At 45.6% G+C, this 72,089-nt stretch overlaps 2 protein-coding genes and 1 pseudogene across 4 annotated transcripts in view; 2 read left to right on the forward strand and 1 right to left on the reverse strand.

The window, feature by feature from the left end:
- Positions 1 to 5,322: 5,322 nt before the first annotated feature.
- Positions 5,323 to 47,507, reverse strand: spata1 (spermatogenesis associated 1). Of its 2 annotated transcripts, none has more exons than XM_055641269.1 (12): positions 47,156 to 47,507; positions 35,126 to 35,232; positions 31,215 to 31,332; positions 29,986 to 30,039; positions 29,334 to 29,880; positions 25,350 to 25,494; positions 23,375 to 23,429; positions 19,575 to 19,695; positions 15,608 to 15,733; positions 14,353 to 14,531; positions 12,561 to 12,659; positions 5,323 to 9,256 (listed from the first exon to the last, which is right to left on the reverse strand). In XM_055641269.1, the coding sequence occupies exons 1-12, from the start codon at positions 47,192 to 47,194 to the stop codon at positions 9,128 to 9,130; spliced, it is 1,719 nt and encodes a 572-aa protein (XP_055497244.1). In that variant the 5' UTR covers positions 47,195 to 47,507; the 3' UTR covers positions 5,323 to 9,127. The 2 variants fall into 2 exon arrangements, with proteins under 2 accessions (XP_055497244.1, XP_055497243.1); XM_055641268.1 differs by having other exon boundaries at positions 25,350 to 25,497; positions 47,156 to 47,506.
- Positions 47,508 to 48,458: 951 nt separating this feature from the next.
- The window catches only part of LOC129700687 (di-N-acetylchitobiase-like), a 79,482-nt gene continuing 55,851 nt past the window's right edge, over positions 48,459 to 72,089 (forward strand). Inside the window, exons 1-2 of one of the 2 annotated variants that reach the window (XM_055641271.1) lie at positions 48,459 to 48,711; positions 58,276 to 58,382. The gene's annotated coding sequence lies outside the window, so the exon portion shown is untranslated. Of the gene's footprint in view, positions 48,712 to 58,109; positions 58,383 to 72,089 lie in introns of those variants that run through there. The other variant, XM_055641272.1, reaches the window with a different exon arrangement.
- Positions 66,126 to 66,266, forward strand: LOC129701334 (U6atac minor spliceosomal RNA; annotated as a pseudogene).

Genomic DNA, 72,089 nt, shown 5'->3' on the forward strand with positions numbered 1-72,089 from the left:
CCCCTTGAGAATTTGGTACGTTTCTATAAGATCCCCCCCTCAACCCCCTCCCCCCTAAATGTCATAAGGTCATATGTAATAGGAGCAGAATTAGGCCATTCGGCCCATCAAGGCCACGCCACCATTCAATCATGGCTGCTCTATCTTCCCTCTCAACTCATTCTCATGCCTTCCCCCCATAACCCCTGACACCCATCAGGGTTTTAAACATCTCCTTTAAACATTAAGGTGGATAAATCCCCAGGATCTGGTGGGCTCCATCCCAGGTGTTATTGAGGGAGCATAAGACAAGACCCCAGTTCCTGTTGTTCTTGCATCCACCATCACCGGTTCCCTCCCCACCAGTCCCTCCCTCTCCAGTTCGCCTTTCCTTGGGAACCGGCCGGGGCCGGGCTCAGTGGCTCCCTCTACAGGGGTGTTTCCAGTTCTGCAGCGGGTGAGCCAGGCCTGCCTAGGTTGTCCTAAACTTCTGGGTAACAAACTAGAAGAGCTCCAGTGCTGGAAGAACTTGGTATGTCGAGCAGTCCTGATAGAACATAGAACAGTAGAGAACAAGAACAGGCACTTTGGCACACAATGTCTGTGCCGAACATGATGCAAAGACCATCACTTATCTGCCTGCAAGTGACCCATATCCCTCCATTCCCTGCATATCCCTGTACCTGTCCAAAACTCTCTTAAACACCACTATCGTATCTGCCTCCACCACCACCACCAACGCATGCCAGGCACCCACCACTCTCTATGTAAAAAAACTTGCCCCGCAAATCTTCTTTAAACTTTGCCCCTCTGATCTTGAACCTAGTATTTTGATGTTTCCATCCTCGGAAAAAGATTCCATCTATCCTTTCCATGCCTATTGCACAATGCAAGGTTTTGATTTTAAAGGTTGACAATTCCTTTCATTCATTCATTCATTCATTCCCTCCGCAGATGCTGCCTGACCTGCTGAGTTCCTCCAGCACTTTGTTTCTTGCTTCTTCCAGCATCTGCAGTCTCTTGTGTCTCCAAACTATGTGGTGTTTCACTGTGTACAGCTGTGAACACTGTAAAAACACACAGTTCCCATAAAGCACATGTGCTTGTGTAGGGAGGAACTGCAGATGGTGGTTTAAACCGAATATAGACAAAATGCTGCCGTAACTCTGGAGAGAAGAAAATGGGTGACGTTTCTGGTCGAGACCCATCTTCAGATGCATGCCAATGTCCTGTACTTTTAGTCTATATGAAAGGAATGTAAGGTCAATACAAAGAGGAGTCTTGGCACCATGTTCGGCACCAATATTTTGGATTGAAGAGCCTGTTCTTGTGCAGCAGTGTGTAATGTTCTAAGTTCTAAGAGTCAAGAGAGTTTATTTGTCAGATGTAGCTGCAACTGAACAATTAAATTCTTACCTATTGCAGCTTTACAGCTCCATTAACGCAATAACATGCAGATAATTATACAATAAATGAATAATCAGTGGCACAGCTGGTAGAGCTGCTGCCTCAATGCAGCAGGTTCGATCCTGACCTCGGGTGCTGTATGTTTGGAGTTTGCATGTTCTTCCTGTGACCACGTGGGTTTTCTCCGGGTGCTCCCACGTTTAATCCCACGTGCCAAAGACATGTGGGTTTGAAGGTTAATCGGCCCTCTGTAAATTGCCCCTGGTGTGTGGGGAGTGGATGAGAAAGTGGGATAACATAGAACTAGTGTGAACGAGTGATCAATGGTCAGCGTGGACTCGGTGGGCCGAAGGGCCTGCTTCCTTGCTTGGTCTCTATGCTATCGTGAAACTAGGTGACCAAACCACAATTGGCTGTGTGACCATCCAATGTCCTTTCTCACCGGTCTTTAGCTGATAATTGATGCTCCCTGGAAACCAGAATGTGCTTATGGCCGATGTTACGAATATGAAAAATTAGCAAATTACGCCGACTATCTCTTTGTGATGAGCTACTATATGCACACTACAAACAATAATGAGTGCTTTGCAAAGTCAAATTCCCCCTACACTAAAATGGTATCAGGTATGTACAGTAAGACCTTTCACTTCTATAATGACCAGCCACGCTTCAATGTTAATCTGAGACATATTTTGCTTGCCTAGGCATCAAGTCGTATATAAATCTGGGCATTGCCCCCAGTAAGCTTATCATGGGAGTGCCATGGTTTGGCATTGATTATCCTTGCAAGAAGTTGCATGAGGTAAGGAGAAAATAATCCATTTGATAACTAGTCTTAAATGGGACATTGAGTTGTATTTTAAAAATCGCAATATTTTTTCTTAAAATCATAGATTGCTTTTGAACCATTTCAACAACATTACTTCTGATGAAAAGATGTTTAATATCTATTTTATATCTTCTTTTAATTATACTAACCTTCAGCCCTGAACCACTATCTACCTCATTGGTGACCCTCGGGCTATCTTTGATCGGACTTTGCTGGCTTTACCTTGCATAAACGTTATTCCCTTATCATGTATCTATACACTGTAAATGGCTCGATTGTAATCATGTTTTATCTTTCCGCTGGCGAGTGCTATCCAGGCAAATCATACCATATATGATTCCCAAAAAGCTAATCTGCAAGTTGAATCGGTAGTAAGGAAGGCAAGCACAATGCTATTTCAAGAAGGCTAGAATACAAAAACAGGGGTGTAATGCTTAGGCTCTAAGGCACTGGTCAGGCAGTATTTGGAATATGGTGAGCAATTTTGGCCCCTATATCTGAGGAAGGATGTGCTGGCTCTGGAGAGGGTCCAGAGGAGGTTTACAACAATAATCTCAGGAATGAGTGGGTTAACATATGATGAGCGTTTGATGTCACTGGGCCTATACTCACTGGAGATTATAAGGATGAGGGATGATCTTATTACTGAATAGTGAAAGGCTTGGATAGAGTGGATATGGATGTGGAAAGTGTGTTTCTACTGGTGGGAGAGTCTAGGACAAGAGGTCATAGCCTCAGAATTAAAGGACGCTCCTTTAGGAAGAAGCTGATGAGGAATTTCTTTAGTCAGATGGTGGCGAACCTGTGGAATTCTTTGCCACAGAAAGTCAATGGATATTTTTAATCACTGATGTCAGGGGTTATGGGGAGAAGGCAGGAGAATGGGGTAGAAGGAAGAGATGGATCAGGTATGATTGAATGACAGAGAAGAATTGATGGGCCGAATGGCCTAATTCTGCTCCTACCACTTATAACTTTATAACCTTAGTTGTACTGTATGCAAAGCAAATAATCTCACTGTACCAAGTACACCTGACAATAAAGTATCAATCAATCAATCAATACTTGTTTTTGACCTCCTTATATTTTCCAGCCAGGTGGGTGTGAATTGATAAAGAAACGTGGGAAGCATCCGTGCAGTTTCCAATCCGGAAACAAAGTCCCATACAAGACTATCACCAAGATCCTGGCCAAAACAATGGCCAGAGTATTATGGCACAAAGAATTGAATGTACCATCGTTTAGATACAAGGTAAGATTGTCAGTCAAAGCACCTTGCAGGCCTGAACCCGGTGTCATCTTTAGGATATGTTTACACTTCTCCCTTTTGTGATTAAACAGTTTAGTTTAATTGCGAAAGACAGCGTGGAAACAGGCCCTTTGGCTCACCGAGTTCGCACCGATCAGCGATCCCCGCACACTGACACTATCTTTCACACACTAGGGACAATTTACACCTATACCAAGCCAACTAACCCACAAACCTGGACGTCTTTGGAGTGTGGGAGGAAACCGAGGATATCGGAAAAAACCCTTGCGGTCACGGGGAGAACATACAAACTCCGTACAGACAGCACCCGTAGTCAGGATGGAACCTGGGTGTCTGGTGCTGGGAGGCAGCAGCTCTACCGCTGCGCTACCCTCTCACCAATTAAACTGTTCCAAAGTAGGAAAAGAGAGGAGAAATGAGTCTTTCACTCTGTGTAGGGGAATCAAGAATCATAGGTTTAATGTGAGCCAGTCTGAAGGAGGGTCTTGACCTGAAACGTCACATATTCCTTTTCTCCAGAGATGCTGCCTGACCGCTGAGTTACTCCAGCTTTTTGCGTCTAGATCCTTTCGATGCGCCTCTTAATTTTGGCATACGCTGCTGCTGTTGCACAAAACGAGGGCCCAGCCTCTCAAATAATCTATTCCAGCTTGTTTCTCACTATTTTATCTCTTAGAAACATAGAAATTAGGTGCAGGAGTAGGCCATTCGGCCCTTCGAGCCTGCACCGCCATTCAATATGATCATGGCTGATCATCCAACTCAGTATCCCGTACTTGCCTTCTCTCCATACCCCCTGATCCCCTTAGCCACAAGGGCCACACCTAACTCCCTCTTAAATATTGCCAATGAACTGGCCTCAACTACCGTCTGTGGCAGAGAGTTCCAGAGATTCACCACTCTCTGTGTGAAAAAAGTTCTTCTCATCTCGGTTTAAAGGATTTCCCCTTTATCCTTAAGCTGTGACCCCTTGTTCTGGACTTCCCCAACATCGGGAACAATCTTCCTGCATCTAGCCTGTCCAACCCCCTTAAGAATTTTGTCCTATAAGATCCCCTCTGATCTTCTAAATTCTAGAGTTAACCAAGTCTATCCTTTTCCTATGGTCCTGTAACCCAGAATCTGCAGTTCTTTACTATACCTCTGCACTCCCCAGGGCAATTTGTTTCCTTCCTCAGATTTGGAGACCCCCGTACTCAATACTCCAGGTGTGGTCTCACCTTTTTTCATGTCCAGCCTATGGTCATCCTTCTGCTAATGATACCATCCTGTATCCACCTATAATTCGCCCAGAGATGCTGCCTGTCCCGCTGAGTTACTCGAGCATTTTGGGCCTATGGTGTAAACCAGCATCTGCAGTTCCTTACTATACATATCACTTGCCAGGTTTTGTTCCCCCCACCCCACGCCTTCCTTTTTTCCCAGCTATAATTTATAATTATAAAAAGTAGCAGAGACCCAACGAGTTACTCCAGCACGTTGATTTTTGGACACATAATTAACCTTTTAAATTATCCACCCGAATAATTCAATGGAGGTAATTTTACTGAGATGGCCAAATAATACTAACCAGCAGATACATGAACTTTACCCCCTAATAAATTGTTAAAGATGGATGAACATTTTCATCTGTTGAAATTCTAATTTGTAAGTATGGACTTCTTTATTTCCCGACCTGTCTGACCGCATCTTATACCGTGAGCTCAATTATTTTATTCATTAAGAGTTTAAGACTGTGCCACCCCCATGTGTACAACTCTTTGATTTTTCAACAGACAGGAAAGGTATTCCATGAGGTCTGGTTTGACAATTTACAGAGTATTAAAATAAAGGTGGCTCTCATGAAGAAACTAAAACTTCGTGGAATTGGTATTTGGACAGGAAATTTCCTGACGTACAGTTCCAAAGCTGCGGAGGTGAGGAAGCCACAATCATTGTGGAACGCCCTACTCTAACAATGAACAAGAAGCATCAGCAGTGAATAACACCATTTTGTTTTCCTTCTGAAGAAATCTAGAGACCAGGACCGAAATTAGATTTAATATTTCATCGAAACAATGTGTTTCAATCAATTAATGATTTCAGATCTTGCAAATTGATTCCAGAATGCACTCAAATCTTTGCTAGCAAATCCTTCAGCTGAATGAAGGCTCAAGTTGATACAATTCAAGGAAAATTTGTGTTGTGTATTATATTAATTATGACAAGTGCAAGTATACACGAGATAATTACTGATATTTCATTTTCCAATGATTTTGTCTTTGGAATTATCATTAACCAAGATGACTTCATAATATTCAATGAATGTAGTTCTTTTGCAACTGAGAGTATAAAATATTCCGATATTCTTTCAGTTTGCTGCTTCACATCTCAAAGTCAATTTGTTATATCACACTGCCACACTTTACTGCTTCATTAATTTTTTAAGTCTCATAAACTTTCATAAGTCCATAACTTCCTGAAACTGGCAACACTAGGAGATAGAATGGTAAAGGTGGTATATGATATGCGTGCCTTCATGGACTGGGACATTAACGATAAGGTCTGAAGATAGCTAGTCACGGTGGCGCAACGGTAGAGTTGCTGCCTTGCAAAATGCAGCGCCATGGACCCGGGTTCGATCCCGGCTACGGGTGCTGTCTGTATGGAGTTTGTACGTTCTCCCCGTGACCTGCAAGGTCCTCCCACACTCCAAAGACGCAGAGGTTTGCAGGTTAATTGGCTTGATAAAATGTAAAATAAATGTTCAGTAGAAGTGCTGAGTGATGCTCTACCTGGAGATTTTCAGCGTACTACACCCAGATCCAGATCCAGGGCCTCGACCTGAAACATCGTCAATTCCTTGGATACGGATTCCTTCCATAGATGCTGCCTCATTTCGCCAGCATTTTGTGTCTACCTTCGATTTTTCCCACCATCTGCAGTTCTTTCTTAAACATTGAAGATGTCAGGAAATCATAACACAGCTTTATAAGACTGTGCTTTTGGACTTAATCTTGCACTAAACGTTACTCCCTTTATCATGTATCTGTACACTGTGGAAGGCTCGATTGTAATCATGTATTGCCTTTCCGCAGACTTGACAGCACGCATAAAAAGCTTATCATTGTACCTCGGTACACGTGACAATAAATTAAACATAAACTCAGGGCCGTCAAACGCTCATCATACATTCCATCGATAGGTTTATGTTGTGTATTTGGTGCTTGAAACGGACTTTAAATAACACGGACATGGGAGGTAACTACCAAGCTTCTTTAATCTGAACTCCCCATGATTCTCTCCTGCGCATGCGTACCATTGCGCAAGACATCAAATATGTTAATTATATTTCATACATAGCAGTTTACTAGTCAGGGAGTGGTTTCCTTCTGGTCTTTAGTCAGAGGGTGGTGAATCTGTGAAATCCATTGCCACAGAAAGCTGTGGAGGCTAAGTCAATTAATATTTTTAAGGTAGAGATAGATAGATTCTTGATTAGTATGGGTGTCAGGGGTTATGTGGAGAAGGCAGGAGAATTTGGTTAAAAGGGAAAGGTAGATCAGCCATGATTGAATGGCAAAGTAGACTCGATGGGCTGAGCGGCCTATCATTAAATCACCTCAATCACATGAGCATATTACAATATTTATTTAGCAACTTGTAACCCTTCCTGGCTTGAAGTTTTGAAGTGTTGACACCTTATTGAGTCACATATTTCCCACCTGCTCAATGGTATTGGATTATTACTGTTACATGTACCGAGATACAATGAAAAGCATTGTATTGCATGCTATTCTGCTATCATATTATTCCAGATTACATCAGGCTTGCAAAATGTAGTGTCCCAGATACAGAGAGTGCAGATTCCGCCGCTCTGCCCCAAACCCTGCCCCTTCTACCCCAGACTCCATCTCCTCCACCTCAGACTCCGTACCCTCCGTTCACACCGAGGTTTAGAGCCAATTTTTAAGATTAGTTTAGATTAGGGATACAGTGAGGAAACCGGCCCTTTGGCCCACCGAGTCCGCGCCGACCAGCGATCCCCACACAACTAACATTATCCTACACACACTAGGGACAATTTACACTTATACCTATGCCAATTAAGTAAGTAAGGAAGTAAGTAAGTTTATTGGCCAAGTATTCACATACAAGGAATTTGCCTTGGTGCTCTGCCCACAAGTAACAACATGACATACAGTGACAGTTACGAATGACTCAGAAAACACTAAACATTAATAATAATAATAATAATAATAATAATAATAATAAAGCATTAATGATAAAACACCATTGATCAAGCATGTGAACCAACAATATACCAAATCAAAGGGAGGCTACAAATTTTTGGCTGTTGAGTAGAGCAACTACTTGTGGATAAAAACTGTTTTTATGTCTGGCTGTGGTAATTACAAACCTGCACGTCTTTGGAGTGTGGGAGGAAACCGAAGATCCCGTTGAAAACCCATGCATTCACGGGGGGGGGGGATGGACTCTGTACCCGTAGTCAGGATGGAACCCGGGTCTACTGTACCAGGCAGCAACTCTATCACTGCTTCACCATGCAGCCCAATGTCTCCAGAGAGTTAGAAGGAACTACAGATGCTGGAATCTTCATAACTACTAGGAGCAGAATCAGGCCATTCGGCCCATCAAGTCTACTCCACCATTCAAAAACGGCTGATCAATCTCTCACTCTCAACCTCATTCTCCAGCATTCTCCCCATAACCCCTGAATCTTGAGTAAAACACAAAGTTCTGGAGAATCAGCATCTGTTGTGGGAATGGCCAGGCAACGTTGTGGGTCGGGGCGATTCTTCAACTCATTGTGTACATCCACCCTTCCACCACTACTTGTCGTCTAAAGCTTAAATTGACTTCTTTGACCCCCTGGATCCAGTGGGAAATGGAGGATGGAGTGAGAGGAGGCTGCCCCTAGTGGTGGGATCGCTACTCAGCTGGTGTTGCTGTAAGTAAAAAGAAAGGTGGTTCCTCTTTGACTTCAAGCTTACCGTTGCTTGGGTGGAACAGTCTACTGCGTGACCATTTGCCCACTATACTCATTTGCTGAGGAGTGAGAACATAAGGTCATAACTGATATGAGTAGAATTAGGCCATTTGGCCCATCAAGTCTACTGTGCCATTTAATCTTGGCTGATCTATCTACAAGTTTGAAGCTTCTGTACCTACTGCCCATTGGGAGGAGGAAGTAGAAGAAATTACCAAGGTGGGACAAGTCCTTGATTAGGTTGGCTGCTTTCCCGAGGCAGCGTAAAGTGTAGATGGAGTCCATGGTGGGGAGTCATGTTCATAAGTGATAGGAACAGAATTAGGCCATTCAGCCCATCAAGTCTACTCCGCCATTCAATCATGGCTGATCTATCTTTCCTTCCTAACTCCATTCTTCTGCCATCTCCCCATAACCCCTGACACCTGTATTATCTAGAATTATCTATATCTGCCTTAAAAATATCCATTGATATTTGGTCTGTGTGATGGACTGGGTTACCTCAACAACCCTCTGCAATTACCGAATGAGGATTAAAATAAAATCTTCCATTCATGCGGAGTGGTGAGTACCCAAGGACTTCACAGCCAATGTGGGGGCGGGTGGTGTTGTGATGCTGGGGTAAGGGACAGCTCAGTGCCCTTCCGCATTACTAAGCAGCAAGGATGTCCAGGCCGTGGGGAGTAGAGGCACCGTGCAGCCGGTTCAGAGACGAGCGAGTCTTCTTCTGTGCCAACTCTGCTCGGAGGGCCTTGAGGTCCATCAAAGTCTGCTTCCTCAGCTGTGAAAACAACAGAAGCCCCTGTAATGTCCGATTGCGATAGAAAGCTGAACGCAAGCGTCCAGAGTATTTCAAGTCAAGCGTTTTATTGTCATATGTCCCAGATAGAACAATGAAATTCTTACTTGTAGCAGCACAACAGAATATGTAAACATAATATACCGTAAACAATGTGTGTGTGTGTGTGTGTGTGCGCGCAGAGACACGCACACACACACACGCACACACACACACGGCACACACATATATATATATATATATTTACATTATATATATATATATCATGCACACATACGTACACAAAAAAAGGAATCAATAATAACAATAATACTCTATGTTCTGAGCTTATTGGAGGATGTTGTGTTTAATAGCCTGATGGCTGCAGGGAGGAAGCTGTACCTGAACCTGAACATTAGAGTTTTCAGGCTCCTGTACCTTCATCCCGATGGCAGCCGTGAAATGAGTGTCCCTACGTACCAAAACAATTCAACTTTTCTGCGTCAAAGGTTATCGGGAGAGGGCAGGAGAATGGGGTTGAGAACTAAACATTATTCCCTTCATGCTGTATCTATACACTGTGGACGGCTTGATTGTAATCATGTATTCAGATACAATGCTGATGGTACAAAAGTGTGTGGTTTTGCAGATCGTGAAGATGGTGGTGAAATATTGCAGCAGGATCTTGATCGAATGGCCAGGTGGGCTGAGGAATTTAATACAGAGAAATGTGAGGTGTTGTATGTTAGGAAGTCTAACATGGGCAGGACCTATACAGCAAATGGTAGGACTCTGGGGAGTGTTGTAGAGCAGAGGGATCCAGGAGTACAGGTGCCTGTTTCTTGAAGGTGACGTCACAAGTAGATAGGGCGGTCAAATAGGTTTTTTGCACATTGGCCTTCATCAGTCATAGTATTGAGTATAGAAGTTGGGAGTTCACGTTACAGATCTATAAGACGTTGGTGAAACCGCATTTAGAGTATTGTGTTCTGTTCTGGGCACCATGTTATGGGAAAGATGTTGTCAAGCTTGAAAGGGTACAGAAAAAGATTTACAAGGATGTTGCCAGGACTAGAGGGTCTGAGCTATAAGGAGAGGTTGAGTAGGCTGGGACTCCATTCATTGGAGCACTGGAGGATGGGTGGTGATCTTATGATGTATAAAATCATGAGTCTCTTGCCCAGAGTAGGTTCATCGAGGACCAGAGGGCAAAGGCTTAAGGTGAAGGGGAATAAATGTAATAAGAATCTGACGGGTAACCTTTTCACACAAAGGGCGGGGGGGGTGTATGGAACAAGCTGCCAGAGGAGGTAGTTGAGGCAGGGACTATCCCAACATATAAGAAACAGCTAGACAGGTACATGGATAGGACTGGTTTGGAGGGGTATGGACCCAACGCAGGCAGGAGGGACTAGTGTAGCTGGAACGTGTTGGCTTGCATGGGCAAGTTGGGCCAAAGGGCCTGTTTCCACCCTGTATCACTCTATGACTGTGACAAGATGCTGGGCTAACTCAGTGGGGCAGGCAGCATGTCTGGAAAAAAAGAACAGGTGAAGCTTCCGGTCGAGACCCTTCTTCAGATTATTTCTTTTCTCCAGAGATGCTGCCTGTCCCGCTGAGTTACTTTAGCTTTTTGTGTCTGTCTGCTGTTCCTCTCTACACATGTAATCATATGTAGTCTTTCCGCTGACTGGATAGCGCGCATAAAAGAAAGCTTTTCACTGTACCCCGGTACACATGACAATAAACTAAACTAAGAGAGGGAAAAATAGATCAGCCATGATTGAATGGCAGAAAAGACTCAATGGGAAAATTTCCTAATCCGGCTCTTATGTCTTATGGTCTTAGAGAACAGTATTACAGAGGATCACGTCCTTAACCCCACAACATCTTTAATTTCACATTTCATAGACCAGTACAGCACAGGAATGGGCTTTGGCTGAACATTATGTCTAGCTGATCTGATCTCATCTGCCAGCACGTGCATATCCCTCCATTCTCTGCAAATTGATGTTCATATGATAGGAACAGAATTAGGCTGTTCAGCCCATCAAGTCTACTCCGCCATTCACTCATGGTTGATCTATCTTTCCCTCTCAACCCAATTCTTTTCCATAACCCCTGACACCCGCACTAATCAGGAATCTATCTATGCCATAAAAATATCCATTGACGGCCTCCACAGCCTTCTGTGGCAATGAATTCCACAGATTCATCACGCTCTGACTTCTTCTTCATGTCCTTCCATTTATTCTCAGGCTCTGACTTCTGGTCCTAGACTCTCCCACTAGTGGAAACAGCCTCTCCACATCCAATATCTAAGTCATGGAGTGATACAGTGTGGAAACAGGCCATTCGGCCCAACTTGCCCATGCCAGCCAACATTGCCCAGCTACACTTGTCCCACCTGCCTGCATTTAGGAAAGCCCCTTTAAGCACAACAGTATAGGCACATGGATACGCAGAAAATGGAGGGGTACAGAACACATGCAGGCAGAGGCCATGTTTGAGTTACTTGGGTTTACTTCAATGTTGTTACTTATTAACAGTGTTTTAAGTGATTTATTTTTAGCAATTAAAATATTACAGTAAGTAGAAATTGATTGTTATTAGTTTTATGAATGACAATCAGAAACTCTTGTTCATGCTGGGTTTGACAGCTGGCCAAGCTTGAGGCATTCCTTAGCCAGTATTTCACTGTTTTTTCATTGCTTTTATGGGAAGGTATCTCTTGCCGCCATCCGTCGCCCCGTTCCAATCCAACATCCCCGTTCCCCATCCCAATAACAACATTGTGTCGTACAAGGATACTTCGCCACATATAGATTAGGACAGTTGTGATGAGCCATTGGACAACTGGCCTCCACAATGGGCATTTCCATAGCATCTCCTTATCTCAGCAGTGAATGTGGACATCTCACAACTTGTGGAATGGTGGCGCAGCGGTAGAGTTGCTGCCTTACAGCGCCGGAGACCTGGGTTCGATCCTGACTGCAGGTGTTGTTTGTACGTTCTCCGGGTTTTCCCCGGATGCTCCACTTTCCTCCCACATTCTAAAGACGTGAAGGTTTCTAGGTTATTTGGATTCTGTAAATTGCCCCTAGTGTGTAGGATGCAAAACTGGGATAACATAGAACTAGTGTGAATGATTAACGTTGGTCGGCGTGGAGTCAGTGACTAGTTTCCAGGCTGTATCTCTAAACTAAACCTGTCTGGCCCATAAATCAAATGTAAAAAGAGTGGATAAGTAAAATACTTAATGTATTTATCGCATTAATAAAACCTGCGCATAAAACTAATACGGCACCTTCATCTCAGTGACCAACTTCATTTTGGCACTTTCCAGTCTTCGATAAAGCTGATCAATTTCGTGCTTGAGTGTTGTAATCTGAATGATTAGCTCATTCTGCAAAAGAACACGTTTGTTTAGAGACACAAGAGACTGCAGACGCTGCAATCTAGACAAAAAAACTAAGTGTTGGGGGAAACTCAGCAGGTTTGAAGTTTATTGTCACGTGTACCGAGGTACAGTGAAAAGCTTTTTGTTGCGTGCTAACCAGTCAGCAAATGACAATACATGGTTACAATCGAGCCATTCACTGTGTACAGTTACAGGATAAAAGGGAATAACTTGAATAACGTTTAGTGCAAGATATAATCCAGTAAAGTCTGATCAAAGATAGTGCGAGGGTCTCCAATGCGGTAGATAGTAGTTCAGGATTGCTCTTTAGTTGATGAGAGGATGGTTCAGTTGCCTGATAACAGCTGGCAAGAAACTGTCCCTGAATCCATAGGCGTGCATTTTCACACTTCTGTATCTCTTTCATGATTACAGAGGGGAGAAGCGGATGTGATCGGCGTGAGACTTGCCCTTGGTTAAGCTGGTGGCCTTGCCGGGGTCAGGCAGCATCTGTGGTGGCAGAGGGATGGTCTTCGGTTCAGGTCAAGACCCTGCCGTAGTTTGGGACCAAGAATAGAGTCCATCCTTGGCGGCACGGTGGCGCAGCGGTAGAGTTGCTGCCTTACAGCACTTGCAGTGCTGGAGACCCGGGTTCGATCCCGACTACGGGTGCTGTGTGTACGTAGTTTGTACCTTCGCCCCTTGACCGCGTGGGTTTTCTCCGAGATCTTCTGTTTTCTCCCACACTCCAAGGACGTACAGGTTAGTAGGTTAATTGGCTTGGAATAATTGCAAATTGTCCCCAGTGTGTGTAGGATAGTGTTAATATGTAGGGATCACTGGTCGGTGTGGACTCGGTGGGCAGAATGAGCCGTTTCCGCGCTGTATCTCGAAACTAAACTAATTATAATTTAATTGGAGTATTGTGTTCAGTTTAGAAAGGATGTTGTCAAGTTGGAAAGAATGCAAAGATAATTTATAAGGATGTTGCCACGGCTTGAGAGCCTGAGCTACAGGGATGGGTTGGGCGGGCTAGAACATATAAATCATCAGGAAAGTGCCGAAAAAGAGGGAATACAGCTGATCTATCTTCCCTCTCAATCTCATTCCCCTGCCTTCTCCTCATAATCTTTGAAACCCTTATAATCAAGAACCTGTCATTCTCCGCTTTAAAACTACCCAATGACTTGTAAGTCATGACTTTGTTAGGGTGTCAAAGAAGGCAGGAGAATGGGGTTGAGAGGGAAAGATAGACCAGCCATGTTTGATGGGAGATTAGACTTGTTGGAACGAATTGCCTAATTCTGCTCATGTGTCTTATTGTCTAAGGCTAGAGCTGCACCCCAGCCACTCTCTCTTCTCCCCTCTCCCATCGGGCAAAAGTGTGGAATGGAAGTGTGAAAACGCACACCTTCAGATTCAGGGACAGTTTCTTCCCAGTTGTTAGCAGGCAACTGAATCATCCTACCACAACCAGAGAGCGGTCCTCAACTAGTATCTACCACATTGTTGACCCTCGGACTATCTTTGATTGGACTTTACTGGCTCTACCTTACACTAAACGTTATTCCCTTATCATGCACATATACACTGTAAATGGCTCAATTGCAATCATGTATTGACTGGTTAGCACGGTACATATGACGATAAACTAAACTGAACTGAACTGGAGGAAGGTTCATGGCACAAGGGGCCGTACTTTGGAAGCGCTGGTAGGGGGCAGTTTGCGGAGCCGTCTCCTGGTTACGCGGGCGCTCAGCTGATGCAGCAGCTTCTGGTAGAAGGTCTCCAACTCCAGCCGTAATCTGACGGTCGTCCCTTCCAGCAGACCCGTCGACTTCTTTGCCTCAAAGTATTGCTTCTTCCAGCTGTCACGCACTGTCAAACAAAGAACGGGGGTGGGGATAGAGGTTTACAAGACAAGTTTTCTCAGCAACGCTGCAGGTGGGCGTCATGGTGGCGCAGCGGTTGCTGCCTCTCTGCGCCAGAGACACGGGTTCAATCCTGACTGGTTAGCGTGCAACAAAAACTTTTCCCTGCACCTCGGTGAAAATGACAGCAAACAAAACTTAAACTATGGGGGCTCCCTGTACTGAGTGTGTACGTTCTCCCCGTGACCTGCATGGGTTTCCTCCGAGTGCTCCGGTTTCCTCCCAACTCCAAACACGTGCAGGTTTGTAGGTTAATTGGCTTTATTGTAAATTGTCCCTAGTGAGTAGGATAGTGCTAATGTATGGGGTGATCGCTGGTCGGCGTGGATTCGGTGCGCCAAAGGGCCTGTTCCCGCACTGTATCTCTAAAGTCTGAAGTCTAAAGTCAAGTAGACAAAACTAAAGATAGACACAAAAGGCTGGAGTAACTCAGCGGGTCATACAGCATCTCCGAAGAAAAGGAATGGATGACATTTTGGGTCGAGGTCCTTCTTCAAGGACATCACCCATTCCTTCTCTCCAGAGTGCTGCCTGACTCACTGAGTTACTCCGGCATTTTGTGTCTATCTTCGGATTAAACCAGCATCTGCATTCCTTCCTACAAATTAAACTAAAGACTGGCCCATCCACATACACAACCAGAATAGGCGGCAAGGTGGTGCAGCGGTCGAGTTGCTGCCTTGCAGTGCTTGCAGCGCCGTAGACCCGGGTTCGATCCCAAGTACGTTTGCTCCACGGAGTTTGTACGTTCTCCCCGTGATCGCGTGTGTTTTCTCCAAGATCTTCGGTTCCCTTGCACACTCCAATGACTACAGGTATGTAGTTTAATTGGCTTGGTATAGTGTAAAAATTGTCCTTGGTGTGTGTGTGTAGGATAATGTTTAATGTGTGGGGATCAATGGTCGGTGTGGATTCATTGGGCTGAAGGGTCCGTTTCTGCACTGTATCTGTGCAAAAAAAAAGAATTGCCTACTCCGCTCCTATTTCTTTATGTTTTGTGCACCACAGGATAAAACCACTCACCTTGGTTTTGCCTCAGTCGGTTCTGTGATAACAACGACTTTGCCTTTTTCACCAGCTCTTCCCTCGTCTTCTCAAGGCTTTTTCTTTCTTGTTTTACAGCATTTATCTGTGCAATAAGTTCTTCCGCTTCGGGTCGGAGAAAAACACAACATAAGGTTAAAAATACCATCTGCAGTTCTACTATAATCCTTGTTTCCAGAAGATACGTTGAATAGAATGGGAGCGATGGATTAGGGAACAATATATAAAACGTCGTGAATTAGGTCGTGAAAGTGGGACAGGCCCTTTAAGTTAACTTTGGAAATTGACAAACAGTTAAAAAAAAAAACTGGGGGGGGGGGGGGGGGGGAAAAGGGGGGGGGGGGGGGGGGGAGGTGTTTCCATGTAACCTCCCTACAGTAAACAGACGCCATTGTCTCTTAAGAACACCGTGGGAGGTTACTGAAATTGACAAGCAATAGTCTTTTGACACTTGTTCAATGATACTTTATTAAACATAGCAACATACCCTTGGGACCTTTCTTCTGACTGCAGGAGCAACTCAGCAGGATAATGGATAGGCAATGTTTTGGGACGGGACCGTTCTTCAGACTGATTGTGGTGGGGGAGGGGTGGGAAGCTGGAAGAGAGTCGGGTGCGGGACAAAGCCTCGCGAGTGATAGGTGGATACAGATGTGTTCTCTCAGCTTGTCTGCCTATCAACACAATCATTATTAACCTATGCACGGTCACGACCCGAAGCATCAACCATTCCTTTGCCTCCACAGATGCTGCCTGACCTGCTAAATAACCTATCCGTATTCTCCAGGGATGCTGTTTGACCCACTGAGTTACTCCGGCACTTTGAGTCCTTTTTTTTTGGCTATGAGCAGTTTGTTTTGCGTATCAGATTCCAGCATCTCCAAATATTCATAAAATGCTGGAGTAACTCAGCGGGACAGGCAGCATCTCTGGAGAGAAGAAATGGGTGACATTTTGGGTCGAGATCCTTCTTTAGCATCTGTAGTCTCTTGTTTAGGTTTAGGTTTATTATTGGCATGTGTACTGAATTATAGTGAAAAACTGTTTTGCATGCTCTGCAATCAAAATAGATATACTATACATAAATACAATTGCGGCAAATTCAAGTCCAATAGGTGGAGCAAAGGGGAAGATACAGAGTGCAGAATATACAATGCCCTCCATAATGTTTGGGACAAAGACCCATCATTTATTTATTTGCCTCTGCACTCCACAATTTGAGATCTGTAATAGAAAAAAATCCAATGTGGTTTAAGTACACCTTGTCAGAATTAATAACAGGCCATTTGTATACATTTTGGCTTCACAAGACCTTTTTCCAGAACTGTGGTTGCTCTTGTAAGTACTTCTTGGCAAACTGTAACCTGGCCATCATATTTTTGTGGCTAACCAGTGTTTGCATCTTGCAGTGAAGCCTCTGTATTTCTGTTCATGAAGTCTTTTGCGGACTAGTGGTGTGGCAGCAGATTTTTATATCGTTCAAGATTACTCTCTCTAGCCACTAAGGAAATTACATGGTTAAAGGAGAATGTCGTAATACGCATGTGAGCTCTCCGTGAGTACTTCAGAGCTTCTTCACAGATAAATCTTCATAACACAGTCTTTTGATTAATAGTTTCTTTATTGTTGAAGAAAAACAATGTATACACCCGACCTTATACTCTGACTCGTACACTCTAATCTTCGTCAAACTCCAGCATATCGCTTAAAAGTTAGATAACTCCTCGTGTCTCGGTTAATCGCCACATGGTCGAAGAGTAAATCTTCCCCATGCAAGTTCAAAACTAAACTAAAAACTAAGCTTCTGCGCAAGAAACCTAGCACCAAACATGCCCTAGAATTTGTAATAAATCCCACCCACATAATAACAGGCGGTCTAAAATTTAAAGACACATGCCATCATTTTCACACAGAGAGTGGTGAATCTCTGGAACTCTCTGCCACAGAGGGTAGTTGAGGCCAGTTCATTGGCTATATTTAAGAGGGAGTTAGATGTGGCCCTTGTGGCTAAGGGGATCAGCGGGTATGGAGAGAAGGCAGGTACGGGATACTGAGTTAGATGATCAGCCATGATCATATTGAATGGCGGTGCAGGCTCGAAGGGCCAAATGGCCTACTCCTGCACCTAATTTCTATGTTTCTATGTTTCTATTAATGATACACAAAACAAGCCAAATGGCCACTACAAGTGGTCATTGACAAATCCACACCTGAAGAGTGTTTCTGATCTGTCAGACAGGTGTTTGGGGATTTTTTTATTATAGAGAGAATTCTTCTGTCATCAGCTGTGGATGTCTTCCTTGGCCTACCAATCCCTTTGCAATTGGTAAGCTCACCAGTGCTCTCTTTCATCTTAATGATGTTCCAGTTGATTTTGGTAAGCCTAAGGTTTGGCTGATGTCTCTAAACGCCCTGTCCCACTTTCCCGAGTTATTCACAAACTCTCCTGAGTTTTCCCCTTGATTTGAACTGGGGGAATTACGGTAATAGCCATTCGTAGGCACTCGGGGCTATTTTTTTAACTCTTGGACATTTTCAAAATGTTGAAAAAAACGTCCTGACTTACCTGATGATCCGAGTTCCTACGGCTGGCATTACGAGCCGCTACGAAACATCTACCGACTCCTACGGCCTCCTACGAGCTCGCTACCGACATTCCCCGAGTTCCAATCAAGGGGAAAACACGGGAGAGTTTGTGAGTAACTTGGGAAAGTGGGACAGGGCCTTATCAGCTTTATTATTGTTTCTCAGTCTCATAATGGCTTACTTGACTTTGTTCCTCATGTTGATAAACAGCTATAAAAGTTTCTAAAAGTGATGGAAAGACTGGAGGAAAGACTACATTCCCAAAGTCTTTCCTCCAGTCTCCAGAAAGACACACCTGAGCAATTACAAACACCTGTGAAGCCATGTGTCCCAAACATTATGGTGCCCTGAAATGGGGGGACTATGTATAAACACAGCTGTAATTTCTACTTGATGAAACCAAAATGTATAAAAATACCCTTTAATAAAACCTGAAAATGTGCACTTTAATCACATGTGATTTTTTTAAACTACTAATCTCAAATTAAATTACAAATCTCAAATTGTGAAGTACAGAGGCAAATAAATAAATGATGGGTCTGTCCCAAACATTATGGAGGCTACATAGATGCTGCTGCACCCGCTAAGTTTCTCCAACATTTTTGTGTACCTTCGATCTTCCAGCATCTGCAGTTCCTCCTTGAACATTATGGAGGGCTCTGTAATTTCCAGCATTGTAGCGCATCAGTTCCAGAGACAAAGTCCAATGTTCGCAATGGGGTAGAGGTGAATCGGACAGTACCCTAACTTATGGAAGGGCCGTTCAGAAGCCTGATAACTGAGGGGAAGCTGTTCTTGAGTCTGGTGGTGTGCGCTTTCAAGATTCTGCCAGACGGGAGGTGGGGAGAAGAAGAAATGACCAGGGTGGGACAAGTCTATGATTATATTGGCTGCTTTTCCGAGGCAGCGTGAAGTGTAGATGGAGTCAATGGTGGGGAGTCTGAACCGTGTAATGGACTGGGTTACATCTACAATGGTGGGGAGTCTGGACTGTGTAATGGACTGGGCTACATCCACAACTCTCTGCGATTTTCTGGAGTCTTAGGCAGTGGTGTTCCCAACCCAAGCTGTGATGCTTACTATACACAACAGTTTATCTGTTTATCTGTTATCCAAGGAAAATTATCCACAGCTAATTTGTTCCTTAATTCCACTTCCCTGCGGCTCTGAAGTCTGAAGAAGGGTCTCAACCCGAAACATCACCTTTTCCTTTTCTTCAGAGATGCTGCCCAACCTCCTGAGCTACTCCAGCTTTTTATGTCTATCTTCGGTGTAAACCAGCATCTGTAGTTCCATCCTACACTGACCATTACCTCAGACTGGCTTGAATTGCAAGTGTGAAATTGGAGCAAGTACTTACTGTCTGTTGGCATGTGGGGCCTTTGTACATCGGCAGTCAGGAGAGGTGGAGGTGGTGGCGGAGGGGAATACTGCTTCTCACCAAGTGAATAATCCAATTCTCTGCCACTGCTGCCCGGTGTCTGAACAAGGACACAACAGATTGTAAATTTCCTGAAAAGTGACCTTTGAGACACACGCACAGAATAGACCAGGAACAGGCCTTTCGATCCACAATGTCCCTGCAGATCATGATGGCAAGATATGTGGAAGGCACGGTGGGGCAGCGGTAGAGTTGCTGCCTTCCTGCACCAGAGACCCGGGTTCCATCCTGACTGCAGGTGCTTGGCTATACGGAGTTTGTACCTTCTCCCCGTGACCTGCGTGGGTTTTCTCCGGGTGTCCAGTTTCCTCCCACACTCCAAAGACATGAAGGTTTGTAAGTCAATTGGCTTGGTATAAATGTAAATTGTCCTTTGCATGTGTAGGATAGTGTTAGCATACGGGGACCGCTGATTGGTGTGGAAACGGTTGGCCGAAGGGCCTGTTTCCGTGTGGTGTATTTCCAAACTAAACTAAATAAACTAATCTCATCTACCTGTATGTGATCCATATCCCTCCACTTCTTGCATATCTTGCATAAAAAAAACTTCTTTAACACCTCTATCATATCTGCCACCACCACCCCTGGCAGTGTGTTACTGGAACCCACCACCCTGTCTAAAAAAAAACTTAACCCACAGATCGCCTTTAGGCTTTGCCCCTCTCACCTTAAAGCTATGCCCTCAAGTATTTGAACCTCACAAAGTTGAGAGTTTTATTTAGAGATACAGCATGGTTACAGGCCATTGCTGAAATCCCAGGGGGGGGGGGGGGGGGGGGGGGGGGAGACATGTCCCTCCATGTTTTGAGAAGAGGGGGGGACAATCCGGATCTATTAAAAATCTCCGCTTTACGCAAGACATTGGGGGTGTCACTATAAGTGCTTGTTACATGTTATTATTAACATCGTACTAACACGATGTGTCACCAATTGTGTTTTGACCATCAAGTATTATGGGCCTGTCCCACTTAGGTGACCATTTAGGAGACTGCAGGAGACTTTGCAGTCACCACATGGTCGCCACAAGTTCGCGGATGGTTACCGGAGAGTAGCCTTCATGGTCGTGAGGAGTTCCCACATTTTGGGAACTAGTCGCGGCCTGATTATGGTCACCGAGAATTTTTTAACATGTTGAAAAATTAGTGGCCACTAGAATGAAGTCGCCATGGAGTGTAGTGCGAATTCTCGAGCCGTAAGGTCAGAAGGGGTTCTAGTGGGTTGCCAGGAGGTCGAAGGTTCTCGGATGGGTGTGTGTGTGTGTGTGTGTGTGTGTGTGTGTGTGTGTGTGTGTGTGTGTGTGTGTGTGTGTGTGCGTTGCACTCTGACAGTCGCCGTTCCAGTTGCTGGTTTTTCAGGCGACTGCCGACAACTTGGCAGTTGCCTATGTGGGATGGGCCCATTACTAAAGTTATTCTCGGAGAATTTGTTAAAGCTGTCTGATGCGGGTACAATTAGCATTTGAACTAATTGGATGTATTGGTGAAAGGGAAAGATTTAAACGGATATCGGATTTAAACGGGTCAGGTCATTAAGGGCTCCGGTCGAACGGGTTTCCTGGGTGGCTTGCAGGTAAGTCCTTCATTCACGGTCACTCACATTATTTAGTTTTTTTTTCCATCTCTCTCTCTGTCTCTCTCTCTCTCTCCCCTCCAAGGTTAGTTTTTCTGTTTGCCTTTCTTTGCTTCAGTATTATTTGTTTAAGTGTTATTTATCACATTGTAGCTTTTGAAAGATTCAAGCGGGTATCAGACGCTTTCTAAGAGATGATTCGGCCCATTTGCGAGGCCTTTCATCGCCCGGCGTGGCTTAAAATTGGCCACAGAACCTTCCATCACCCCAAGGTCAGGCAGTCAAACTGCTGCGTCAGGGCGGACAAAGCTTCTGTTGCTGGGGTTCGGAGTCGGTCACCAACCAGATCAGCTCCCAATGTTACCGTCCACAGGGTCCATGGCCGAAGCCTCCGAAGCCTGATGTATGTGCCACCAAGAAATTGTGTCCCCCCCCCTCCACCCCCAAGTTTCGATAGTGATTTCCTCCCTGTGTGCCCACCAAGTCCATGCCAACCAAGGATCACCCATACATTAGTTCCACTCTATACACCAGGGGCAATTTGCAGAAACTAGTTAACCCACAAACTACGTCTTTAGAGTGTGTGAGGAATTCAGAGCACCTTGAGAAAACCCATGTGGTCACAGGCGAGAATGTAATCAGGATTGAACCTGGGTGTCTGGTGCGTGAGGCGGCAACTCTACCGTTGTGCCATTGTGCTGACTGTATACTGTACATAAAGAGTATACATACAGTAAAGATAAATATAACTGAAAAATTGAGTTTATCTTCTTGTACACCTGTGAACTTGTGTTAATCGATGAATCAAATCTTAACTAGTTACTTAAATGGATCAGGAATTTGCAATTACCAGCACCCTCATCGACCCCAATGGGATCAAGTGCATAACACTGGTGTGGCACTAAACCCTGGAGCTTCTCTAATCTCCTGGGCATCTGAAGAAATGTCCTAACCCAAAATGTTGTCTGTCCATTCCCTCCATAGATGATCCGCTGAGTTCCTCCAGATTCCATCATCTGCAGTTCCTTGTGTCCCTTGATTATCATAAGACATAGGAACAGAATTAGGCCATTCAGCCCAAGGGTGACACAGTGGCGCAGCGGTAGAGTAGCTGCCTTCCAGTGCCAGAGAGCCGGGTTTGATCCTGACTACGGTTGCTGTCTGTACGGAGTTTGTACGTTCTCCCCGTGACAACATGGGTTTTCTCAGAGTGTTCCGGTTTCCTCCCGCTCTCCAAAGAAGGACGGGTTTGTAGGTTAATTGTCTTCCATTAATTGCTAATTGTCAATAGTGTGTTGGGTAGTGTTATTGCGTGGGGTGATCGCTGGTCAGCATGGACTCGGTGGGCCGAAGGGTCTGTTTGCATATTGTATCTCTAAAGCCTAAAGAGTTTGCTCCACCATTCAATCATAGCTGATCATCTTTCCCTCTCTACCACATTTAGTTTAGAAACATAGAAAAATAGGTGCAGGTGTAGGCCATTGAGCCCTTCGAGCTAGCACCGCCATTCAACATGATCATGGCTGATTATCTCAAATCTGTACCCCTTTCCTGCCTTTTCCCCGTACCCCTTGATTCCGTTAGCCCTAAGAGCAAAATCTAACTGTTAGCTTATACTCTAGTTTAGACTAGAGATACAGTGTGAAAACAGGCCTTTCGGCCCACCGAGTCCACACCGACCAGCAATCCCCGCACATTAACACTATCCTACACACACTAGGAACAATTTACATTTACAAAGCCAATTAACCTACAAACTTGTGCATCTTTAGCATGTGGGAGGAAACCAAAGATCTCGGAGAAAACCCACGTGGGTAATGGAAGAACGTACAAACTCCGTACAGACACCACCGATAGTCGGGATCTAACCCAGGTCTCTGGCACCGTGAGGCAGAATCTCTACTGCCGCCACCATGGCGCCCTGTTCTCCTGCCTTCTCCCCATAACCTTTGACACCCGTATTACAAATAGCCAGTGACTTGGCCTCTACCGCAGCCATTAACTGTTCCATTACCAAGGATCAACAGCCCACGTATTGGTTTGGGCACTTTCACATCTCATGGAATGATGCTGGAATTAAACCAGGTGAGAAGACCTCGAGTTTAGAGAAGACCATACAGGTTTGCCCAATATTAAAATCACACTAATACCTGGCTGGTGTCTTGTCCAACACTTCTAGATCCTGGATCTCGACCAGCTTGCTGACTGAAAAGTAGAATTACAATGGTTTGTGAATCAGTCTTTGTTCTACTCACACAGTGGCAGCCCATCCACCCACCCATACCCTCAGCCATCACCAGTTCAATGTGGTTGCTGTGTGCCGCATCAACAAAACGCACCGCCCCTACATACCCATAGAGTCAAGAACCAGAGTACATAGGTTTAAGGTGAGAGGGGGGAGCTTTAGTAAACATAGAAACATAGAAATTAGGTGCAGGAGTAGGCCATTCGGCCCTTCGAGCCTGCACCGCCATTCAATATGATCATGGCTGATCGTCTAACTCAGTATCCCGTACCTGCCTTCTCTCCATACCCTCTGATCCCCTTAGCCACAAGGGCCACATCCAACTCCCTCTTAAATATAGCCAATGAACTGGCCTCAACTACCCTCTGTGGCAGAGAGTTCCAGAGATTCACCACTCTCTGTGTGAAAAAAGTTCTTCTCATCTCGGTTTTAAAGGATTTCCCCCTTATCCTTAAGCTGTGAGTTAGTAAGAGTTAGCACGGTTAGTAAGAACCGGCAGGTGGCGCAGCGGTAGAGTTACTGCCTTACAGCGCCAGAGACACAGGTTCGATCCCGACTATAGGTGCTGTCTGTACGGAGTTTGTACGTTCTCCCCATGACCTGCGTGGGTTTTCTCCGAGATCTTCGGTTCCCTTCCACACTCCAAAGACGTACATGTTTGTAGGTTAATTGGCTTGGGTTTATATACTTTGGTAAGTGTAAATTGTCCCTAGTGTGTGTAAGATGGTGTTAATGTGCGGTGATCACTGGTCGGTGCGGACTCGATGGGCTGCGCTGTATCTCTAAACTGAACTAAACTAAAACCCGGGGGGCAACTTTGTCACACATAGGGTGGCGGGTACACGGAACGAGCTGCCAGAGGAGGCAGTTGAGGCAGATAAAATAACATTATTTTAAATAATAACAATAGTGGGATAAAAAAAAAACTAGTTTAGTTTAGTTTAGAGATACCTCATTTAATCAGGTCCTTCGCCCCACCGAGTTGTCAGCGACCTGTACACTAGTTCTATCCTGTAACCAAGGGGCAATTTACAAAGCCAATTAACCTACAAACCCACACATGGCGGCGGTGCAGGCTCGAAGGGCCGAATGGCCTACTCCTGCACCTATTTTCTATGTTTCTATGTTTCTATCTTTGGAATGCAGGAGGAAACCGGAGCAAACGGAGGAAATCAACGCAGTAACGTGGAGAATGTATATACTCCGTACAGACAGCACCCGTAGTCAGGATTGAACCTGGGTCTCTGGTGTGGTGAGGCAGCAACTCCACTGTGCCGCCTAACACTTTGTTTGGGTCGGAGCAGTGTTTGTGTGATCACTGGTCAGCGCCGACTTGGTGGGGATGAAGGGCCCGTTTCCACACTGCATCTCAAAAGTAAACTAAACCAAAGGCAGACAGTTTTTTCCTTTAGTTTAGTGTGGTTTAGTTTAGTTTATTGTTTATTCTCACATGTACCAAAAAGCTTTTGTTGCAGGCTAACTAGTCAGCAGAAAGAAAATACATGATTACAATCGAGCCAGTTATATTGTATAGATACATGTTAAGGGAATATCGTTTAATGCAAGATAAAGCCAGCAAAGTTCGATCAAAGCTAATCTGAGGGTCAACAAAGAGATAGATAGTAGTTCAGAACTGCTCTCCAGTTGTGGTAGGATGATTCAGTTGCCTGATAACAGCTGGGAAGAAACTGTCCCGGGAGAAGCTGGGAAGTAATTGGGACTAGATTAGATGGAGCATCTTGGTTGGATGACAGGAGTGCGAAATGGCCAAATACAGGCAAGTGGGGCTAGTGTAGATGAGACATGTTAGTTCACAAGTCCATGTTGGGCCAAATGTCCCGTTCCATGCTGTATGACTCTAAAACATAACTAAAATGTACCTTTTTTTCCTTTGATTTTCTAAGTATTCCACATCCCTGTCATCCAGCGATTCTGGGATCCCCGAATCCATTGTGTTATTGCTGTGAATCCTGGTTTCCTTTGGAATTGAATGGCTAAGCATTAGACCAGGTCCCACGGAAGAAACTTCTGGAAAAAGCACACTTACAATAAGAGAAAAGTCAGAATGTCATTGCGTCATTTTTTAAGCTCTTTCTCAAATGGTCATCTTATTCCCACTTCTTGGCCCACTGGTTTATGAGCACCAGTGCGCCATTTACACCAGTCGCCATCATTGGCACAGAGAGATCAACAAAGGAGAAATTGGACAGGATGGATTAATAGGAAAAGTTGTCTTGTTGAGTCTCATTGTTTGCATTTCGTTTTCACCTAGCTCACAGCTAACGATAGCCTGCTTCCTTTATCATTGTTACATTTTTGCATATCTTTCATTCATTTGTTCTATATCTCCCTTTATCACCAATATCTCTCTTTCCCTTTCCCCTGACTCTCAGTCTGAAGAAGGGTCTTGACTCGAAATGTTGAAACATCACCAATTCCTTTTCTCCAGAGATGCTGTCTGACCTGCTGAGTTATTCCAGCTTTTTAATAATAATAATGTTTTGTTTATAGGGGCAGTGCATATTAATTAACATTTGCATGTAAATATGCGAGATTGTAGCCAATCAGTAGCTAATTTCCGTCTCTAGTCCCAAACAAAGGTAGGTGAAATGTCTTGCCCAAGGACACAACGACAGTACACACTCCAAGCAGGTTTCGAACCGGCCACCTTCAGGTTGCCAGCCGAACACTTAGCCCATTGCGCCATCTGTCGTCCTATTTTGTGTCTATCTGTTCAATAGGTTGCTGGTTTGGCAACAGCTCTGCCCAAGACCACAATAGAGTGCAGAAAATTGTAGATGTAACCCAGTCCATCACAGAGACCAGGCTCCTCACCATTGACTCATCTACACTTCACACTGCCTTAGGAAAGCAACCAGCACAATCAAGGACTACTCACACCTCGGTCATTTCCTCTTCTCCTCCCATCGGGCGTAAGATATAAAAGCTTGTAAGTACATACCACCTGATTTAGGAACAACTTCTTCCCCGCTGTTATCAGACTACAGAATGGTCCATGCATAAACTAGGGCGTAGTTCCGATCTTCCAACCTATCTCATTTTGGACTTTAGACTTTTTCTCTGTAACTGTAGTATGACAATGCACTAACATTATATTCTACACTCTCTTTTCTCTTTGCACTAACTGTTGTGTATGGTTTGATTGTACTCACATATATATCCCTCCATTACGTACATATCAATGTGTCTATCTAAAAACCTCTTAAACACCATTATCATATCTGCGGAGAGAAGGAATGGGTGACGATTTGGGTCGAGACCCTTCTTCAGACTCGATCCGAAACCCATTCTTTCGTCACCCATTCTTTCTCTCCAGAGATGCTGCCTGCCCCGCTGAGCTACTCCAGCTTTTTGTATCTATCTTCGGTTTAAACCAGCACCTGCAGTTCCTTCCCACACAAAAACATATCTGCCTTCACCACCACCCCTGGCAGCGTATTCCAGTCACTTACCAACCTATGTGTAAAAAAAAAATATGCCCTGCACATCTCCTTGAAACTTTGCTTCTCATTTTAAAGCTATGCCCTCTAGTCCTAGGCATTTGCACCCTGAAAAAGAGGTTCTATCTGTCTACCCTGTCTATGTCTCTAGTAATTTTATATACTTCTATAAAATCTCCCCTCAACCTCCAAAGCTCCTGAAACTATGGTTGGGCCACATTTGGAGTATTGTGTGCAGTTCTAGTCGCCCCATTGCAGGAATAAGTTGGAGGTGATTAGAGAGCGTGTTCATAAATTCCTAAGTGATAGGAGCAGAATTAGGCCATTCGGCCCATCAAGTCTACTCCGCCATTCAATCATGGCTGATCTATCTCTCCCTCCTAACTCCATTCTCCTACCTTCCCCCCCATAACCCCTCACCCATACTAATCAATAACCTATCTATCTCTGCCATAAATATATCCATTGACTTGGCATCCACAACCTTCTGTGCAGAGCAGTGAAGAAAGTGAATGGTATGTTAGCATTCATAGCAAAAGGATTTGAGTATAAGAGCAGGGAGGTTCTACTGCAGTTGTACAGGGTCTTGGTGAGACCACACCTGGAGTATTGGTCTCCTAATCTTAGGAAAGACATTCTTGCTATAGAGGGAGTACAGAGAAGGTTCACCAGACTGTTTCCTGGGATGACAGGACTTTCATATGAAGAAAGACTGGATAGACAGCTTGTACTCGCTAGAATTTAGAAGATTAAGGGGGGGATCTTATAGAAACTTACAACATTCTTAAGGGGTTGGACAGGCTAGATGCAGGAAGATTGTTTCCGATGTTGGGGAAGTCCAGAACAAGGGGTCACAGTTGAAAGATAAGGGGGAAGTATTTTAGGACTGAGATGAAAAAAGCATTTTTCACACAGAGTGGTGGATCTGTGGAATTCTCTGCCACAGAAGGTAGTTGAGGCCAGTTCATTGGCTATATTTAAGAGGGAGTTAGATGTGGCCCTTGTGGCTAAAAGGATCAGGGGGTATGGAGAGAAGGCAGGTACCGGATACTGAGTTGGATGATCAGCCATGATCATATTGAATGGTGGTGCAGGCTAGAAGGGCCGAATGGCCTACTCCTGCACCTATTTTCTATGTTTCTATGGCTAGGAGGTGCCTGGATTAGAGAATATTAGCTATAAGGAAGGCACATGATATGCTGGTCTTCATTGGTATAAAGTATAAAGTATCCTTTATTGTAATTCAAACTGTCTCCAGTTTGAACAAAATTGCATACCTTGCAGTCATAACAAAAAAAAAAACGGAACACACAATGAACACAGTTTAGCATCCATCACAGTGAGTCTACCAAGCACCTCCTCACTGTGATGGAATGCAAAAGTCAGGGCATTATAAAAGACTGGAGGTCATGATGTAGATTTATAGAGCTTTAGTGAGGCTGCATTTGGAGTATTTCATGCAGTTCTGGCTGCCTCATTACAGGAAGGATGTGACGGCTTTGGAGAGGGTGCAGAGGAGATTTACTAGAACTGTGCCAAGATTAGAGGGTATTAGCTATAAGGAGAGGTTGAACAGCCTGAGATTGTTTTCTCTGGAATGCTGGACATTGAAGGAAAATCTAATGGATGTATATGCAATTATGAGAGGCATAGAAAAGTCAGAACATTTTTCCCAGGGTGGAATTGTCAAATACTCGTGGCCATAGCTTTAAGGTGAGAGGGGCAAAGATTAAAGGACATGTGTGGGGCAGGTTTTGTTACTCAATGGTTGGTGAGTGCCTGGAACGTGCTGCCAGTGGTGGTGGTAGAGGTAGATATAATAGTGACATTGAAACTATCGGATAGGCACATGGGTATGCAGTGAATGGAGGGATATGGATTATGTGCAGGCAGATAAGAGTTGGGCTTGGCATCATGTTTAGCACAGACGTTATGGGCCGAAGGGCCTTTTCCTGTGCTGCACTATTCCATCTCTACAATGGGAAAGGTTGGACAGGCTAGGGCTTTATTCTTTGGAGAACAGGAGGATGAGGGGTGATCTTATAGGGGTATGCAAGATCATGAAAGGGATAGATAGCGTACAGTCTTTCACCCAAAGTAAGGGAATCAAAAGAGGAAAGTGTGCGGGAGGAAAGATTTAATTGGAACCTGAGGGGCAACTTTTGTTTACTCAGAGGTTGGTGGGTGTATGGAACGAGGTGCCGGAGGAAGGGTTCTATGACAACATTTAAAAAAAAAAATTTGGACAAGGATATGATTAGGATAGGTTTAGAGGGATATGGGCCAAACACAGGCAGGTGGGACTAGTGTAGATGGGGTATGTTGTTTGGTGTGGGCAAGTTGGACCGAGGGGCCTGTTTCCTCATTCTGTGCCTCTCTGGTGATCCCTGGATGTCCACACACCTGTCCCGGAGTCTTGTTTCCTCAGCTGAGCCGGACCCTCGTCCAGTCGATCCCTTATTATCCTCAGCTGGGAGGGTCTCGAGATTTTTTCGGTTGGTGACCCCTGCTCCCAGGAACAGTACACATCTGACTGCGGAAAGTCATCGCCTTTAAATTCTCTCAAATCCCCATTCTCTGAAGGTCCACTTGTTGATGTGCGATGCGGGTCCTTCCCAGTCATCTCTGGGGACCCTGCAAGGTGAAGCCTGTTGGAATTCTGCTCTCCCCTTGTACTCTTCTCGTCTCGGTTGGAACTCACTGGTCTGCGCTCCGTTAAGTAGTCATGTTGCCGGCCCAGTCCCTTGTCAACACACCCGTGGCACGTGCAACTGGAGGACTTGCAGCCACCTGAAGACTCATTGCCATCCAAGGGCAGTCCTGGATGAAGGGCGTAGGGGTCTGAACCTTTTCTAGGACGTTGCAGAGATCCAGGCCTCAACGTCCCGCTCATCCATTTTCTGCCAATGAACCCTGCGCAGTGCAGTAAGTAGAGTTCTGGCTGGGGAGCCTAGATGGTCAGAAGGTTAGAACATCAGCACCAGTTACAAGCAGAGAACCAGCAGAAGATGACACTTCAAAATTCTCTCCAAGACAATTCATGAGGTCTACCTACATGAGGAGGTGCGAAGGACTTCACCTTGAGTTCCAGTTCTTGCTTCGATCTGACCTGAAAATGAATCATCGTGGAATCATAGAAGCATAGAAACATAGAAAATAGGTGCAGGAGGAGGCCATTCGGCCCTTCGAGCCAGCACCGCCATTCATTGTGATCATGGTTGATCGTCCCCAATCAATAACCCGTGCCTGCCTTCTCCCCATATCCCTTGATTCCACTAGCCCCCCAGAGATCTATCTAACTCTCTCTTAAATCCATCCAATGATTTGGCCTCCACTGCCCTTTGTGGCAGGGAATTCCATAAATTCACAACTCTCTGGATGAAAAAGTTTTTTCTCACCTCAGTCTTAAATGACCTCCCCTTTATTCTAAGACTGTGGCCCCTGGTTCTGGACTCGCCCAACATTGGGAACATTTTTCCTGCATCTAGCTTGTCCAGCCCTTTTATAATTCTTTGTTTCTATAAGATACCCCCTCATCCTTCTAAACTCCAGTGAATACAAGCCTCGGTGTTATACATCTTTTCTTTTAGTTTTATTCTATCCCTAACTTCTCTTGTCAGCCACGGTTGCCTCCTACTCCCCTTAGAATCTTTCTTCCCTTTTGGAATGAAACGATCCTGCGTCTTCCGGATTATGCCCAGAAATTCCTGCCATTGCTGTTCCACCGTCAATCCTGCTAGGATCCCTTTCCAGTCTACATTGGCCAGTTCCCCTCTCATCGTAGAACACATGGCAGCAACCCGGCCGATGGCTCGTCGGTCAGTCAGCGTAACCGGGGGGGAACTGAAGACGTCAGACGCGAGGAGCGTGGGCCGGTGGGAGGGTGAACCGAGGTAATGCTAGCTGCAGGCTACAAGGTCAGCTGTAGGAGGCGCCCTCGAGACACAAAGATGGTCGGACAGGCGAGGAGAAGAGAGGAGATGAACGTTGGTTCGCGGGAGCTGCTCCAGTACATCGAGTGCGCGGGCCGACCGGACTTTGGACTTTGAATAATGGCAGCGCCCGCATATGTAATATATGCAAAAAGAATGTCACTGTGCAGTTGCATTCGTGAGACATAAAGCAAAATGGCACATTTTGGCCATTTTTAAATGCAAGACATCAAGCACTTCTAAACTAAAACTAAACTGCAAATTAGTCAACACAATAGCTGCACATTGTGCACACATTTATACGTCACCGTTAATCGTTCAAGCCTCTGACCACACAGACCGAGAGACTTACCACAGCCAAACTCCTCCCCACACATTTCAGAAAGGCAAATTTATCATCGACTGTCTCAGCTCCCAGGAGATTTCCAATCTGCAGCCTTAGTGCCTTCAAACTCAGGTCAGGCAGTACCCTGTAGAATGAAGTACGCCCTGCTTACTTACAACTCCAAATTGGCTGACAGTTTTATGTGCAGTGATAATTAAGGGCTCAAAAAAACTGTGAACAAAAAGGTCTACATTCCTCTCTTGACTCTGGAACTCTGGAGCTGAGGGACCCTGACGGTGAGATTTGGACATTAGGACATAAGATTGGGTACTAGTTCAGTTTAGTTTAGTTTATAGTTTATTTTAGTTTAGTTTAGAATTACAGTGTGGAAACAGGCTCTTCATCCCGCCAGGTCTGCTCCCACTAGCGATCACCCATTCACTAGCACTATCCTACACACCAAGGATGATTTACAGAAGCCAATTAACCTACAAATCTGCACGTGTTTGGGATGTGGGTGGAAACTGGAGCACCAGGAGAAAACCCACGCGGTCACGGGGAGACCATACAAATTCTGTACAGGATTGAACCCGGGTCTTTGGCTCACTGAGTTACTCCAGCATTTTGTGTCTATCTTCGGTGTAAACCAGCATCTGCAGTTCCTCCGTACACAGGTTTGTAGGTTAATTGGGTTCTGTAAATTGTTCCTGGTGTGTAGGGTAGGACTTGTGTACGGGTGATCACTGGTCGGCGTGGACTCGGTTGGTTGGAGGGCCTGCTTACACACTGCAGCCCTAAACTCAAGTCAACTGGGGATAATCAGCAAAGATAATCTATAAAAGATATGGTGCAAGTTAGCAACCTATGTGTGATTATATCAGTACTGGGCAACCAGAGAAACAATTGTTGCCTGGCAGACCTCTAGAATAATATGCTCTATTGTCAGAGTGCACAGCTCTGCTTTATACAGGTAACCTGAGAAAACAGACACCACCAATAAATAACACTGTCCACCAGTATTATAACAAAAAGGCCAGTCTAACCATTCACCGAGACAACAGAAAAGGGGGAGAACTTTTATGTGAAGGCATTAACATTTCAGACGTTAGCCTAATGTATATTTCTCGAGGCAATCTATTTGTTATCCCTCTATACAAGAAAGTAACCTTTGTATCGTTTTGAATCCCGTATACAGTGCAATATTACCCAGCCAACATACTGTAATGAATCTCGCTCTGAATTACAAGCCACCACTCCCCTGAAATTACAAGTCACCCCTGGTCCAGTGTTAACTTACCGAATAGTGAAAGGCCTGGATATAGTGGATGTGGAGGGGATGTTTCCATTAGTGGGAGATTCTAGGACCAGAGGTCATAGCCTCAGAATAAAAAAGAAGTTCCTTTAGGAAGGTGATGCGAAGGAATTTCATTACTCACAGGGCGGTGAATCTGTGCAATTCATTGCCACATAAGGCTGTGGAGGCCAAGTCAGTGGATATTTTTAAGGCAGAGATAGATAGATTCTTGATTAGTACGGGTGTCATGGGTTATGGGGAGAAGGCAGGGGAATGGGGTTAGGAGGGATAGATAGATCAGCCATGATTGAATGGCGGAGTAGACTTGATGGGTCGAATGGCCTAATTCTGCTCCTATCACTTATGATCTGGTCAGCCTCTGCATTGCAAGCCACCATTCCCCTGGCATTACAAGTCACCCCTGTCCTAGTCTGAATTCAACCTCTGTATTACAAGCCACATCTCTCCCTGCACGTTACGTTACTGTTCCCACCTGTGCTAAAATTAGAACTTTATGGGTAGCAGAATGGTTCAGCGAGTAGAACTGCTGCCTCACAGCACTGAAGACCCACGCTCGATACTGACCTCAGGGGTGCCGTCTGTGTGGAGTTTGCACATTCTTCCTGTGACTGCATGAGTTTCCCCCGGGTGCTCCGGTTTCCTCCCGTATCCCAAATATGTGTGGGTTTGTAGGTTAATTGGCCCTCTGTAAATTGCCCCCTTGTGTGTACCCTAGTGCACCTCAAGGCAACTGAATTATCCAGAAAGCTGTCCTGAACTACTATCTACCTCTTTGGGGACCCCGGACTATCCTTGATCGGGCTTTATTGGCTTTACCTTACGCTAAACTTAATTCCCTTATCATGCACCTTTCCACTGTAAATGGTTTGATTGTAATCATGTATTGTCTTTCTGCTGACAGGATAGCACACAACAAAAGCTTTTCACTGTACCTCAGTACACGTGACAATAAACTAAATTATGGAGTGGATGAGAAAGTGGGATAACATAGAACTAGTGTGAATGGGTGATCAATAGCCGGCACGGATTCAGTGGGCCGAAAGGCCTGTTTCCGTGCTAATGTTCCCATGTTTCAATCAATTGAAAAAATTCAGTTTAAAATTTGTTAAAATAGGGTGATGATAATACTGCATTCACAGTCAAAAGACCAGAAGAAGGTGTTTATACTTTTTAGAAATACAGGGTGGAAATAGGCCCTTCGGCCCACTGAGCCAATCACACACTAGGAACAATTTACACTTATACCAAGTATACAAACGCAAGCCAATTAACCTACAAAACTGTACATCTTTGGAGTGTGGGAGGAAACCGAAGATCTCGAAGAAAACCCACGTGGTAACGCGGAGAACGTACAAACTCCGGTTCTCTGGTGCTGCATACGCTGTAAGGCAGCAACTCTAACGCTGCGCCACCGTGCCACTCTCAGAAGTTAAAGGGAATTCATCACATCTCCAATGACGCTGACCAACTTCTACGGATGTACTGGAGGAAGCATCCAATCGGGATGCATCACAGCTTGCTTTAGTAACAGCTCAGCCCAAGACCCCAAGAAACTGCAGAGAGTTGTGGACACCGTCCATCACACAGACCAGACTCCCCATCATCAAGCCCATCTACACTTCATGCTGCCTCGGGTAAGCAGCCAACATAAGCAAAGACCACTCACACCCCGGTCATTCTCTCTTCTCCCCTCTCCTGTTGGGCAGATGATTAAAACACTTGAAAGCGTTACCATCAGACTCAGCAACATTGTTATTAGACTCTTGAAAGGACCGCTCATGTGCTAAGGTGTAATTCTCGATCTTTCAATCTACCTCATTGCAGCTATTGCACTTTTTCCCCTTACCTGCACTTTCTCTTTTTAACTGCACTCCACCTGCACTCTATTTTCTCTTTTGTACTACCTGGTGTACTCATGAATGATACGATTTGACAATGTAGCTAGCAAATTAAGATTTTTCACTGTTTCTTGGTACAGGTAATAATAATAAACCGATATCAATATTACTCAAATGCATATTGTAACAACTCTTTACATAGTCAGATTCGGGATGACTGGTTTATTTCTGTTAATCTACCTGTAAGCGACCAATATCATTTAATTTACTGTTGTCCGCTGCGGTAGAGTTGCTGCCTCACAGGGCCAGAGACCCGGTTTGATCCCGACTATGGGCGCTTATCTGTACGGAGTTTGTACGCACTCCTGCGTGGTTTTATCAGAGATCTTCATTTCCCTCCCACACTCCAAAGACATACAGGTTTGTAGGGCAATAAGTGTAAATTGTCCCTAATGTGTAGGGTAGTTTTATTGTGTGGGGATTCAGTGAGGACTCAGTGGGCGAAAATGCCTGTTTCCGCACTGTATCTCTAAACTAAACTACTTAATGCTACAGGAATGGATGGAAACCTAAATGTCATTGATAGGGATCGATAAAATTAAACAAAGCATAAATTTAAGGGGCGTAGACTAAAACTGCTGCGTTAATGTTAGAATAGATGCTGACAAGTTTACTCACAAAAGGTTTTTCAAATGACTTCTCAGAAGGAAAATAGAAGCAAACAAATGATACGGGATCTGTTGGTAAATAAAAATTTAGAAAAATGAATCAGAGTTAATCCTTACCTGACAAACCCGACAGAGATGAATTTACTAATGGCGTGGGTGGAAACAGTGTTCAGTGCGTTGTTCCACAGGTCATCCGGAACACAAAAGACATGCAGCTCCAGCACCTGAAACAGTTCATATCCACAGGCATGTCAATGGCCAAAATCCCAGTGTTACACATTGTGGAAACAGGCCTGTCGGCCCCCCGAGTCCATGCTGACCATCCATCACCCCCTTCACACACTAGTTCTACATTATCCCACCTTCTCATCTACTCCCTGCACACTGGAGGCAATTTACAGAGGGCCGATTAACCTACAAACCCGCACGTCTTTGGGAAGTGGGAGGAAACCAGAGCTCGGTGGGCGGCATGGTGACGCAGCGGTAGAGTTGCTGGCTCATAGCATCAGAGACCCAGTTTCGATCCTGACTAACATGCTGTCTGTACGGAGTTTGTAAGTTCTCTCTGTGACCTGTCTGGGTTTTCTCCAGGATCTCCGGTTTCTGCCCACATTCCAAAGACATGCAGGTTTGTAGGTTAATTGGCTTGGTATGATTGTAAATTGTCCCCAGTGTGTGTAGGATATTGTTAGTGTGCGGGGATCACTTGTCGGCATGGACTCAGTGGGCTGAAGGGCCTGTTTCCGCGCTGTACCTCTAAACTAAACTCCTAGAAGAAACTCATATAGCCGCGGGGAGAATGTGCAAACTCCACACAAACAGCACCCGAGGTCAGGATCGAACTCGGGTCTCTGGCGCTGTGAGGCAGCAGCTCCACCACTACTGCCGCCCCAATCTCGGCACAATAGTACAATGGTACTCTATTTATCACTTGTATCAAGTTACAGTGAAATTCAGTTTTGTATTCAGTTCAGTACAAGCATCACTGTGCATGAGCACTTAGATACATCACAGATAAGCACCTCAGCCACAGTACGTGGTGGGAGTTGTACACTCAGTACACATAGTCGCCCGTTATTTGGCACTGTTTGAGACCCAGTTTGTAAGTATAGCTAAGTGTAAGGTTTCCGATAAAGAGGGAAGTGTCTCAACCCGTCTCTGCACTTCCTCTATTGCCATAGAGGGAGTGCAGAGACGGTTCACCAGACTGATTCCTGGGATGTCAGGACTGTCTTATGAAGAAAGACTGGATAGACTTGGTTTATACTCTCTAGAATTTAGAAGATTGAGAGGGGATCTTATAGAAACTTACAAAATTCTTAAGGGGTTGGACAGGCTAGATGCAGGAAGATTGTTCCCGATGTTAGGGAAGTCCAGGACAAGGGGTCACAGCTTAAGGATAAAGGGGAAATCCTTTAAAACCGAGATGAGAAGAACTTTTTTCACACAGAGAGTGGTGAATCTCTGGAACTCTCTGCCACAGAGGGTAGTTGAGGCCAGTTCATTGGCTATATTTAAGAGGGAGTTAGATGTGGCCCTTGTGGCTAAGGGGATCAGGGGGTATGGAGAGAAGGCAGGTACGGGATACTGAGTTGGATGATCAGCCATGATCATATTGAATGGCGGTGCAGGCTCGAAGGGCCGAATGGCCTACTCCTGCACCTAATTTCTATGTTTTTCTATGTTTCTAACCCAGAATGTAATTTGTCCATTTTCCTCCACAGATGCTGCCTGCCCCACCGAGTTCCTCCGTCACTTTGTGTTTGGCACTGCATATATGTGCTTGACAACTATCAACTCGTTGAATCACCTTAAACCTTTATTTTCCCCCTGCATGATGGAACACAAGTGTGGTCAGTACAGAGTGTCCTCCATGTAATATTGCTATTTTGGTCAGCAATCTGCGTACATAATATCTGTCCGGGAGGGTCACTGAGAACATCGGCAGCAAGATTATTTTTTCCAAGAAGTGGTTTTGTGCTGAAAGAAAAGCAATAGAATGTGGGGAATGTGTAAACAGATATGGTTGTTAGGGGCTGTCACCTCTGTTTGCTTTTATCTGAATTTATAACTGAATTGTTCATGAAATGTTTGCAGTCTTCAATATCAGCTTACAAAAGGTGGCTTGGTGTTGTTTTTTCTTGAAAATAAAAATTAGACCAGGAGAAAATGAAATAAACAGCTTAAAATAATGTGCGGCACAATCGAATGGTTGGGCTTTATACATTTGCCAGGCTATATATCAAGTAGTGACCAAAACAATTGTTTGGTGCTTGATGTTGTTATGTACACTGTTAATAAATGAATTATACATGAGATGAAATTTACTCAGGGATGTGATAGCTGTTCAACTCTGTCACACAAAACATAGCGTCTGTTCCTATAATCATAACCATGAGCCAACAGAAATGGCTGTTGTCAACAGACCTTATCCATCCTCCTGCAGGGGACATTTGGAGCTGTGTGCAGGTGCCTTTGAAGCATAAAGTCTTGTACAGCATCACACAAGCCAACCTCTCTTCCATTGACTCCATCTACACCTTGCACTGCTTAGGCAAGGCCAGCAGCAAAATCAAGGACGAGTCGCACCCCGGACACTCCCTCTTCTCCCCCTCTCCCATCGGGCAAAAGGTACAGAAGTGTGAAAACGCACATCTCCAGATTCAGGGACAGTTTCTTCCCAGCTGTTATCAGGCAACTGAACCATCCTACCACAACTAGAGAGCAGTGCTGGACTACTATCTACGTCATTGGTGACCCTCGGACTATCCTTGGTCAGACTTTGCTGGCTTTTCCTTGCACTAAACTGTAAATTTTAATCAAGTATTGTCTTTTTGCTGACTGGGTATCACACAACAAGCTGTTCACTGTACCTCGGTACATGTGACAATAAACTAAATGAAGCATAGAAACAGGCTCACCTCATCTATGTTTTGGAAGGAACTGTAGATGTTGATTTACACTGAAGATACACTCAAAATGCTGAGTTCGATCCTGACCTCGGGTGCTGTCTGTGCAGAATTTGAACATTCTCCCTGTAACCATGTGGGTTTCCTCCGGGTGCGCCGGTTCTCGCCCCCCCATCGCAAAGACTTGTGGGTTTGTAGGTTAATTGGCCCTCTGTAAATTGCCCCGTGACTAAATTGCCCCAATGAGAAAGTGAGATAACATAGAACTGGTGTGAGCAGGTAATTGATATTTAAAGGAAATATATGGGACAGGTTTTGATCTGCACATGGTGAGTGCCTGGAACACGGCCAGTGGTGGTGGTGGAAGCAGATACGGTACTGCCATCATAAAAGGCTTTTAGACCTGGATAGAGTGGCTGTGGAGAGGATGTTTCCATTTGCGGGAGAGTTTAGGGCCAGAGGTCATAGTCTCAGAACATCGCTTATGCTTGCCCTGTAGAGATGCATGATTAGTACAGGGAAGAAGGCAGGAAATGGGTTTAAGAGAGACAGATCAGCCATGATTGAATGACCAAGTAGACTTGATGGGCTGAAGGGCCTAATTGTGCTCCTATAACTTATGACCCGCTGAGTTACTCCAGCACTTTATGTCCTTTTCTGTAAACCTGCAAAAAAAGTGTCTATGATGCACTGGTTTGGCCCCACAATGATTTAGACTGAAGAGTAATTCTCGCTCTGAAACGTCAATTATCCATGTTCTCCAGAGATGCTGCCTGACCCGCTGAGTTACTGCAGCACTCTGAAAAGTCACCTATCCATGTTCTGCAGAGATGCTGCCTGACCCGCTGAGTTACTCAAGCAATTTGTGAAACGTCATCTGTCCATGTTCTCCAGAGATGCTTCCTGACTTGCTGAGTTATTCCAACTCTCTGTGAAATGCAGGGCTGCCAAAATTGGGTGAGAGTTTTGAGTGAGAAATTGCGAGAGACCAATCCCGAGGGAGCTTTTGCATTTTTCTGCTTGAAATTGTGCGATCTGGTGCATACTGTAGCGAGTATTTTAACTTAAACTTGAATGCAATATTTATGCTTTCAATTGCATTAGCTATGAATAAGGTTAGGCTAAATTACATTCCTAATTACATTCCACAGTAGAGCCAGGCTCTGATCAACAGGTGCAGCACATTAATGATCTTAGTGTGTTCATATATGGAAATCAGATTATAATCAAGCATTTGGCCCTTGTGCTTGGTACCTACTTCCAGCTTGGCACTTGTGCTTGGTACCTACTTCCAGCAACCACTGGTTGTCCTCCAGGATGCACCGAGCTGCAGCCTGATCCATGCCGGTCACCAGGGCGAATTCGGCACAGAGACTCTCACGGCCGCGGCGCAACGCTTCCGATGCCTCCAACTGCCCGGGACTCTTGCACTGAGGCTGCTCCATGGCTGGAGCTGCAGCGAGCAACTCGCCAGCCCGGCAAACACTCACCAGCCCCGACTCCCCATCCGCATCTGCTCCCGCTGCTGCTTCTTCTTCCATCCCTCCATCCGCCCCGGCTCTCCAACACCCGCGACCAGGTTGCTCGGAGCACAGCAGCGCCTCGTCCAAAGCCGGAGACATTGAAACATGTCTAGCCAAAAATGTGGAGAGAGCTGCAGCCTCCCCGGTTCCGCGGCCCATGTACCTCTCTCCTGCTGCTTGCCAGCCTCGCTCATATCAGCCGCTTACCGCAAATCCTTAAATTCCGACTGCCGCCGGGAGCAAGACATGGCCTTACTTGACACTCTGGGTGACACTGATTCACTGCCCGGTCCGTGTCTTTCAATGTAAATTTGCATGGGGACATGGTTTGGAGGTGTGTGACGGTTCGGTCAAGTGAGAATAACAGTGAATATGAATGCTGCTTTCCTGTCAACAGATGTGCACACAAGCAGTTGATATCAGTTTTGAAATTCTCCTTGATCACAGAATTTCTCACGACAGAGCGTGAGAAATTCTGTGATCAGCGTGAGAGCGTGAGAATTGGGCGAAATGCTTGATTCTCACGCTCAATGCATGAGAGTTGGCAGCTCTGGAAACGTCACCTATCCATGTTCTCCAGAGATGCTGCCCGACCTGCTGAGTCACTCCAGCACTCTGTGAAACGTCCTATCCATGTTCTCCAGAGATGCTGCCTGACCCGCTGAGTTACTCCAGCACTCTGTGGAACTTCACCTATCTATGTTCTCCGCAGATGCTGTCTTACCCACTGAGTTACTCCAACACTCTGTGAAACGTCACCTATCCATGTTCGTCAGAGATGCTGCCTGATCTGCTGAGTTACTCCAGCACTCTGTGAAACGTCACCTATCCATGTTCTCTAGAGATGCTGCCTGACCTGTTGAGTTACTGCATTAGTTAAGGCTAAATCCAGCATTTTATCTGAATGAGCCAAGGACAATAACCAGAGTAAACGGTCACCATGGTAAATGGGAATGCTAATTCGTAAACAAGTGGAGAAATTGGCCTGTGCAACCTCAAACATTTCGCCCTATTGTAGCGAAGTTGTTTCCTCGTTACTCTTGAATGGGCAGATCTGGCTTCATCGCCCTGACTCCTCAGGGTGCTGGGCTGAGGCAGACATTTAAGTGCCTTAGGTTACCACGGTAACAGTGATCCATTTAAACCAGGGCGGTGGCTTTGATTGATAACTTAATGGAACTATCTATTGTGTTTCTCAAAGACTGGGCCAGCCGTCGTGAAATGCATAAGTAGGGATGGGGGGTCCATGCACACAGAGTTCTTCATGCTTGCCTCTCTTATTCTTCTCAAGTCACAAAGCAGAGGAAACTGAATACAAGGAACTGCAGGTGCTAGTGGGGAGGGGGGTAGTGCCAGTGTAATTGAGCAGGTCAGACAGCATCTCTGGAGAATGTGGATAGGTGACGTTTCGGGTCCTGATGTCACCTATTTGCAGAAGGGTCTCAACCCGAAACATCACCTATCCATGTTCTCCAGAGATGCGGCTTTCAACCCTCATCCTTATTCCCTTATCATGTATCTATACACTGCGGACGGCTCAATTGCATTCATGTATTGGCTTTCTGCTGACTGGACAGCCTGCAACAAGAACTGTTCACTGTACCTCGGTACACGTGACAATAAACTTAACGGAAACTGACCTTCTAAACCCTCTCTGTGAAGAAATTGTTCCTCAGATCTCTTTTAAATCTTTACCCTCTCACTTTCAACCTGTGCCCTCTAATCATGGACTCCTCTAGAGTGGGGAAAAAACTGTGGCAGGGGAATGGGGGTAGAAGGGAGAGAGTTGATGGGCCAAGTGGCCTCATTCTGCTCCTATCACTTATGACCTTAAACTCCAGGGATAAAAGACCCAGCTAGCCAGCCTTTCCATAAATGATTAAAGGGGATGTGCAGGACAAGTTTTTATTTTACTGTTTGTGATGGGTACCTGGAACATACGCTACCAGGTGCAGAGGCAGATATGATAGCGGTGTTTATGATGTTCAGAGTGTTCACAAGTCAACAGTATTTTAATGTCATGTGTCGACCCCCCCCCCCCCGATAGAACAATGAAATTCTTACTTGCAACAGCACAACAGAATATGTAAACATAATACACCCTAAACAATATAGTAAATGACAAAATTATATATATGTATATATATTGCATACATATATAGATGGTAGACTCAAAATGCTGGAGTAACTCAGCGGGACAGACGGCATCTCTGGAGAGAAGGAATGGGTGACGTTTCGGGTCGAGACCCTTCTTCAGACTGAATACATATACAGTATAGATGTACACACACCACACAAAAAACAAAAATACTGCAAAAAGGCAAAACCAATGCCCCCAAGTGTATTATTAGGAGGTTAGTTTCATGTGGTATTATGTTCAGTACAGATATTGTGGCCAGAGGGCCTGTCCCTGTTTGTATTATTCTATCTTCTATCTTCTGGATGGGGATGAGAAGTAACCTGATAGATTGTGAGAAGCATAGATATAGTCAAAAGACAATAGACAATAGGTGCAGGAGTTTCATTCGGCCCTTCGAGCCAGCACCGCCATTCACTGTGATCATAGCTGATCATCCACAATCAGTACACCGTTTCTGCCTTCTCCCCATATCTCATGACTTTGCTATCTTTTAGAGATCTATCTAACTCTCTCTTGAAAGCTTCCAGAGAATCAGCCTCCACTACCCTCCACTACCTTCTGAGGAGGAGAATTCCACAGATTCACAACTCACTGTTTTTCCTCATCTCCGTTCTAAATGGCTGATCCCTTATTCTTAAACTGTGGCCCCTGGTTCTGGACTCTCCCACATCGGGAATCGATAGTCAACCCATGATTTTACCCATGTCCTCCGTCCCCTCAGCACAGAGAGCTGGCTAATACAGTCAGCGGGCGAGCTCTGGTATTCATCAGTGTTCACACCCTCTCATGCTAACAAGTTTCACTATCCCGACCCTCACCTGATTCCTCCACCTCTCATTCCAACCTCACCACCTTATGTTGCTCAGAAGCTGATTACAACGCAAGTCACAGTGCTCTCGCTATAGAAACAAGGAACTGCATATGCTGGTTTACAACAAACAAAGGCACAAAGTGCTGGAGTAACTGAGCAGGTCAAGAAGCATCTCTGGAAAAAAGATAATAGGTGATGTTTCGGGACGGGTCTGGAGAAGGGTGCCAACCCGAAACTTCAACAACTATTTTTCTCTGGAGATGCTGCCTGACCCGCTAAGTTATTCTCGCATATTGTGCCTTGTCTCGATTTTCTTCTGACATATTTTGCAGATAAGGATTAGAAGACAGTGCTTTAGAGATATAGTGCATGGAAACAGGCCCTTCGGCCCATTGAGTCTGCACTAATCATCAATCACCCATTTACACCAATCCCATGTTTACTCTCCCCACACTCCCATCAACTCCCCCCAGAGTCTACCACTCACCCACACACTGGGGGCGATTTACAGCGGCCCATTAGCCCAAAGACCCACTCGTTTTTGAGGTGTGGGACGAAACCAGAGCACCCGGGGGAAACCTACGCGGTCACAGGGAGAACGTGCAAACTCCACACAGACAGTGCCAAGAGGTCAGGATTGAACCTGGGTCTCTGGCAAGGGAGTGACTCTACCAACTGTGCCACTGTGCCATCCTGCCCTCAGTTCCCCACCTACACCAATCCTGTTAATCAGCACCTGGGTCTATTACGCACCATTTCATGAATCTTTTGGATAAAACACCAAACCAAGGGCACGACTTAGCTATCAACTCCCCCCTCTCCGTTTTCCCCCTCTCTACCCTGGTGGGCACCCATTACTCCCACTATCCAGCTCCACCCCATTCCCACTCCCCCTTCCACCTATACCCTTAGGTGGAGGCCGGTTCTCTGGTTACTTTCAAGAGAGAAAAAGCTCTTAAAGATAGAGGAGTCAAGGGTTATGGGAAGAAGGCAGGAACGCGGTACAGATTGTGGCTGATCAGCCATAATCACATTGAATGGCGGTGCAGGCTCGAAGGGCTGAATAGCATAACCCTAATATAGACAAAATGCTGGAATAACTCAGCGGGACAGCTCTGAATAGAAGGAATGGGTGATGTTTTGGGTCGAGGCAAGAAGGTTTGTAGGTTAATTTACAATACTGAACCCTGTTTCTGGAATCCCCAACACCAGGGAACATTTCTCCTGCATCTAGCCTGTCCAATCCTTTAAGAATTTTATATGTTTCCATGAGAACTCCTCATCCTTCACAATTCCAATGAATATAAGCCCAGTCGACTCGTTCTTTCTTCATATGTCAGTCCCGCCATCCCGGGAATTAACCTGTTGAACATATGTTGCACCCCCGCAATAGCAAGAATATCCTTCCTCAAATTAAGAGACCAAAATTGCACACAATACTCCAGGCGTGGTCTCACCAGGGCCCTGTACAACTGTAGTAGGACCTCTTTTCTCCTAAACTCAAATTCTCTTGCAACGAAGGCAAACAGGGCATTAGCTTTCTTCACTGCCTGATGTACCTGCATGCTTACTTTCAGTAACTGATGTACAAGCACACCCAGGTCTTGTTGCACTTCCCCTTTTCTGAAACAATTTAAATAATGGCCTGATGGTGTATTTTATGGTGTAACAATCCCTGTTCCAGGCGTACACTGGCCCTATCCCCGAACTCTACCTCCGCTAAATTGACGACTGTTTTGGTACTACCCCGTGCACCCATGCAAAACTCACTGACTTCATCCCCTTTACCACTAATTTCCATACTGCACCCAAATTCACTTGGACCATCTCCCTACCGTTTCTAGATCTCACCGTCTCCATCACAGGGTAGGCTATTGAGCGACATCTACCACAAACCTACTGACTCCATAGTTATCTTGACTACACTTCTTCCCACCCTGCTTCCTGTAAAGACTCTATCACATACTCCCAATTCCTCGGTCTACGCCGCATCTGCGCCCAGGATGAGGTGTTCCATACCCAGGGCATCGGAGATGTCCTCATTCTTTAGGAAATGGGGGTTCCCCTCTTCCATTATAGATGAGGCTCTCTCTCGGGTCTCCTCGATATCCCACAGCTCCGATCTTAATCCCCCCCTCCCCACATTCGTAGCAAGGACCGAGTCCCCCTTGTCCTCACCTTCCACCCTATCAGCCGTCGCATGCAGCATATAATCCTCCAACACTTTCGCCACTTCCAACGGGATATCACTACTGGCCACATCTTCCCATCTCTACCCCTTTCTGCTTTCTGCAGAGACCATTCCCTCCGAGACTCCCTGGTCAACCCGTCCCTTCCCACCCAAACCACCCCCTCCCCAGGTACTTTCCCCTGCAACCGCAGGAAATGCAACACCTGTCCCTTCACTTTCCCCCACGACTCCATCCAAGGACCTGAACAGTCTTTCCAGATGAGGCAGAAGTTCACTTGCACTTCCTCCAACCTCATCTACTGTATCCGCTGTTCCAGGTGTCAACTTCTCTACATCGGTGAGACCAAGTGCAGGCTCGGCGATCGTTTCACTGAACACCTCCGCTCAGTCCGTCTTAACCTACCTGATCTCCCGGTTGCTCAGCACTTCAACTCCGCCCTCCCATTCCCAATCTGACCTTTCTGTCCTGGGCCTCCTCCATTGTCAGAGTGAGGCTCAGCGCAAATTGGAGGGACAGCACCTCATATTTTGCTCAGGTAGTTTACACCCCAACGGTATGAACATTGACTTCTCTAACTTCAGATAGCCCATCCCTTTCCCCTTCCCAGTTCTCCCACTAGTCTTACTGTCTCCTACTCCATTCTATTTTTGTCCCACCCCCTCCTGTGACATCAGTCTGAAGAATGGTCTCGACCGGAAACATCGCCCATTCCTTCTCTCCAGAGATGCTGCCTCACATGCTGAGTTACTCCAGCATTTTGTGTCTATCATTCAGAAAATAATGTGCCTTCCTGTTCTTGTCACCAAAGTGGATAACTTTCATTTATCCTCATACTAACATATGGCATCTCTGTGTGGTATCGCAGCTGCATGGAGGCAGAGAGGAGAGCTCTTCAGCGCGTCGTCCACAGAGCGCAGAAGATTATTGGGACACAGCTACCAGCCTTGGAGGGCATCTACCACACACGGTGCCTCAGGAAGGCCGTCAGCATCCATAATGACTCCTCACACCCTTGTAATGGACTGTTCGGACTACTTCCCTCCGGCAGACGTTACAAGGCCTTCTACGCCCGCACCTCCAGACTCAGGAACAGCTTCATTCCCAGAGCAATAGCGGCTCTGAACCAGCCCTGCTGAATGCCCCCCACCTCCATGGACTGTCCCCCTCGGATGGTCACGTCGCACAGACACATCTGCACTTTAGTCTGTTTTGACTGTTTTAATGTTCTTTTTACAAACCATGTCCTCGGGGTATCTAAATGATATGTTATTTAAGTTATGACATTGGATGGAAGCTGCATACCAAATCACGTTGCACTTATGTGCAATGACAATAAAAGATATTATTATTATTATTATTATTATTATTAAACTGCATCTGCCCATTCACCCAAACTATCCAAGTCACCCTGCAGCCTCTTAGCATCCTCCTCGCAGTTCACACTGCCAGCCAACATTGCGTCATCCGCAAACTTGGAGATGTTGCATTCAATTCCCTCGTCCAAATCATTAATATATATTGTAAATAGCTGGGGTCCCAGCACCGAGCTTTGCGGCACCCCACTAGTCACCGCCTGTCATTCTGAAAAGGGCCCGTTAATTCCTACTCTTTGCTTTCTGTCTGTTAACCAGTTCTCTATCCATGTCAAGAGGCAGGAAACATGTTCCCGATGTTGGGGGAGTCCAGAACCAGGGTCCACAGTTTAAGAATAAGGGGTAAGCCATTTAGAACAGAGATGAGGAAACACTTTTTCACACAGTGTTGTGAGTCTGTGGAATTCTCTGCCTCAGAGGGCGGTGGAGGCCGGTTCTCTGGATACTTTCAAGAGAGAGCTAGATAGGGCTCTTAAAAATAGCGGGGTCCGGGGATATGGGGATGAGGCAGGAACAGGGTACTGAGTGGATGATCAGCCATGATCACATTGAATGACGATGTTGTCTCGAAGTGCCGAATGTCATACTCCTGCACCTATTGTCAGTTGTCAATAATACCCTACCCCCAATACCAAGTGCTCTAATTTTACACACTAATCTCTTGTTGATTGATTTATCTTATCTTACTTCAAGTAATCCTTGCTTTCCCTCTCTCTCCATCCCTTCCCCACTCTTGTTCTCCGACTAGTTTCACTATCCTCTTGATTCATTTTACTGATTGTATGCCACCGTCAACTTCCCCTCCGGTAACAATGCACCATTCTACATTTCCTGATCAGAGTCTGTTTTGATCTGTAGTTTTCACACCCAACCCAACCATATCCCCATGTCTCCCTCTCCCCTGATCCTCAGTCTGGAGAGAGGACTGGACCCGAAACGTCACCCATTCCTTCTCTCCAGAGATGCTGCCCTGGCCAGCTGAGTTACTCCAGCACTTTGTGTCTAAAGTCTGGGACTATCTGCGCTTTCAATGCTCCAACTGATTACAATCACAGAGGCAGCAAATGCACTGAGGGACAAGCAGACGAATTTAAGAAGGGTATCTACTCCAAACGACACCCATTCCTTCTCTCCAGAGATGCTGCCTGACCCGCTAGGTTACTCCAGCATTTTGTGCCTATCTACACTGAGGGACTTACCCCACAACTGGGGGCTCTGCGGGCTCCTGAAGATCTCATGGTGTTGGTCCTTGCACTTTGCAATCTCTGCGAGTGCCGTGAAGTACTCGCTCCAAGAGCAGCGGTGTAAACTCTTCAGGTCCCGGGGCAGGAACCGAACCGCCCACTAGCATTGGGGGCGGGCTCAGACACCTGGACCAATCCAAGCCCTGCACCACCTCAGATTGACCGCTCTGCCCAATCAAGCTGCAGTCCTGCCCCATTAGGGAACTCCTCAACCTTGAGTGGTCCAATGGGGTTCAATAAAGAAGTGAAGAAGTGATTTACTGACTAATCCCTGGGTTTGTCCAGTGTCAAACTAAAACACTTAGATCTGCGGAGGAAGGAACTGCAGATACAGGTTTATACCAAAGATCCCTTCAGGCCCCTAACATGTTTCCGATGTTGGGGAGTCCAGAATCAGGGGCCACAGTTTAAGAATAAGAAGTAAGCCATTTAGAACGGAGACGAGGAAACACTTTTTCTCACAGAGAGTTGTGAGTCTGTGGAATTCTCTGCCTCAGGATGGAGGCCGGTTCTCTGGATGCTTTCACGAGAGATAGAGCTAGATAGGGCTCTTAAAGATAGCAGAGCCAGGGGATATGGGGAGAAGGCAGGTACGGGGTACTGATTGGGGATGATCAGCCATGATCATATTGAATGGCGATGCTGGCTCGAAGGGCCGAATGGCCTATTCTTGCATCTATTGTCTATTATCTAATCCCGGAGGGGCCCCAGAAGCGACTTTAGTCCAAATATTCTTCCGATTTAAATCGGAATTCCGATTTTTGTGATTTCCAAGAAATGAATCACCTCGACTAAACCCCTCGCCTCGACTAAACTTCACCTCGCACTTAAACCTCAACTCACTAAACCTCGCCTCGACTAAACCTCCCACCTCACATCTAATCCCCGCCTCGATTAATCGGCGCTTCTCTCCCGCTCCCGCGGGGAGGGACTGAGGCTGCAGCGGGCGGGGGGGAGGGGGGGGGGCAGGGTTTGACGTCAACGTCAGCGCGAGTCACCCCTCCCCTCCCCTCCCACCGACTCTCGCGGGCAGTGCGCCTGCTCCACTCGCCACGCTCGGTCCCGCCCCCACTGGTTGGAGCCGTTCCGCTCACGTGAGGCGCCGCCAATGGCCGAGGGGGGTCTATAAATAGCGGGAGAGAGGCAGCGATTAGTCGATTGGCAGATTAGGTGTGAGGTAGAGTTTAGTCGTGAGGTCAGAAGTTTAGTTAAATTGAGGCGGGAGGTTAAGGTGTGGTGGGGTTAAGGTGTGGTGAGGTTTATTTGAGGGGCTAGGTTTAGTGAGGTACAGTTTAGTTGAGGCCCGGGTTTTAGTGAGGCGTAGGTGTGTAGGTGAGGGGAAGTGAGCGTAGGTGAGGTGAGGAGAAGTGGGTGTCTGAGCTCAGGAAGGGAGACCAAGGTGTTGCTGAAGGCGACGAGACCACTGCCTTCTGTGGCAGAGAATTCCACAAATTCACAACTGGGTGAAAAAGTTTCTTCTCATCTCAGTGCTAGGCAAAGAGACATTTCAGGTAACATATTTTTCGTAAAGATTTTTTAGCTGTATGAGGCCATATATTGAAACATATAAGATTATTAAGGGCTTGGACACGCTAGAGGAAGGAAACATGTTTCCAATGCTGAGAGAGTCCAGAACCAGGGGCCACCGTTTACATAGAAACATAGAAATTAGGTGCAGGAGTAGGCCATTCGGCCCTTCGAGCCTGCACCGCCATTCAATATGATCATGGCTGATCATCCAACTCAGTATCCCGTACCTGACTTCTCTCCATACCCTCTGATCCCCGTAGCCACAAGGGCCACATCTAACTCCCTCTTAAATATAGCCAATGAACTGGCCTCGGCTACCCTCTGCGGCAGAGTTCCAGAGATTCACCACTCTCTGTGTGAAAAAAGTTCTTCTCATCTCGGTTTTAAAGGATTTCCCCCTTATCCTTAAGCTGTGACCCCTTGTCCTGGACTCCCCAACATCGGGAGCAATCTTCCTGCATCTAGCCTGTCCAACCCCTTAAGAATTTTGTAAGTTTCTATAAGATCCCCTCTCAATCTCCTAAATTCTAGATAGTATAAACCAAGTCTATCTAGTCTTTCTTCATAAGACAGTCCTGACATTCCAGGAAACAGTCTGGTGAACCTTCTCTGCACTCCCTCTATGGCAATAATGTCCTTCCTCAGATTTGGAGACCAAAACTGTACGCAATACTCCAGGTGTGGTCTCACCAAGACCCTGTACAACTGCAGTAGAACCTCCCTGCTCCTATACTCAAATCCTTTTGCTATGAAAGCTAACATACCGCAAGGCTCAGTACTGGGACCCCAGCTATTTACAATATATATTAATGATCTGGATGAGGGAATTGAAGGCAATATCTCCAAGTTTGCGGATGACACTAAGCTGGGGGGCAGTGTTAGGTGTGAGGAGGATGCTAGGAGACTGCAAGGTGACTTGGATAGGCTGGGTGAGTGGGCAAATGTTTGGCAGATGCAGTATAATGTGGATAAATGTGAGGTTATCCATTTTGGTGGCAAAAACGGGAAAGCAGATTATTATCTAAATGGTGGCCGATTGGGAAAGGGGGAGATACAGCGAGTCCTGGGTGTCATGGTACACCAGTCATTGAAGGTAGGCATGCAGGTGCAGCAGGCAGTAAAGAAAGCAAATGGTATGTTGGCTTTCATAGCAAGAGGATTTGAGTATAGGAGCAGGGAGGTTCTACTGCAGTTGTACAGGGTCTTGGTGAGACCACACCCGGAGTATTGCGTGCAGTTTTGGTCTCCAAATCTGAGGAAGAACATTATTGCCATAGAGGGAGTGCAGAGAAGGTTCACCAGACTGATTCCTGGGATGTCAGGACTGTCTTATGAAGAAAGACTGGATAGACTTGGTTTATACTCTAGAATTTAGGAGATTGAGAGGGGATCTTATAGAAACTTACAAAATTCTTAAGGGGTTGGACAGGCTAGATGCAGGAAGATTGTTCCCGATGTTGGGGAAGTCCAGGACAAGGGGTCACAGCTTAAGGATAAGGGGGAAATCCTTTAGAACCGAGATGAGGAGAACTTTTTTCACACAGAGAGTGGTGAATCTCTGGAACTCTCTGCCACAGAGGGTAGTTGAGGCCAGTTCATTGGCTATATTTAAGAGGGCGTTAGATGTGGCCCTTGTGGCTAAGGGGATCAGAGGGTATGGAGAGAAGGCAGGTACAGGATACTGAGTTGGATGATCAGCCATGATCATATTGAATGGCGGTGTAGGCTCGAAGGCCCGAATGGTCTACTCCTGCACCTAATTTCTATGTTTCTATACCATTCGCTTTCTTCACTGCCTGCTGCACCTGCATGCCTACTTTCAACGACTGGTGTACCATGACACCCAGGTCTCGCTGCATCTCCCCTTTTCCTAGTCGGCCACCATTTAGATAATAGTCTGCTTTCCTGTTTTTGCCACCAAAATGGATAACCTCACATTTATCCACATTATACTGCATCTGCCAAACATTTGCCCACTCACCCAGCCTATCCAAGTCACCTTGCAGTCTCCTAGCATCCTCCTCACAGCTAACACTGCCCCCCAGCTAAGTGTCATCCGCAAACTTGGAGATATTGCCTTCAATTCCCTCATCCAGATCATTAATATATATTGTAAATAGCTGGGGTCCCAGCACTGAGCCTTGCAGTACCTCACTAGTCACTGCCTGCCATTGTGAAAAGGACCCGTTTACTCCTACTCTTTGCTTCCTGTTTGCCAGCCAGTTCTCTATCCACATCAATACTGAACCCCCAATGCCGTGTACTTTAAGTTTGTATACTAATCTCTTATGTGGGACCTTGTCGAAAGCCTTCTGGAAGTCCAGATACGCCACATCCACTGGTTCTCCCCTATCCACGCTACTAGTTACATCCTCGAAAAATTCTATAAGATTCGTCAGACATGATTTACCTTTCGTAAATCCATGCTGACTTTGTCCAATGATTTCACCACTTTCCAAATGTGCTGTTATCCCATCTTTAATAACTGACTCTAGCAGTTTCCCCACTACCGATGTTAGACTAACTGGTCTGTAATTCCCCGTTTTCTCTCTCCCTCCCTTCTTATAAAGTGGGGTTACGTTTGCTACCCGCCAATCCTCAGGAACTACTCCAGAATCTAAAGAGTTTTGAAAGATTATTACTAATGCATCCACTATTTCTGGAGCTACTTCCTTAAGTACTCTGGGATGCAGCCTATCTGGCCCTGGGGATTTATCGGCCTTTAATCCATTCAATTTTCCCAACACCACTTCCCGGCTAACCTGGATTTCACTCAATTCCTCCAACTCCTTTGACCCGCGGTCCCCGGCTATTTCCGGCAAATTATTTATGTCTTCCTTAGTGATGACGGAACCAAAGTAGTTATTCAATTGGTCCGCCATTTCCTTGTTCCCCATGATCAACTCGCCTGTTTCTGACTGCAAGGGACCTACATTTGTTTTAACTAATCTCTTTCTTTTCACATATCACCATAGTTTAAGAATAAGGGGTAGGCCATTTAGAATGGAGATGAAGAAATACTTTCTGTTGTGAATCTGTGGAATTCTCTGCCTCAGAGGGCGGTGGAGGCCAATTCGCCGGACGCTCTCAAGAGAGAGATAGATAGAGCTCTTAAAGATAGCGGAGTCAAGGGATATGTGGAGAAGGCAAGAATGGGGATTGTGGATGATCAGCCATGATCACAGTGAATGGCGGTGCTGGCTCGAAGTGCCGAATGGCATATTCCTGCAACTATTATCTATTGTCTATTTCATGAAATATATATATTTTGGGGATTATTTTACTGCCTATGTCTTAGAAAAATTATAAGTTTCTATTATGTAAACGACCAGCAGAAAGCTTGAGAATCACTTTCAATGTATTGAAAATGAAGGAGCTTCAGGGGGTGTTGTCCCCTGAATCCCCACTGGGGCGCTGCCCCTGGCCCCACCGGGGGCCTAGCCAGCCTCCTGGAACCCCGACCAATACTTCCTATTTTTTTTATGAAGGTAAATATCATGCTTAGTCCAAATGTTGGGTCTACTGTATGAGTAGGGGTTTAAAAATATATATATATTAATAATATAGTGTAATTTAATACAAAATAATAGTTAAAATAAAAATTTAAAGGTTATTAAAGTATCATGTGGGCTAGCCGTAAACAAAAAAAGTTCAAATTAAGGATGTTTCATTCTAAATATATTTAATATAAAATAATTATAAATAATTTACAACACTAACATTTATGACAGAAATTAAATTTTGTGGTGATCCGTCGTGGGACAACCCCATTGAAGAAGATAACAGTAGTTACCCAGACCTCGTTGCTGGTTGCGAAGGGGCCCCCATAACAGTTCAAGCTTCAGGGCCCCAAAAATGTAGGTCCGCACTGGTGTCAGGGCGATGAAGCCAGATCTGCCCATTCAAGAGTAACGAGGAAACAACTTCGCTACAACAGGATGAAATGTTTGAGGTTGCACAGGGCAATTTCTCCACTTGTTTACGAATTAGTATTCCCATTTACCATGGTGACCGTTTACTTTGGTTATTGTCCTTGGCTCATTTAGATAAAATGGTGAATTTAGCCTTAACTAATAAACTGCAGAGGAAATAAATCCAGACAAATAAAAGCTACAAGGGACTGCAGTTACTGATTTATTTAAATAAAGGAAACAAAATCAGCGGGTCAGGCAGCATCTCTGGAGAACATGGATAGCTGACGTTTCAAATCGAGAACGCTTCAGATCGAGAATTACTCTTCAGTCTAAATCATTGTGGGGCCAAACCAGTGCATCATAGACACTCGTTTTTGCAGGTTTACAGAAAAGGACATAAAGTTCTGGAGTAACTCAGCGGGTCAGGCAGGATCATAGGTTCATAAGTGATAGGGGCAGAATTAGGCCATTCAGCCCAACAAGTCTACTCCGTCATTCAATCATGGCTGATCTATCTTTCCCTCCTAACCCCATTCTCCTGCCTTCTTCCCATATTATCTTACACCTACACTAATCAAGCATCTCTGGATAGGCGATGTTCTGAGGCTATGATCTCTGGTCCTAGACTCTCCCACTAATGGAAACATCCTCTCCACAGCCAGGTCTAAAAGCCTTTTATAAACTCCACTAGCGTATCTGCTTCCACCACCACCGCTGGCAGTGTTCCAGGCACTCACCATGTGCAGAACAAAACCTGTCCCATATATTACCTTTAAATATCAATTACTTGCTCACACTAGTTCTATGTTATCTCACTTTCTCTCATCCACTCCCTACACATGAGGCAATTAAACTACAAACCCGCACGTCTTTGGAATGTTGGGGGAAAACCTGAGGAAACCCACTCGGTTACAGGGAGAATGTTCAAATTCTGCATAGTCAGCCCCCAAGGTCAGGATCGAACCCGGGTCTCTGGTGCTGTGAGGCATCAACTTAACCAGCTGCGCTACCGTGCTGCCCAAATTAATCCCATTAAGGAGTATTGGTATAGGCAAGTAACATGAGCAGCATAGATGAGGTGAGGCAGCATCTCTGGAGCACCTTTCTCTCCAGAGATGCTGTCTGTCCCACTGAGTTACTCCAGCATTTTGAGTCTATTTTCGGTGTAAACCAGCATCTACAGTTCCTTCCAAAATATAGATGAGGTGAGCCTGTTTCTATGCTTCATTTAGTTTATTGTCACGTGTACTGAGGTACAGTGAAAAACTTTTATTGTGTGATACCCAATCAGCAAAAAATATTAAAATTGAGCCATTTACAGTATATAGATACATGATAAGGGAATAACATTTAGTGGAAAGTAATGCCAGTAAAGTCTGATCAAGGATAGTCCGAGGGTCACCAATGACGTAGCTAGTAGTTTAGCACAGCTCCCTGGTTGTGGTAGGATGGTTCAGATGCCTGATAACAGCTGGGAAGAAACTGTACCTGAATCTGAAGGTGTGCATTTTCACACTTCTGTACCTTTTGCCCGATGGGAGAGGGGAAGAGAGGAAGTGTCCGGGGTGCGACTCGTCCTTGATTATGCTGTTGGCCTTACAGGGTGAGATGTAGATGTAGTCAATAGAAGGGAGGTTGGTTTGTGCGATGCTGTACAACTCTTTATGGTTCAAGGGCACCTGTACACAGCTCCAAATGTCCCCTGCAGGTGAATGGATAAGGTCATCCATTCCCTGATTTATATCCCATGATACACGAGGTATGCAACAGAAATATTGAACTAGTCACGTTAAGCTCAAACCCTGGTGACAACACCCATTTCTGTTGGCTCATGGTTATGGTTATAGGAACAGACGTTGTGATTTGTGCGTCAGAGGCGAACATTTATCACATCCCTGAATAAATTTCATCTCATGTATAATTCATTTATTAACAGTGTACATAACAACATCAAGCAACAAACAATTGTTTTGGTAACTACTTGATATATAGCCTGGCACATGTATAAAGCCCAACCATTTGATTATGCCGCACATTAATTTAAGCTGTTTATTTCATTTTCTCCTGGTCTAATTTTTATTTTCAAGAAAAGACACCAAGCCACCATTTGTAAGCTGATACTGAAGACTGCAAACATTTCATGAACAATTCAGTTATAAATTGAGATCAAAGCAAACAGAGGTGACAGCCCCTAACAACCATATCTGTTTACACATTCCCCACATTCTTATTGCTTTACTTTCAGCACAAAACCACTTCTTGGAAAAAATAATCTTGCTGCCGATGTTCTCAGTGACCCTCCCGGACAGATATTATGTACGTAGATTGCTGGCCAAAATAGCAATATTACATGGAGGACACTCTGTACTGACCACACTTGTGTTCAATCATGCAGGGGAAAGATAAGGGTTTAAGGTGATTCAACGAGTTGATAATTGTCAAGCACATATATGCAGTGCAAAACACAAAGTGCCAGAGGAACTCGATAGGGCAGGCAGCATCTGTGGAGGAAAATGTACAAGTTATGTTTCGGGTTGAGACACTTCTCTCTTTATCGGAAACCTTTACACTTAGCTACACTTACAAACTGGGACACAATTAGTGCCAAAGAATGGGCGACTATGTGTACTGAGTGTACTACTCTGACCACTTGTACTGTGTCTGAGGTGCTTATCTAAGATGTATCTAAGTTCTCATGTACATTGATGCTTGTACTGAACTATATACAAAACTGAATTTCGCTGTAACTTGATACAAGTGATAAATAGAGTTCCATTGTACTATTGTGCCGAGATTGGGGCGGCTGTAGTGGTGGAGCTGCTGCCTCACAGCGCCAGAGACCCCAGTCCGATCCTGACCTCGGGTGCTGTTTGTGTGGAGTTTGCACATTCTTCCCGTGACTATATGAGTTTCTTCCGGGTGTTTAGTTTAGTTTCGAGGTACAGCGCGGAAACAGGCCCTTCAGCCCACTGATTCCGTGCCAACCAACAATCCCCGAACACTAACAATATCCTACACACACTAGGGACAATTTACAATCACACCAAGCTAACTAGACTACAAACCTGCTTCCTGTAAGGACTCCATCCCCTACTCCCAATTCCTCCGTCTATGCCGCATCTGCTCCACGGATGAGGCGTTCCACACCAGGACATCTGAAATGTCCTCATTATTCAGGGAATGGGGGTTCCCCTCCTCCACCATAAATGAGGCTCGCACCAGGGTCTCTTCCATACCCCGCAACACTGCTCTCTCTCCCCATCCCCCCACTCGCAACAAGGGCCGAGTCCCCCTAGTCCTCACCTTTCACCCCACCAGCCGTCACATACAAAAAGTAATCCTCCGTCAGTTTCGCCACCTCCAACGTGACCCCACCACTCGCCACATCTTCCCATCTCCCCCATATCTGCCTTCCGCAAAGACCGCTCCCTCCATAACTCCCTTGTCAATTCTTCCCTTCCCTCTCGTACCACCCTCTCCCCGGGCACTTTCGCTTGCAACCGCAAGAGATGCAACACTTGTCCCTTTACCACCCCCTCGACTCCATTCAAGGACCCAAGCAGTCGTTCCAGGTGCGACAGAGGTTCACCTGCGTCTCCTCCAACCTCATCTACTGCATCCGCTGCTCTAGATGTCAGCTGATCTATCGGTGAGACCAAGCGGAGGTTGGGCGATCGTTTCGCCGAAAACCTCCGCTCGGTCCGCAATAACCACCCTGCCCTCCCGGTGGCTCAGCACTTCAACTCCCCCTCCCACTCCATATCCGACCTCTCTGTCCTGGGTCTCCTCCATGGCCACAGCGAGCAGCACCGGAAATTGGAGGAACAGCACCTCATATTCCGTTTGGGGAGTCTGCATCCCGGGGGCATGAACATCGAATTCTCCCAATTTTGTTAGTCCTTGCTGTCTCCTCCCCTTCCTCAGCCCCCCTGCTGTCTCCTCCCATCCCCCAGCCTTCGGGCTCCTCCTCCTTTTCCCTTTCTTGTCCACCCCCCCCCCCCCCCGATCAGTCTGAAGAAGGGTTTCGGCCCGAAACGTTGCCTATTTCCTTCGCTCCATAGATGCTGCTGCACCCGCTGAGTTTCTCCAGCTTTTTTGTGTAACCTTAGACTACAAACCTGTATGTCTTTGGAGTGTGAGAGGTAACCAGAGATCCTGGAGAAAACCCAGGCTTGTCACAGAGAGAACGTACAAACTCCGTACAGACAGCATGTTAATCAGGATCGAAACTGGGTCTCTGACACTATTGGTCAAGTCAAGTCAAGTCACATTTATTTATATAGCACATTTAAAAAAAACAACTCTCGTTGGCCAAAGTGCTTTACATTTGTTATAAGAATAGTATAAAGAATAGTATAAACAAACAAACTACATACATATATACATATAGCCCTTGCTCAGTGGACGTCAGGAAAGGCTTGGGAGTATAGATAAGATTTTAGTCTTGACTTAAAGGAGTCGATGGAGGGGGCAGTTCTGATGGGAAGAGGGATGCTGCTCCACAGTCTAGGAGCTGCAACCGCAAAGGCGCAGTCGCCCCTAAGCTTATGCCTAGACCGCGGGATATTCAGCAGCCCCAAGTCGGCCGATCTGAGGGACCTGGAGGTGGAGTGGTGGGTGAGAAGACTATTAATGTACGAGGGGACAAGCTCATTGAGGGCTTTGTAGACATAGAGGAGGGTCTTGAAATGTATACAGAACTGCACAGGGAGCCAGTGGAGAGAGGCCAGGATCGGGGCGATGTGGTCCCTTTCTCGGGTGCCCGTCAGGAGTCTCGCTGCGGCGTTTTGGACCAGTTGCAGGCGGGACAGGGAAGACTGACTGATGCCAGTGTAAAGAGAGTTGCAGTAATCTCAGCGGGAGGAGATAAATGTGTGGATGATCTTTTTCGAGGTCATCAAGTGGAGGATTTGTTTTATTTTAGCTATCGTCCGAAGCTGAAAGAAGCTAGCTTTTACCACGGCATTGACTTGTTTGTCAAATTTCAGTGCTGAGTCAAATATCACGCCGAGGTTTTTGACGTGAGGTTTGAGTAGTGGGGTAAGGCTTCCAAGACTGCCTGCTATCATTTTGATTGAGTCCGAGGGACGAGAAGGATGACCTCAGACTTACTCTCATTTAGTTGGAGGAAGTTCTGGGCCATCCAGCACTTTATATCCTCGAGGCAGCGGGTAAGGTTAAACAGATTTGATTGGTTTTTGGGCTTCAGGGGGAGATAGTTGTGTATCGTCTGCGTAGCAATGGAAGGAAATGCCGTGCCTTTCAATGACTTAGCCTAAGGGGAGCATATACAGGGAGAAGAGAATGGGGCCAAGGATGGAACCTTGTGGAACCCCACAGCAGAGATTAGCTGGGGAGGAGAAAGAGTTGCCTATGTTAGCCAGCAACTCTATCGCTGCACCACCATTTCCTCCCACATCCCAAAGACGTGCGGGTTTCTAGGTTAATCGGCCCTCTGTAAATTGTCACCAGTGTGTAGGGAGTAGATGAGAAGGTGGGATAATGTATAACTAGTTTGTGAAGGGGGTGATGGATGGTCAGCATGGACTTGGGGGGCCGACCGCCTGTTTCCACGATGTGTAACACTGGGATTTTGGCCATTGACATGCCTGTGGTTATGAACTGTTTCAGGTGCTGGAGCTGCATGTCTTTTGTGTTCCGGATGACCTGTGGAACAACGCACTGAACACTGTTTCCACCCACGCCATTAGTAAATTCATCTCTGTTGGGTTTGTCAGGTAAGGATTAACTCTGATTCATTTTTCCAAATCTTTGTTTACAGACAGATCCAGTATCATTTGTTTGCTTCTATTATCCTTCTTGGAAGTCATTTGAAAAACCTTTTGTGAGTAAACTTGTCAACATCTATTCTAACATTAACTTGCAGCAGTTTTAGTCTACGCCCCTTAAATTTATGCTTTGTTTAATTTTATCTAAGCCCTATCAATGACTTTTATGTTTCCATCTCTTCCTGATAAGCAGTAAGTAGTTTAGTTTAGAGATACAGTGCGGAAACAGACCCTTTCGCCCACTGAGTCCACACCGACCAGCGATCCCCGCACACAAAAACTATCCTACACACTAGGGACAATTTACACTTATTAACCAACAAACCAAGAGTCTAGTCAATAGAGTTTTATTGTTATGTGACCCAGATAGGACAATGCAATTCTTACTTGCTGCAGCACAACAGAACATGTAAACATAACACAGAACAGGAGATAAGTTCAGTGTTTCTATAGACTATAGACCATATATACACAATAAATTACAGATAAAGTGCAAAAGTGATAATAGACTGTTATTGTTCAGAGCTTATTTGATGTTGTGTTTAATAGCCTGATGGCTGTGGGGAAGTAGCTGTTCCTGAACCTGGATGTTGCAGATTTCAGGCTCCTGTACCTTTTTCCCGATGGCAACGGAGACATGAGTGTGTGACCAGGATGGTGTGGGTCTTTGATGATGTTGGCAGCCTTTTTGAGTCAGCGACTGCGATAGATCCCTTCGATGGTGGAGAGGTCAGAGCCGGTGATGGACTGAGCAGTGGTCACAACTTTCTGCATTATTTTCCGCTCCTGGACGTTCAAGTTGCCACTGTCCACCTGTCGAGGTCGAGAGAGTTCTCCTTGACATACCGACCCTCCGTAATCTTCTCAGGAAGTAGCGGCGCTGAAGTGCCTTCTTTATAATTGTGTCACTATGCTGGGACCAGGAAAGATCTTCGGAAATATGCACCCCCAGGAATTTTAAGTTTATGAACCTTTCCACCATCGTCCCATTGATATAAACGGGATTGTGGGTCCCTATCCTACGCATTCCAAAGTCCTATACGTCTTTGGAATGTGGGAAGAAAACAAAGATCTCTGAGAAAACCCACGCAGGCCACGGGAGAACATACAAACTCCGTACAGATAAGCACCCGTAGTCAGGATCAAACCGGGTCTCTGGCCCTGTGAGGCAGCAACTCTACCACTGCGCCAACAGTAAACAAAATCATCATGATCGCTTACAGGTAGATTAACAGGAATAAACCAGTCATCCCAAATCTGACAATGTAAAGAGTTGTTACAATATGCAGCAGTAATATTTATATCTGTTTATTATTATAACCTGTACCAAGAAGCAGTGAAAAATCTTAATTTGCTAACTATATTATCAAATCGTATCATTCATGAGTACAACAGGTAGTACAAAAGGGAAAATAGAGTGCGGAAAGAAAACAAGTGTTACAGTTGAAGAGAAAGGGCAGGTAGGGGAAAAAAAGTGCAATGGCTGCAATGAGGTAGAATGGAAGATCAAGAATTACACCTTAGCACGTGAGCGGTCTTTTCAAGAGTGAAATAACAAAGTTGCTGAGTCTGGTGGTACGCGCTTTCAAATTTTTTAATCAGCTGCCCAACAGGAGAGGGGAGAAGAGAGAATGACCGGGGTGTGAGTGGTCTTTGAATATGTTGGCTGCTTACCCGAGGCAGCATGAAGTGTAGATGGGCTTGATGATGGGGAGTCTGGTCTGTGTGATGGACGGTGCCCACAACTCTCTGCAGTTTCTTGGGGTCTTGGGCTGAGCTGTTACTAAAGCAAGCTGTGATGCATCCCGATTGGATGCTTCCTCCAGTACATCCGTAGAAGTTGGTCAGCGTCCTTGGAGATGTGATGAATTCCCTTTAACTTCTGAGAGTGGCACAGTGGCGCAGCGATAGTGTTGCTGCCTTACAGCACATGCAGCACCATTCGGCCCAACAAGACCACTCCGCCAGTCAATCATGGCAGATCTATCATTCCCTCTCAAACCCCATTCTCCTGCCTTCTCTCCATAACCCCTGACACCTGTACTAATCATAATCTGTCAATCTCCTCCTTAAACATATTCATTGACTTGGCCTCCACAGCCATCTGTGGCAAAGAATTCCACAGATTCACCAAGATGTCCCATGCCTGTATTGTTTGATGTCAATTTCTCCTGTGAAGCAATTTTGCCGGTGGTGTCTGCTCGGCGCTGTCGGTCTTTTAGCCCTTTTACTGCTGGCAAGTTCTCTGCTGCTTTCGATCAGCTCTGCGCCCCCTCTGCGTCCACTCCTCTTGGTACGGAGGAGATTAGTGGCTCCGTTAAGATCATTGAAGCCGAGGGTTAAACCTGAACCCTGGTTCAGTGCAGTGACTCGTGCAGCACGACGGGAGTGTCGTAGAGCTGAGCGAAAGTGGAGGAAGGACAGGCTACAGGTTTCACTTCAAATTCTCAGGGACTGTTGGCGTCACTACCAAAACAGTGTTAAAAAGGCCAAGAGAGAGTACCTGTCTAAAATTATTGTGTCAAAGTGTAACAACCCTCGTGTGCTATTTGAAATCATTGACTCTGTTCTAAATGCCCCGCAGCCTGTTTGTCTGGAAGCTTCACCTGAAATGTGTAATGACTTCCTGCACTTTTTTGTTGATAAGGTTGTTTCCTTAAGGGCTAACATTTCAGCACCTGCCTCTGACCCTTCTGTTTCGGTCCCTTGCCTGGTGGTATTCGACAAGTTTGAGCCTGTGACTATATCGTATTTAAAGGATGTGGTTTCCCATATTAAGCCATCGGGTTCTCCTTGTGATGCGGTCCCTCCACATCTTTTTAAGGAGGTTTTCCCTAGTATAGGGCAGTCGGTTCTTACCATTATTAACAGCAGCTTGTGTTCTGGGGTTGTCCCCGTGAGTTTTAAACATGCGGTAGTGCAACCACTACTTAAGAAACCTGGCCTGGATCAATCTGTTCTGGCCAATTTTAGACCCATCTCGAAATTGCCTTTTATTTCTAAATTACTGGAGAGAGTTGTTTATGCTCAGCTAAAGCTATTCCTGGAGGAGCATGATATTCGGGAGATCTTCCAGTCTGGATTTAAAACCACGCACAGCACGGAATCAGCATTGCTAAGGGTTCTTAACGATATCCTCCTGGCTAATGATTCTGGGGATTGTGTGGTTCTTGTCCTGCTGGACTTGTCTGCCGCCCTTGATACGGTGGACCATAATATCTTATTATCTTGGCTACAGCAGTTAGTGGGCATCTGCGGCAGTGCCCTGGGATGGTTCAGGTCCTATCTGGCGGGCAGAACCATGTGTGTTAGCCTTGCTGGGTTTGAATCCTCTTCCGCTCCCCTGTCATATGGGGTTCCACAGGGTTCGATTCTGGGGCCCCTGCTTTTCTCGCTGTACATACTACCTCTGGGTTCCATCCTTAGAAAGCATGGCATCTCCTTCCACTGTTATGCAGATGATACCCAGCTTTATTTGCCGCTGAGGGGGGAAGATGCCTTTTCTGTAAAATCGCTTCTGTCTTGTCTTGATGACATTAAGTCCTGGTTGGCCCTAAACTTTCTTGGATTTAATGAAAAGAAGACAGGTGATTTTATTTGATCCCAATGGCTGCCGTGAACCTCCATTTGTTGATTTAGGTCCATTGTCAAGGTACGTGAAGCCAACAGTTGTGAACCTGGGTTTTAGGATGGACAGTGACTTTAAATTAGATCGCCAAATATGCGCGGTGGTTAAGTCCAGCTTCTTTCACCTAAGGAAACTGGCGAAGGTGAAGCCCATTCTCGAGCGGCAGCATTTTGAGACAGTAATCCATGCCTTTATTACATCTAGGCTGGATTACTGTAACGCGCTCTATTTTGGTGTTGCTCGTTCTTCACTGGCTCGTCTCCAGTTGGTTCAGAATGCTGCTGCTCGCCTTTTAACAGGGACTCGAAAGAGGGAGCACATATCGCCAATTCTGGCCTCCCTACACTGGCTCCCGGTGCACTTTCGGGTTCATTTTAAGATACTGTTATTTGTTTTTAAATCTCTGAATGGGCTCGCCCCGCCTTACCTCTCTGAGCTGCTCCACCCATACGCTCCTGCCCGGTCCCTCAGGTCAGCTGGTCAGCTGCTCCTGGAGGTACCGAGGTCTAGTCGGAGGCTCAGAGGGGATAGAGCCTTCTCTGTTGCTGCTCCGGCACTCTGGAACACCCTGCCGTTGCACATCAGACAGGCCCCCTCACTGTCCATCTTCAAATCCAGTGTTAAAACGCATTTGTACTCCCTGGCTTTTGACCATGCCTGAGGCTTTGCTTCTGTTTGTGGTGTTTTTGATGTTTCTTTATTTTACATGTCTTTGCCTACTATTTCTTTTGATTGTTATTTTTGGTGTGTATTAACTTTTTTTGTCAATGATTAGTGATGTACAGCACTTTGTTGCAGCTATGTTTGTTTTTAAAGTGCTCTATAAATAAAATTATTATTATTATTATTTATTATTTAAACTTCCCATTTGCCTGTTTCTGGCCCATATTCCTCCCCCTCTTGATGAGTACGGGTGTCATGGATAATGGGGAGATAGAAGGAGAATGGGGATAGAAGGGAGAGATAGATCAGCCATGGTTGAGTGGCAGAGTAGACTTGATGGGCTGAATGGCCTAATTCTGTTCCTATCACTTATGAACTCCTGAATGTCTAAAATACACAAGGCGTGTGTCCATGATCTGTGACTCTAATTAATACAGAAGGTCAAGACTAAATGTTGCCCAGGAGATACATATAGGATGGTTATAGACAAAGTTACATTTGACAACGTGAAGCTGACGTCAGCATTTCACAATTGCAACATCGTCAAGATATGAATAGACCGAGGAGACAACATCTTGTGTTGCCGCTCGGTACATAAGTAGCCGTGCTGTGTCCGTTGTGTGTTGTATCCAGCAAGGCTCGGAGGAGAGGATGTGCACGAGTGTGGCAGGACTCTTGTCTCTGGCTGTGCTTGCACTATGGGTCACAAGCAGTTCCTGTATCGAAAATTGTCACTGCCTGGAACCTACCCATTGCCGGCATCTGTCCGCAAGAAGACGCTACCCAGTGCAGGTGAGTCCAAACGTATCGAATAGTGAAAGGCCTGGATAGAGTGGGTGTGGGAGGATGTTTCCACTGGTGGGAGAGTCCAGGGCCAGAGGGCACTGCCTTGGAATAAAAGGATGTACTTTTAGAAAGGAGATGAGGTGGAATTTTTTTTAGTCAGAGGATGGTGAATCTGTGGAATTCATTGCCACAGACGGCTGTGGAGGCCAAGTCAGTGGATATTTTTGAGACATATAGATAGATAGATTCTGGATTAGTACGGTTGTCAGGTGTTATGGGGAGAAGGCAGGAGAATGGGGTTGAGAGGGAGTGATAGACCAGCCATGATTGAATGACAGAGCAGACTTGATACTGCGTGGAATCTCCAACAATTTGTCCTTGAGCAAAAGCACAAAGTGCTGGAGGAACTCAGCGGGCCAGGCAGCATCTGTGGTGGCAAATGGACAGGCTTTAGCGGTGCAGAGACGACGGCCAGTTTATTTAAACAGATTTTATTTTGAAATTGTTTCTTGGTCAACAGGTCTACACACATGCGACTGTCCACCACGGTGGTCAGTCGATCAACTGCCGCATCAAAGTGAAACCGCGGAAAAACAACAGCCCCTCCCCGAGTCACGTGATCGACCGCGGCTTCTGAACGCCAGGTTCGATACCTGCGTGCGCCAGCAGGCGTCGCTACAAGCCCATAATTTGAGGCTGCACGGTGACGCAGCGGTAGAGTTGCTGCCTTCAATCCTGACCACGGGTGCTGTCTGTGCGGAGTTTCTCTAAATTAAAATAAATAAACGTATTGGTTGATTTTACTTCGGAGTCACGTGAGTGATTTCGTGAAGAAGCCCCGCCAGTCCGCATGCGTATCATTACGTCATCCGCACTGGCGAAGCACCGGACTGGCAGGCAACTCATTCCTGCCAGCGGTAAGTTAAACCTGCGGGTAAGTTTCAATACTTATTAGGTTGTGTTTTTCCTGCAGGAACCTCTTCTTACAGAGGTTTCCTACCGGCTATAGTAGCGCAGTCCAGTCGAGCCGCGGGGAAACCGGCATTGGGCTGTGGGAAGACCCAGTCCAGACCACAAACGTGGGAGCCGGTGGACGGTGGGGGTGGTGACAGATGGGGCCAACAATGAGTGGGGAAAGACAGAAACACCGACGTGCAAAGGAGACCTACAACAGTGCATGATCTCTCTCGCGTGGCAGGTGACTGTCGCTGGGAAACTGAAGGGAGCAACAATCTGCTGCTGCCTGCCCGCTGAGTTATAGGGTTCCCACGGTAGACTCACGATTCACTAAGGTAAACGCACGGGCCACTACGCACTTAAATCGAGTTAAAATGTTTCAATTATTAACCACAAGAGTAAAATTGACTCTTGGAAAATTTCAAACATGTTTGATTTTTTGCAAGAGTAGACAAGTTACACGAGAACCTGCCGTTAGCGCCACGATGCACTATGTTGCGTCCACGAATGCCGTACATTAATCGTACATTATTACCACGAGGTTTAACTCGGGTTACCTCGTGTGTCAGCTCGTAACGTGAGAATGGCCTATTACTCCAGCCGTTGACAAGGCAGTCAGCGGCTTCCAGACGGCGGAGGTTCCCGTGGAGGAGTAAGTCCTTGCGGTATTAGGGTGCCGACTGCACCGTGGCTAATCCTGTGGGGGGGAAAAAGCCACTCAAAAGCAAGCCCGTGAATTGGGCTAGGAGGATACACCTCCCAATAAAAACAACGTCTGTGGACGTCTGGTAAGATGGAGCACCTGATAAAAAGGATGCTCCATCACAACAGGCTCCAGAAGGAGCTTCACACCCAAGAGGTCACCCCATGGGCCGTGGCAGCAGCTTCAGGTAAGGGCTGTATAGAGAAGATCAGCTCCAGGAACAGGAGCTCTATATCCACGGATCCTCTTGGGGGACCATGGCAGCAGCACCGGTAGACGGGCTGCATAATGTCTCCCTCATGAAGGATGTTGAGCCTACCAGGGCAGTTTTGTTCTGACCCTGAGGTTGGAGGTATTGGAAAGCATACCCCAAGGCATAATGCCAAGGAAAGCTGTTTGAGCACAGCTCCAGCAGGATATGCTCCAGCAAAAGGAGCTTTATATTCTGAGTTTGGAGGTATTGGAAAGCATACCCCAAGGCCTAACACCAAGGAAAGCTGTTGAGCACAGCTCCAGCATGATTTGCTCCAGCAAAAGGAGCATTATATTTGAAGGTCTCTTCGGGAAACTCTGGTTGCAGCACATGGCCATGGCTGTCCAAAAATCCTCTCTCTATGAAAGAGTACCAGTGGTCAGTGCAACCAACTTCAAAATTCTAAAAGCATATCTGTGGAACGTACTGGAATAAATGCGTATGGATACAAGGGAATCCTCGCAAACGAAGGTGGAAAATACCCGGAAGGGGCTAGAGTTCCCCTTGTGCTATAAATGACGGGAATAAACAAACACCTTTGTTGACAGTAAGCAGTTCACTGAAGTTGGTAGCAGCATGAAAGTTGGACAGAGGTCTTAAAATCCGAGACCCAAGTCGGGCTCAGGGAAATATGGGACCATCTACAAGTTGGCAATAATTACACTTGTTTGTACTAATGATGATAACATGTGCTTAGTTTATGTGTTGTAGGAAAATAGCATTTTCCCATGATAAGGATGGAAGGGGTTCTAGTGGCCTTACAACACATAAATGGATGGGATCTAACCATGTAAAGCTGCACAATACTGAGGTTCCAAGCACAGAAATTGTCCAGAGTTGTCTTTCAGGGCAGGCTCAGTATTATGGCCAGGAATGGCTTTCGGGACTAGCTTGGAAAACGGGCCAGAATTGTAGCTCGAGCAGGTATTCACAGGCGTGACCTGTCTATTGTGGAAAAGATGCAGAATGTCGTTTACTTCGCATCTGATTTCCTTAAGATGCTCCCAATTACAGAGATCGGAGACATTTTGAAAATTATCTGGATAAGGCAATAATAAACATTGCAAACTGAAGGTTACCTTCCGTTCCAGGTTATTTACCACTTTACTAAAAACCAATGCTTGGACTGCTCAGAGCTCAAAAACATTTGTTAGGTCTGGAGGATATTCTAACGCTGTATGTGGTTTAAAAACAACTGTTTCAGCCTCAAACTATGTTCAAGAAAAAGGTACACCAATTAGATTTATTCATTATTGGGATTACTCTTAGCTATTAATTAGCCTGTGACTCCGCCCTGGGGTAAGAGATTGGAATTAATAGGAGCCTCGAACAATCTTGTTGTGATAAAACAGCCTTCAATTCATTAAGTATTATTGGACAATACAGTGGCTGTAATTCAGCCGTGCAGAGTGGTACTCTCAAATGCCATGTAGGTCTTGAGACAGACCTTATGCTATTACCAGCCGGTGCTACCACGGTCACTATGGTAGACGAACAGTATTCAGCATTGCTCCAGTAATCTGGTCAGTATAATTTCAGTTATAATATAACTGATAGGGCTCTAAGGTGGAAAATTAAGAATGCCATCTAGTTCAGAAGCAGAGATTTGCATCAATTAACAATTATTCAGTTCTTGGTATAAACTTCCAATAGACACTAGTGCATTCTATAGGTTAAAGGGTTATTGAGTGAATATGCATAATCTGCATGTTCAACGTCAAGTTGATACACTATGGTGGTGGCGTATGTTAGGCACATGAGTGCAATCAAGACAGAATATCCTGTATAATATACCTAATATGTTGGAATATCATCACGTATAATCAATGACAATACAAAATGGGTGTTGGATCACAAAGCATTTAATGAAATTATGGCTCGATGGAATACCCAATTGATATGTTTGTTTCCAGGCTCATTTACCGGTTGCAAAATATGAGGCATAACATTGGAAAAAATACATTCTCGCTACAAGGAGAAAGAAGTTATGTTTGTCTCCCTTCATTTTGCCTCGTTAGTCGGGTCTTGCAATAAAGTCAGCAAGATCCCGCTCTGGGTTGTCGTTCTATCTGATTGGCCTATGCAGCCATGATTCCTGCTTTGTCGGGAATAATAATACAACCTTTTACGGTTGTTCTTAACATAAAAATTGTTGGTTTAGCCTGTGGCTCGGGAAACCAGCCTCTGCATGATAAATCAATTATTGACATGAATGAACCGTTCCTGCAAATCGGATTGTCAGACCGATCCATGTATGTGCTCGCTGCAAATGCAGGGATAGCACCAAGAAAGGAAAGCATTACATTTCCTCTTCAGGAGATGGGAATTTCATAATAACCTATGGCCAGACCAGGGGTATTTGCCAACTCTACTTCGGTTCAGTGGTTAGTTACTCCCGAATGAGAGGAGTTACTATTATTTATTCATTATGAATGTTTCCCTCATCTGTCAATGAAGCAGCTGTGGTTGTGGAGACTCGTTTCTCACGGCATGAAATCACAGAGCTTTGATATCTTCACGGAATCACTCACGTGACTCCGAAGTAAAATAGTAAGATTAAATAAGAACCAGTTTGAAGTTTGATCTTTATTTTTTGAGGTGTTACGGTGAGCGATTACGTGCCCTCCGCTCCCGGCCCTCATAATTGCAAAGACCATCTGGTAGTTCTAATCTTCTCGAAGTCTTACTATGTTACTTCGACTGCTGTTATCTGTGATTTCACACCGCTGCTTTGAAGATTGACTCGCATGCAGACTGGCGGGCTTCTTCACGTAATCGCTCACCGTAACTCCTCGTAAAATAAAGATCAAACTTCAAACTGGTAAGTTCTCGTTTAATCTTACTATTATAGTGGAGATGAGTAATTAAAATGTATTAATATCATGCAAGACCACTGAGCTTTATAGAAACATAGTAAATAAGTGCAGTAGTGCGCCATTCCACCCTTCAAGCCAGCACTGCTATTCAATATGATCATGGCTGATTACCCAACATCATTACTGCGTTCCTGCTTTCTCCCCAGATCCCTTGACTCTGTTAGCCTGAAGAACTAAATCTAACTCTCTCTTGAAGACATTCAGTGAATTGCCCCCCACTGTTTTCTGTGGCAGAGAATTCCACAAATTCACAACTCTCTGGGTGATTTTTTTTTTCCTCATCTCAGTCGTAAATGGCCTACCCATTATTCTTAAACTGTGACCCCTGGATCTGACCTACCACAACATCGGGAAATGTTTCCTGCATTTAAGCTGTCCACTCCCTTGAGAATTTTATATGTTTCTGTAAGATCGCCTCGCATCCTTCTAAATTCCAGTGAATACAAGCCCAGCCCATCCTTTCTTTCATTATATGTCAGGCCAGCATGCCATTAGCTTTCTTCACTGCCTGCTGTTCCAGCATGCTTACTTTCAGTGACTGGTGGACGAGCACACGTTTCGTTGCTGAATCTGACACCATTCAGATAATAATCTGCCGCCTTGTTCTTCCCACCAAAGTGGATAACCTCACATTTATCCACCTTTTACTGCATCTGCCATGCATCTGCCCACTCACCCAATCTATCCAATCATAATTCAATAATATGGCAAACTTAGAGTAGAAACACATCAGTCATTAAAATATGTACTTGAATTTATAGAGTAGATTCATGGAGTCATACAACATGGAAACTGGCTCTATAGCCCAACTTGCCAATACTGACCAAAATGCCCCATCTGCACAAGTCCCACCTGCCTGCATTTGGTCCATATCTCGCGATACCGATCCTATCCATGTAACTGTCTAAATGCTTCTTAAATGTTGTGATAGTTATGGCCTCAACTACCTCCTCCGGCAGCTCAATCCTTGCATCCGCCAACTTTTGTGTGAAAAAGTTACGCTTCACATTCCTATTAAATCGTTTCCCCCCTCACCATAAATTTACGCAGAATCTTTCACCTAGCAATAGGGAATCGAGAACTAGGGGACATAACCCTGAGAAGCTCCTATCTCACACAAATGGCGGTGGGTGTATGGAACGAGCTGCCACAGGCGGTAGTTGAGGCAGGTGCTACAGCAACATATATAAGACACTTGGACAGGTACATGGATAGGATAGGTTTTGAGGGATATTGGTGAACGCGGGCAGGTGGGTCCAGTGTAGATGGGGCATCTTGGTTGTCATGGGCAGGTTGGGCCGAAGGGCCTGTTTCCGTGTCTCTACGACTGTGAGCCCAAATGGCAGCACAGTTTGGTTATGTAGAATAACTTGTTACTATGCTGTATGTCTTCTGTGTTTCTATGTGTGGGTTGAACAGTAATCACACAGCTGCCTTCAAAATAAGCTGCAGGTTTGATCTGTTCACCAGCACTTCCTGGTCTTGGAGCGTAAGTGAACTTGTTCTGCCGATAAAAACCATTTAAAGAGAATTGGCTTCCCTTTCATTTTTTTGCAAATGACTGTTTCACTTCTCTCCCAGCTCTTTGCATTTCACAGTGGAGTAGGCATTTGGAAGCATTACGACTGGTCAAAGATCACAACTATTGTCACCAGTGGACTATATGACCCTGACCTTATGTGCCATGCTCACGCACACAAAGCTCGAGTTGTCACGGAAGGTAACTGATGTCCCATTTCTAATTCAATCCTGATTATCGCAAGTCATACAAAGATGTACAGTGTAGCAGGCAGAGTGCAGCACAGAATCTGACCGGACAAATACTAGGAAGGGGTAGGAAGGAACTGCAGATGTTGGTTTACACCAAAGATAAGACACAAAATGCTGGAGTAATCAGCGGGTCAGGCAGCGTCTCTGGAGAGAAGGAATAGTTGAAGGAATAGGGACTAGGAAAGCTTTGCTCTGCACCCACCTCCATTTTCCAGATTTCTCAGCCCTCCCACTACAATCAGACTGAAGGACAGACATGAAACGAAACGGCGTCTGTCCATTCCCTCCACAGATGCTGCCTGACCCATTGAATTTCTCCAGCGCTTTGCCGGAACGTGGCGACTCACTGCGCTCTGTTCCAGAAGAGGATCTATTGTACACTTGTACTGTCTGATTTGACCGGTTTGCACGTGTGGTCACAGGGAGAAGATGCAAACTCCACACACACAGACAGCACCCCAGCTCAGGATTGAGCCCAGGTCTCTGGCGCTGTGAGGCATCAGGTCTACCTGCTGCACCACTCTTGCTACCCCCATGGCACAAATGGTGGATGGAGAGAGAACAGGAACATCAACTCACCAAGAGCACTGGCATGAATTCATTCTTCAGTGATGTAAAGGCCATCGAGTCACAGAGTGATACAGCATGGAAACAGGCCCTTCGGCCCATCTTGGCCACACTGGCCAACATGTCCCATCAACACTAGTCGCACCTGCCTGTGTTCGGCCCATATCCCTCCAAACCTGTCCTATCCATGTACCTGTCTAACTGTTTCTTAAATGTTGGGATAGTCCCTGCCTCAACGACCTCCTCTGGCAGCTTGTTCCATACACCAACCACACTTTGTGTGAAAACGTTAAGTATTTTTCCCTTCACCTTAAACCTATGTCCTCTGGTCCTCGATTCACCTACTCTGGGCAAGAGACTGTGCATCTACCCGATCTATCCCTCTCATGATCTTGTACATCTCTATAAGATCAACCCTCATTATCCTGAGCTCCAGAGAATAGAATCCCTGCCTACTCAACCTTTCCCTATAGCTCAGATCCTCAAGTCCTGGCACCATCCTCTTAAATCTTCTCTGTATCCGTTCCAGCTTGACAAAATCTTTCCTCTAACATGTTGCCCAGAACTGAACAAAATACTCTAAATGCAGCCTCACCAACATCTGCAACATGACCTCCCAACTTCTATACTCAATACTCTGACTGATGAAGGCCAATGTACCAATAGCCTTTTTGACCACCTTATCTACCTGCGACTCGACCATCAAGGAACCATGCATCTGTAGTCCTAGATCCCTCTTCTCTACAACACTCTCCATAGGCCTACCATTCACTGTGTAGGTCCTGTCCATGTTAGACTTCACAAAATGCAACACCTCACATTTCTCTGTATTAAATTCCATCAACCATTCGTCAGCCCACCTGGCCAATGATCAAGATCCTGCTACAATTTTTCACAACCATCTTCACTATCTGCAAAACCACTTACTTTTGTCCCAGAGTCCCATCCCGACAACAGAGTCCTATCTCCTTGCCCCTTCATGCCCTCCCAATTTACTTTTTTAGCTTGCTCCTCAGTTCCCAAATCTCTTCCCAGAACACACGTGATCCCCGCTGCCTTTCCCCGTCCCGTACCTCCTTCTTATTTTTGACCAGAGCCTCAATTTCCCTTATCATCCAAGCATTTCCTTGCCCTTCACTCTAACAGGAACATGCATGTCCTGGACTCTCCAATTTTGGTGTCTTCAGCAAATGTAACCAATCCATCTACATTTACATCTGGGTCATTGATACATCACGAACAACAGAGATCCCAGCACAGATCCCTATGGACCTCCACTGGTTACACACCTCCATCAAGTCTACTCTGCCATTCAATCATGGCTGATCTATCTCTCCCTCCTAACCCCATTCTCCTGCCTTCTGCCCATAACCCCTGACACCCGTACTAATCAAGAATCTATCTATCTCTGCCTTAAAAATATCCATTGACATAGCCTCCACAGCCGGCTGTG

The sequence above is a fragment of the Leucoraja erinacea genome, chromosome 10 (assembly GCF_028641065.1).
Source record: "Leucoraja erinacea ecotype New England chromosome 10, Leri_hhj_1, whole genome shotgun sequence".
Classification (NCBI taxonomy): Eukaryota; Metazoa; Chordata; class Chondrichthyes; order Rajiformes; family Rajidae; genus Leucoraja; species Leucoraja erinaceus.

Coding starts and splice junctions, on each gene's coding strand:
- spata1 (XM_055641268.1), bottom strand. CDS start 47,194: ATGAGATCTTCAGGAGCCCGCAGAGCCCCCAGTTGTGGG. Junction 23,430..25,349: donor GAAAATCAAAGGAAAAAAAG/GTACATTTTAGT, acceptor TCTACTTTTCAG/TCAGCAAGCTGGTCGAGATC. Junction 14,532..15,607: donor CCGACTGAGGCAAAACCAAG/GTGAGTGGTTTT, acceptor TTTGTTTGACAG/TGCGTGACAGCTGGAAGAAG.